Consider the following 72,089-nt stretch of genomic DNA (forward strand, 5'->3'; position numbering starts at 1 on the left):
TTCATAGCGCACCTTACTCCCCCTGGACTCCCTCCCGTGACCTTGCCCGCTGTTCACATATACATTGTTTCAAGACACTCCAAATGATCTCTATTCCCCATCTAGGATTACCTGTTCTTTAAGTACAATTTGTCAAGTTCCCCAGTAGCGTCTAGGGGGGGCCACCCATAGACCCAAGGGTATTTTCTGTTCCAATGACTATTTCTTCCAGCCCAACGTCAGTAGTGACGGCCTGTGCTAATAAATAAGTAGACAGTGGGCCCCAAAGATCCTTTGGGCGAGACTTCACAGGTAGCATTTCTGCATAAAAACCCAGGTTTTCCTGCCATGTAGTCATGGTGTGGATCCAACTTTTAAATTTGGGAGCCCTCCCTCTCCCCCAGCGGCAAGCTACATGTCGTTTCGCCAGGAGGAAACTCATAGCCAGGAATTTTCTGTGTGGAGTTTTAACCTGTTGGGAAAGGCCTAGAAGGCCCAACAGTGGGCAGGGGTCTAATCTAATCCCCAGCATGGTTGATAAACTCTCAAATGTTTGTGTCCTAGCATGTAGCTTTTTCAACAAATCCAATCCTAATATATTTTCCACAAAGTTCGCTGTCAACAAAAATGGGTAGTCCACAGTAAAAGGACCAACAATCAAAGCAAGAGGTTTGGAAATGGGGCTCACAACCGTTAGGCCTGAAAAACCTACAGAAACATTATTACGGCCAGACTGGGCTGCCCCGGGGACCAGCGAACGAGAAACAGAGCTATTCATTGCACCTGTGTCCACCAACGATTTCTGTGCCGAACCATGCAAATCTGCTGTGACATAAGGACCACACTGATCTACAGGAATTTTGACGGGTCCCTTTGCCTGTCCTTAGCTGTCCTAACCATAGGACAATGCTGCTGCTTCATTCATATCATAATCATCACGATAGTACTGCCTTCCCCAGGGGTCATAAAAATGGTTCTGATCAGAACGACCCCCCGAGGATGCACCTGCTTGAACCTCATACCGATTAAACTCGCCACAGCCCCTTCCACTCGAACCCCGCCCTCTAGGTACCGCCATTTTCTGTAACAAATCTGGACACTAGCTTTGCCAATGTCCCTCCTTTTTGCAATACACACACAGATTCGGCCCTAAGGGTGCACTACTTCTACCAGCACCCCATGACCTCGGAGCTGGACCAGTGCCCCTTCTCCTTCTGGATCTTCTTGCAACTTGCTGAAGCAACACCCTTGTTTTCAAATCCTTACTCTTCTTTTCCACCTTGTCCTTTTCCGTGATGCTCGTAGTACTGGGCCATACTCAATATTACCGAAGGGGAGGAGGTAGTCAAAGTGCTCTCCGAAGCTTGCAACTGAGCCGCAATCTCCGGAAGCAAATTTGTGACAAACCTGTTAACAAACAAACAAACACCACCTTCAACTGACAAATCCTGCCCCCTGAAATCCAGGAATACCCCTTCAAACCGAATAAAAAAATCAGATGCACTCTCCTCTTTCACTTGACAACATGCCTTCAGCTTGTCCCAATCTACTTGTCTGGGTGGGATAAGAAAATACATGTAAGTGATGATATGACTTGGCAAAGCCAGAATCTCGGCCCTAGGATTTTCTCCGGGCTTCCGCTCTTTATCCCATGCCTTCATTTCATCCCATGTGCCACCCAATTCCACCTTGTGATTCTGTGTATGCACCTGCCTCCACTGAGACCATGATCGTTGGTCTCAATATATGAGCTCTTGGTTCTCACGATACATCACCATTTGTTCCCCTTGCCAGGGTTTCGGCAACTTGTTAACTGTACTCTATCACCTGACATGCATTTTCCGTCAGAAATATCATGTTTATTGATTCTTCCCCCTAGTTATTATTCGGCTGTTTGTAACTTCTTCTCCAGTCGAGTTTCCCCTTGTCTAATTATCCTAATGGACTCGGTAGCTTAAATGGTATCACCATCTGTATGTAATGTTCTGCAATTTGCTGCTTACATCTGTGAATTAATATCCATGAACTGTGTCCGAATCTGTATTTAACTGTGTCCGAATATGTAAATAACCTCACCTATCTCGGTGCTTACTCCCAGACGGCCATCTTTCCTCTGCCGTTTCCTTTCTCTCCTGTCCCCCCGGGACCCCTGATCCCAGCCTTCACGCTCTAGTTCCCATCCCCAGTGTTAGCGCGTGACCCAATCCAAGCACTCTCACGTGACTCTGACGGCTTCTACATATCTTGTAAGCTGAGCAGCATGCTTGAGATGCTTCACTCGTCCCCCCCCCGCCCCCGGACTAATCCCAGCACCCCGATCCAATCCCAGCACCCCGATCCACAACTCATCTGGTCGCGAGTAACCGCCGGATTCAACGCTCCGTCCCCTTCAGCCATTAGAATAACTTCTCAGGTAAGACCACAGAACTTCTTAGTCTTTACGCACTCGTGATAGACTACCTGTCTATCCCCGGATTTAACCGCGCCCGTTTCATCTCCCTTCCTTTCAGAGCGCAGCCCAGCCTTCCGCACGCTCTCTTCCCTTTACATTGGACCTTCCGCAATTGGTAAGACCATGGCGCCCTTGAACACTGGTCTTCTTATCACACTGCCTTCGTTCCCTGTTAGTTATTGCCCTTCTTGTGCCCTTCCTTCCCTTGCCTAGACCGCATCCCAGCCATTGATGGCTGCCTCAAGTGACGCTTCACCGCGGCTCCAGACGAGCAGGAATTAACCTCTGGATTCTCCATCTCTTCTCCCCTCCAGGTGCCTCCAGGTATTTTTCTCACCACCCTTCCCCTTCCCGTGTTTTATTCTCATTTTATTCTCTTTTTATTATCTTTTTCTAGGCTTCACGCCAACTGATTATCCCTCCATTCCCGCCCGATCCTATAGAGCACTTTTTGAATCATGTAACCATTGTCCTGAGGAGACCTCAAGTTAAAGAGGTCGCAACGCCGCCGACTCTACAACGCCATTCGCGGCAACCGAAGGGTCATTCACAAATAACGCAATTATGTTTGTGATTGTAAATACATTTGTTTGACCCCCACTGATTATTGTTTTTTCTGCGCCTCGCGTTGTCTTGTAATCACGTGTCACTGCGCCGTTTACTCACTACAACACTCCCAGTGTACGTCAGGTTGTTATCGTTACTGCAATTTAGTTATATTTTGTGCTTCTATATGAAAATAACAACCCTTCCACTCTTGCTTGATATCCCTTGTCCCTTTCCTGTGCTATGTGATTGATACACGTTTTGAACAGTCCCCTGCTTGATTTTTTTTTTATTTGAATGTTTTTATTGAGATTTTGTTTTACATTACATCAAGTATCCTGGTGAGCCAGTCCCCCTGCTTGATATACCAGTTGAGACACTGTCTTATTGTTAGAATACTTACCCGGTCTAAGCTGGGTTAACGGGTTTACTCCAGTTTCTGTTCGCTTAAGATTAAGCAATCGCTGGATTGCGAGAGTATATTTTTAAATATACAATACACAACCTTGTGTCATATAATGTGCAAGTAATCTGCATATTATGTCCTCCAGGGAGACCCCTCCTACTCGGATGACTGCATCCGGAATATCCTCAGTGGACCCTCTTTACTGTCTCAGACCTCTAACCCCCCTCCCTTCAGCACCCAACACCTCTAGGGTACTGCTTGAGAGACTAGATAATCTCAAGAAAAAACAAATTCGTACTGACCTGCATGCTTACTGAGTACCTCAAATCCAACACCATACCTCTAGGACTACAAATATATAACGTCCCTGCTATTTTTACCCAGGACCCCAAGTTTCGCACAGGCTTTGGTCATCTGGCCACTACCTGCTCCTGGCACTGGATGGTGCTTGGCATCGACATAGCGATAGAACACAGTAAAAAAGAATTGAAGGAGATAGCAGAGTTAGAAAAGTTTATCTTAGCTGACACTACCATTACTGACGCTAAGGGCCTCCTAGACAGAGTAAACGCCACTATCGCAACCTTCCATACCTTCGAACAGAACAAGAAAATAAACAAAATTGAGAAGGACATTAAGAACTAAAATAGAGACCAGACGTAGCCATATTTACTCGACACATTCTATAATACACCCTACCAGGCACCAAGAAACAAGAAATGGGGTAGATACCTCAATAATCAGCTTATAACCTTTTCTGACTCCTCCAACACATCCATCGAGGACTCAGACGGTGGTGAGGGTACAAAGTCAGGCCGTTTAAGTTATCCACATCCACCACCACTCCTAACTACCGTATTTTTAGGAGTGGACCGCGGACGCAAGAAACAGAACTACCAATACCAATACGCAGGCGAGAGGCAGACCTCCCACAAATGTTATCAATTGGGGCCCCAGCAATGATAAGTGGAACACATCCCAACATTACAACACTCTTACCGATGGACACTTCCATCCCCTCCAACTTTAGTACTAAGAATACCATTCCACCCACCATCCCCAGGCCATCCATGGCTACCCACATAGGGCTACTCGGACCATTCCCGAACAATGAGGCTACACTAAATGTACCTCCTTCACCACCTCAGACTTCATCTCCCCCTAACATGACAATACCCATCTTTAATCTATCTACCCATCTTCTATCCTCAGATGAAATCTCCCTACTCAGTAAAGGCCTTTCCTTCGTCCCCACTGTACGCAGTAATTTTTTCAAACTCCAGAAAGACTTACTCCTGTTCTTCAGACGCATCTGTCTGAAACAATTCTTCTCGGATAAACCTGAACCAATAGGCTCTTTGAAAAACAATTCAGACCTGCCTCCACTTTTTGCCACACACCTCGATGATGCCGCCAGAGATCTTAACCTTTGAGAAACTAGTTTTACATGAAGTCAAAAAACACCAATCCGAATTTGTACCCTACAATTTGCCACTCACCAAAAAACTTGCCATAAATAGTCTGAGTGATAACAAGAGTATAGTCATCAAACCCGCCGATAAAGGCGGGGATATAGTTGTAATGGATCATGACAAATATGACAGCGAGATCCTTCTCCAGCTCAACAATGCTACAGACTACCGCAAGTTGACTTCAAACCTACTAACCACCATTCAAAGCAAAATATCCGCAATCACCTCCCAGGCACTCCACAGTGGCATCATCAGTAAAAAAGAACATGCTTTCCTCAATAATCCACACCCCAGAACACCAGTGATCTATACATTGCCCAAAATACATAAAAACTCATCCACATCACCAGTCCGACCCATAGTCTCTGGTTGCGGAGCCATCCTGGAACCAGTGGGTAAATACATTGATGCCATCCTCAAGGAGTTTATCCCACTCACAGACACCTTTGTCAAAGACAGCACCTACTTGATCAGTATCATTGAGGATCTCCCATTCAACACCGAGACTTACCTCATGGCTGGCCTCGGTATTGAATAGTTGTATACCAACATTCCCCAGACAGAGGGTCTGGCAGTGATGGAACATTTGTTGAATACATGATCAAGACCCATGCGTATCCCGACTGACTTCATAATCCAGCTTCTTCACATTGCATTGACCAATAATTACTTTCTGGGAATTTGTTGACGCTCCCATTTACCCAAGGTGGACTAGGAGCTCCGGACTTTGAGCTATATGCCTACAGCGCTCAGGCACAATTCCTGCATTTTTGGCAGCACCCAACACCATTTCAGCCTCATGTGGCGATAGAAATTGATAGAGTGGCTCCCATTCCGCTTGTCTCAGCAGTATACCAGCCTTATAAAAGCCCACATTTAGAAATAGACACGGTGGAAGCAACGCAATGGGCTTGGCGAGGGATTGCTAAGAGAGCTAGTCAGGAGGAACTCTATGCTCCTTCCATGCCGCTGGGAGGGAACCCACTCCTATTTCCGCTCACAGATAAGGCGGCCACACAGCGAGCTAAGGCGCAAGCGTTGGAGAAGGGAGGCGATATCTTCCCAAATGGGAGCTTCATGACATTACAGCAGGTGTGTTCCCTACAGATGCCAACGGCATCGGATATGTTATTGTACTACCAGATACGCGCAGCTTGTAGAGCTAGGTATGAGACACTTCCCAAGGAGCCTCCTGCATTACCAGCACTACCAGCACTGGAAAATGTACTGTCCAACCCCTCTCCTCGCAAATTGATCACAAGCATTTATAGTATTACGCAAGGAGAGTCGCCTATAGTGCAGCCCACGTCTAAAACTAATTGGGAAAGGGACATTAATATTGAAATTACGGACAAGCAATGGCAATATTGCTGCTCGCAACTAGAAAACCTCTCACCAAATTATAGACTTCGACTTATAAACTTTAACTTCCTACATAGGCTCTATCGAACGCCTTTCAACTGCACCGCATGTGTATGCAACCGGACTGTAGTTGCTGGAGGTGTGGAGAACAGAATGCCACATTTTCACACTTGGCATGGGAGTGTGGACCGATAGAAGGGTTCTGGACGGAGGTGTCATCATTAGACACATCACTTGTACTCAGACGCAGGCCACCCCATTGATAACTCTTTTGGGTTTTGTACTGTGGGTCCCGAAGACCACTCGTAAGCTTACAGCCATGCTGTTATTGTTGGCTAAATGTCAAGTGGCAATACATTGGAAGAAGGCACAGCCCCCTGCGGTGGCCGCATGGCTTAACACTGTGGTTTATTGTAAGGATCAATTATCCCATTATTGGGAACTAATGCCCAGCAGATCTAGACCTGTTGACATCTGGGGACCCTTTGTGCCCTGGCTGGATTCGGGGGGGTCGGTCCTCAGATCGAATCAGGCCTTTGGAGATGACTCGTGGTGGTAGGGAACAGCTACTCATACTAACACATATAGACACAAGGACACATGAGCGATCTCGGGCAGGGAGGGGTAGAGTTAAGCGTGCATGGAAACTATTGCGGGGTGGCAGGAACGGCGGGTAGTTTGTAGAAGTGGGACATGCAGATCAGTGCAATGGAAATTCGGTGTAGGCAGGGGGAGGGAAGGGGAGAGTTGTTTTTATGTTGATATAACTACAGTATATGCATTTCAGTTGTCAGAACACTTTGGTTTATTTGCCAATCTGATGGAATATAAGACATAAGAATTATCCATCGCTACCGGCCCGTTGGGTTGTAGACGTAAGAGCTGTGTACTTATGGATGCAAATGGGGGTGGGGTCGCACACTACTCACACACCGGCGGTGTCGCCCCTAAGGACTCTGGTCAATGTAGTAAAGTGTTCGCGATGCATCATCTTTCGATCTTCTGCTATCTTCGCTGTCTTCGCCATCCCTGGACACGTGTTTCGGGGTATTACCCCTCATCAGCAGGGATAGGCCGTGTACTGGGGTTGCCGATGGCTGCCAATATCTGCCAGGTATAGTACCACTCAGGCGCGTAGGTGCGGGATCCCAGGCTCGTCAGCCCACTGCTCACGGGAGCTTTAAAGTTACAAATGGGGGTGGGGTCGCACACTACGCACACACCGGCGGTGTCGCCCCTAAGGACTCTGGTCAATGTAGTAAAGTGTTCGTGATGCATCATCTTTCGATCTTCTGCTATCTTCGCTGTCTTCGCCATCCCTGGACACGTGTTTCGGGGTATTACCCCTCATCAGCAGGAATAGGCCGTGTACTGGGGTTGCCGATGGCTGCCAATATCTGCCAGGTATAGTACCACTCAGGCGCGTAGGTGCGGGATCCCAGGCTCGTCAGCCCACTGCTCACGGGAGCTTTAAAGTTACAAATGGGGGTGGGGTCGCACACTACTCACACACCGGCGGTGTCGCCCCTAAGGACTCTGGTCAATGTAGTAAAGTGTTCGCGATGCATCATCTTTCGATCTTCTGCTATCTTCGCTGTCTTCGCCATCCCTGGACACGTGTTTCGGGGTATTACGCCTCATCAGCAGGGATAGGCCGTGTACTGGGGTTGCCGATGGCTGCCAATATCTGCCAGGTATAGTACCACTCAGGCGCGTAGGTGCGGGATCCCAGGCTCGTCAGCCCACTGCTCACGGGAGCTTTAAAGTTACAAATGGGGGTGGGGTCGCACACTACTCACACACCGGCGGTGTCGCCCCTAAGGACTCTGGTCAATGTAGTAAAGTGTTCGCGATGCATCATCTGTCGACCTTCTGCTATCTTCGCTGTCTTCGCCATCCCTGGACACGTGTTTCGGGGTATTACCCCTCATCAGCAGGGATAGGCCGTGTACTGGGGTTGCCGATGGCTGCCAATATCTGCCAGGTATAGAACCACTCAGGCGCGTAGGTGCGGGATCCCAGGCTCGTCAGCCCACTGCTCACGGGAGCTTTAAAGTTACAAATGGGGGTGGGGTCGCACACTACTCACACACCGGCGGTGTCGCCCCTAAGGACTCTGGTCAATGTAGTAAAGTGTTCGCGATGCATCATCTTTCGATCTTCTGCTATCTTCGCTGTCTTCGCCATCCCTGGACACGTGTTTCGGGGTATTACCCCTCATCAGCAGGGATAGGCCGTGTACTGGGGTTGCCGATGGCTGCCAATATCTGCCAGGTATAGTACCACTCAGGCGCGTAGGTGCGGGATCCCAGGCTCGTCAGCCCACTGCTCACGGGAGCTTTAAAGTTACAAATGGGGGTGGGGTCGCACACTACGCACACACCGGCGGTGTCGCCCCTAAGGACTCTGGTCAATGTAGTAAAGTGTTCGTGATGCATCATCTTTCGATCTTCTGCTATCTTCGCTGTCTTCGCCATCCCTGGACACGTGTTTCGGGGTATTACCCCTCATCAGCAGGAATAGGCCGTGTACTGGGGTTGCCGATGGCTGCCAATATCTGCCAGGTATAGTACCACTCAGGCGCGTAGGTGCGGGATCCCAGGCTCGTCAGCCCACTGCTCACGGGAGCTTTAAAGTTACAAATGGGGGTGGGGTCGCACACTACTCACACACCGGCGGTGTCGCCCCTAAGGACTCTGGTCAATGTAGTAAAGTGTTCGCGATGCATCATCTTTCGATCTTCTGCTATCTTCGCTGTCTTCGCCATCCCTGGACACGTGTTTCGGGGTATTACGCCTCATCAGCAGGGATAGGCCGTGTACTGGGGTTGCCGATGGCTGCCAATATCTGCCAGGTATAGTACCACTCAGGCGCGTAGGTGCGGGATCCCAGGCTCGTCAGCCCACTGCTCACGGGAGCTTTAAAGTTACAAATGGGGGTGGGGTCGCACACTACTCACACACCGGCGGTGTCGCCCCTAAGGACTCTGGTCAATGTAGTAAAGTGTTCGCGATGCATCATCTGTCGACCTTCTGCTATCTTCGCTGTCTTCGCCATCCCTGGACACGTGTTTCGGGGTATTACCCCTCATCAGCAGGGATAGGCCGTGTACTGGGGTTGCCGATGGCTGCCAATATCTGCCAGGTATAGAACCACTCAGGCGCGTAGGTGCGGGATCCCAGGCTCGTCAGCCCACTGCTCACGGGAGCTTTAAAGTTACAAATGGGGGTGGGGTCGCACACTACTCACACACCGGCGGTGTCGCCCCTAAGGACTCTGGTCAATGTAGTAAAGTGTTCGCGATGCATCATCTTTCGATCTTCTGCTATCTTCGCTGTCTTCGCCATCCCTGGACACGTGTTTCGGGGTATTACCCCTCATCAGCAGGGATAGGCCGTGTACTGGGGTTGCCGATGGCTTCCAATATCTGCCAGGTATAGTACCACTCAGGCGCGTAGGTGCGGGATCCCAGGCTCGTCAGCCCATTGCTCACGGGAGCTTTAAAGTTACAAATGGGGGTGGGGTCGCACACTACTCACACACCGGCGGTGTCGCCCCTAAGGACTCTGGTCAATGTAGTAAAGTGTTCGCGATGCATCATCTTTCGATCTTCTGCTATCTTCGCTGTCTTCGCCATCCCATGACACGTGTTTCGGGGTATTACCCCTCATCAGCAGGGATAGGCCGTGTACTGGGGTTGCCGATGGCTGCCAATATCTGCCAGGTATAGTACCACTCAGGCGCGTAGGTGCGGGATCCCAGGCTCGTCAGCCCACTGCTCACGGGAGCTTTAAAGTTACAAATGGGGGTGGGGTCGCACACTACGCACACACCGGCGGTGTCGCCCCTAAGGACTCTGGTCAATGTAGTAAAGTGTTCGTGATGCATCATCTTTCGATCTTCTGCTATCTTCGCTGTCTTCGCCATCCCTGGACACGTGTTTCGGGGTATTACCCCTCATCAGCAGGGATAGGCCGTGTACTGGGGTTGCCGATGGCTTCCAATATCTGCCAGGTATAGTACCACTCAGGCGCGTAGGTGCGGGATCCCAGGCTCGTCAGCCCATTGCTCACGGGAGCTTTAAAGTTACAAATGGGGGTGGGGTCGCACACTACTCACACACCGGCGGTGTCGCCCCTAAGGACTCTGGTCAATGTAGTAAAGTGTTCGCGATGCATCATCTTTCGATCTTCTGCTATCTTCGCTGTCTTCGCCATCCCTGGACACGTGTTTCGGGGTATTACCCCTCATCAGCAGGGATAGGCCGTGTACTGGGGTTGCCGATGGCTGCCAATATCTGCCAGGTATAGTACCACTCAGGCGCGTAGGTGCGGGATCCCAGGCTCGTCAGCCCACTGCTCACGGGAGCTTTAAAGTTACAAATGGGGGTGGGGTCGCACACTACGCACACACCGGCGGTGTCGCCCCTAAGGACTCTGGTCAATGTAGTAAAGTGTTCGTGATGCATCATCTTTCGATCTTCTGCTATCTTCGCTGTCTTCGCCATCCCTGGACACGTGTTTCGGGGTATTACCCCTCATCAGCAGGGATAGGCCGTGTACTGGGGTTGCCGATGGCTGCCAATATCTGCCAGGTATAGTACCACTCAGGCGCGTAGGTGCGGGATCCCAGGCTCGTCAGCCCACTGCTCACGGGAGCTTTAAAGTTACAAATGGGGGTGGGGTCGCACACTACTCACACACCGGCGGTGTCGCCCCTAAGGACTCTGGTCAATGTAGTAAAGTGTTCGCGATGCATCATCTTTCGATCTTCTGCTATCTTCGCTGTCTTCGCCATCCCTGGACACGTGTTTCGGGGTATTACGCCTCATCAGCAGGGATAGGCCGTGTACTGGGGTTGCCGATGGCTGCCAATATCTGCCAGGTATAGTACCACTCAGGCGCGTAGGTGCGGGATCCCAGGCTCGTCAGCCCACTGCTCACGGGAGCTTTAAAGTTACAAATGGGGGTGGGGTCGCACACTACTCACACACCGGCGGTGTCGCCCCTAAGGACTCTGGTCAATGTAGTAAAGTGTTCGCGATGCATCATCTGTCGACCTTCTGCTATCTTCGCTGTCTTCGCCATCCCTGGACACGTGTTTCGGGGTATTACCCCTCATCAGCAGGGATAGGCCGTGTACTGGGGTTGCCGATGGCTGCCAATATCTGCCAGGTATAGAACCACTCAGGCGCGTAGGTGCGGGATCCCAGGCTCGTCAGCCCACTGCTCACGGGAGCTTTAAAGTTACAAATGGGGGTGGGGTCGCACACTACTCACACACCGGCGGTGTCGCCCCTAAGGACTCTGGTCAATGTAGTAAAGTGTTCGCGATGCATCATCTTTCGATCTTCTGCTATCTTCGCTGTCTTCGCCATCCCTGGACACGTGTTTCGGGGTATTACCCCTCATCAGCAGGGATAGGCCGTGTACTGGGGTTGCCGATGAGTAGTGTGCGACCCCACCCCCATTTGTTACTTATGGATGCAACTGCATATATTTCACGCTGCCGGCCTCAGGGATGTGGACAAACAGCTGTGTAAAATGCGATATACGAAATAAAACTTTATTATTTTTTTTTTTATAAGTAATTACTTTCTGTATAAAGACACCTCCAGATAAAAGGAGTTTCCAAGGGCGCTTGTTTCGCTCCTAATTTTGCTGTCCTTATGTCCATCACTTGGAATCAACATTTATTCTGTCGATCCAAAACCCAATTCTGAATAAACATTACAGTATGGCGTCGCTACATAGACGACATCCTCCTCCTGTGGCAAGGACAACAGGAAGACCTTTCCTCCTTCGTTACCTGGCTTAATAACAACCAACCCCACCTTACTTTTACCTCAGACATCAGAAAAAATGCTCTCCCCTTTCTAGACCTCACACTACACATAGAGGATGGGATCATTGTCACGACCTTGTACCAAAAAGCCACTGAACGGAATACCCTGCTACTGTATTATAGTTATCACCCACGCGGCCTACGTGATGGCCTACCATATGGGCATTTCCTCTGCATCCGGCGGAATTGTAAATGGCGCAAGGATTATTTCTGGGAGGCAGCCATCCTCTTCGAAATATTGACAAACAGAGGCTACCCAAAACACCTGGTTAAAAGGGCTCTCAAGCGTGCACGTTACAGTCATAGAGAGAGAATCCTGGCACCCTCGATCAAACGCCAAAACACGCATATTCCTTTTGTCTCAACCAACAGTCCCTCTAGTAACAAGGTCAGCAAGATAATCAAAAGAAACTGGACATTGCTCCGCACCTTTTCACACTTTTCAGAACCTCCTTTACTCTCCTGCAAAAGAGGGGAAAATCTCTCGGATAAATTGATCCATGCCATTACTTGACCTCTAAAGAAAAGAATGACCATTCAGTGACAGCCTTGTGGGCTCTCCCACCTATCATATGCCATTACAAATGCCAGAACTGTAATGTCTGTGACCTTACCAGTAACGCCAAGGTATTTATCACCACGGAACGCACCTACCAACTCAAACAATTCTCCAACTGTCGCACTAATAATCTCATCTATGCGATCCGTTGCCCTTGCACGCTTGAGACGCTTCACTCGTCCACCCCCCTCCTGCCCCCGGACTAATCCCGTCACCCCGATCCACAACTCATCTGGTCACGAGTAACCACCGGATTCAACGCTCCGTTCCCTTAAGCCATTAGAATAACTTCTCAGGTAAGACCCTGGCACTTCTTAGACTTTATGCACTCGCGATTGACTACTTGTCTATCCCCGGGTTTAACCGCGCCCGTTTCATCTTCCTTCCTTTCAGAGCGCAGCCCAGCAATCCGCACGCTCTCTTCCCTTGACGTTGGACCTTCCGCAATTGGTAAGACCACAGCGCCCCTGAACACTGGTCTTATCACACAGCCTTCATTCCCTGTTAGTTATTGCCCTTCTTGTGCCCTTCCTTCCTTTGCCTAGACCACATCCCAGCCATTGATGGCTGCCTCAAGTGACGCTTCACTGCGGCTCCAGACGAGCAGGAATTAACCTCTGGATTCTCCATCCCTCCTCCCCTCTAAGTGCCTCCAGGTATTTTACTCACCACCCTTCCACTCTTTCCCTTCCTGTGTTTTATTCTCTTTTTATTCTCTTTTTCTGGGCTTCACTTCAGTTGATTATCTCTCCAGATCCTACAGAGCACTTTTTGAATCATGTAACCATCGTCCTGATGATGACCTCAAGATAGAGGTCGAAACGCTGTTGACTCTACAACGCCATTCGTGGCAACCAGAGTCATTCACAAATAATGAAATTATGTTTGTGATTGTAAATACTTTTGTTTGACCCCCACTGATTATTGTTTTTTCGCCGCCTCACATTGTCTTGTAATCACATGTGTCACTGCACCGTTTACTCACTACAACACTCCCAGTGCACATCTGGTTGTTATGGTTACTGCAATGTAGTTGTATTTTTTGCTTCTATATGCAAATAACAACCCTTCCACTCTTACTTGGTCTCCCTTGTCCCTTTCCTGTGCTATGTGATTGATACACATTTTGAAAAGTCCCCCTGCTTGATATATCAGTTGAGACACTGTCTTATTGTTATAATCCATATATCCACCGGCATGACCAGCCCGAACAACATCTCAATATCTGCTAGGGTCATAACTGATGAGGAGGTAGCCTCTGTTAACTCTTTATAATACGCTGTTGGTTTTTTGCTAGGAACCGGTAATTTACTCTTAAGAGCTAGCACCTCACTTCTCTTCCACGGGGTATAAACCGACTGGTTCCTGAAAATGGGCCGCTACCCGTTGTTGCACTACATCTCCTCTCTGGTTACGCTGCTCTGGAATCTCCGGATGAAAAATAGGATGCACCCCCCTCATCGGAAATTGAGACACACTAGTTGGAGTACGGTGATGTAATCTTTCTCGATAACTGAGTAGCGTCCCAACATTACCAAGAACTTCTGCAGGGGCCATATCAGCTGAATATACACAATCTTGAATGTCATAAATAATTTGAGGAGCTATGCCTCGAATACACTGTTTCTGCAAACCAATCAATGTAGCCGACATATACTGAATGGTATGCTGTTGTACAAACCGATCAAAATCCTTCATCACACTCCATATATCCTCCACTCAATAAATCAGACTCTGAGCCCTTGTGCTACCTGATTTGCAACCATCCTTTTCTCCTCTTCACCCACATCAGATCGAATCAAAACCCGCTCCATTTGTTCCCATGCTGCCGCCAATTCCCTCCATCCAACCCTCACACCTGTGTCCCGACACTACACAACACTGCGGATGAAATGTCTGGGGAAGACACAAGAGCTACAGACACAGGTGACAGTGTCAGCAATGGCTGAGTGGTAGGTGTAAGAAAAGGAGGAGATACATGAGTGGAAACAGCAGACACTTCGGGGTTGCCTGCAGTCACTATACTCGCTGGTTGTGAAAACGGAGGGGAAACAGATAGGGCTGGAGCAGAAGCTGTCGAGTCTGCAGAAAGACCAGAGGAAGGCGGAGGAACAATGGAGGACTGAGATGATGGAACAGCAGGATATATTCTCTGCGGGGCATTAGGAGGTGGGGAATGAGTTTCCAGCAGATCCTCCACAAAAGGATCCTCATCCTCTCGAACGACATAGAACTTAATAATTCTTATTAATTCTTCGTTGAGATTTCTTGTCATTTCATCATTGGACTTTCTGTATGTCAACACTATCCCCCCTTATGTTGTCCTTTTATGTAGCTCACCCCCAGTCCTTATTATTGTAATCTGCCCCAGGCTATACATATTTTTACTCCCCTTTTTTTTGTCATGCACTACAAACCTTATTAATGTACTCCACACATTCTATTATCTTATTATTTTGATATACCCCGTTAGTTTAATTTTGCATTCCTCCTCTTTTTCCTGTATATTATATTTGAATACGCTGCTCCTCTACACGTTGTCCTTCTGTCTGGCTTCACCCACTCCTCTCGCTGTATGTGTCGGCTTTGCTAAACGCTACCCGACACCTTTTGGTTGCCCACCTCTTTAGAACTGTCCTGTGTATTTTAACTAAATACGCTGCCCCCCATACGATGTCACGCCGTCTGGCCTCACCCACTCCTCTCTCTGAGTCTGCTTTTCCTAAAACACTACAAGACCCCCCCCCCCCCCTCCGTCCTTTCACAGTCTTGCTTTGTGGTTTATATGGTCTAACCTGTTTGCTCCTACTTTCTCTCCGTATACTCCTAATCATGCCTCCCCTCACACTTCCCCCCACTATCTCAGCTTCACCCATCTCTAAACTCGGCCCTAACTCTTGGTCTATCCTCTACCCCTCCCATCTCTCCAAACATGGTAACTTCAACTTCAAGCACAAACTACTCTGTCTCCACCCAGAAACCCTATTTGCTGATCCCCATAATAACCTTAACTCCTCCATTATCACCAACTGCATCTGCTTTACCAAACGCACTTCCAAATGGAAAAGCCTTTTTCTCCGACACCTCCCTATCACTAATTCCCGCAATATCCCATACGGTCTGAAACTCTCCACCACTCCCTCCCCTTCCTTTCCGGGAGAAATTGATATCTCCATCTTCAAATCCGGAAACATTCTCATCCAAGCTTCTGGAAACCACCTCCACATCTTTGAATACCACTTCAGCTCTCTATCCCAATCCCTCACACAATCCTTGAACCCTTCCCTCTCACCCCTCCAACCCCTAGTCCCAAATACCCCTATCTTGTCCCCGGCCCCCCTGTCTCCTCCCCTGGACTTTCCTCAACTCTCTGTTCCTCCATCTCCCATCGTCTCTCCTATTCCCCTATCTCTTCCCCCTGACTCACCTTCCTCCTCTTTTACACCCAACATCGTTACCCTTTCCCAACAGCATTTGACCTCCCCTGCCTCATCACGTTTACTAATAATGATTTCCTTCCCCTCCTTACACCTTTACCCCCTCTCACCATTGCACACTCCTCTTCCCACAATCAAGCAGATTATTCTCAATCTCTACTTACCAGCCTCGCCCTCAACATTATAACTTGTTATGACACCCTTGTCTCCCTGTCCCCTAATATCTCACAGTCCCCTATTGTCTCCCAGCCTTCCAATGTACTTGTCCCCCTTTCATCTCCCTCAACATGTGACTCTCCCACCCCCCTCATGATTCCCCTAAACTGCCTAATTCCCCTGATACCCTCACACCTACTCAGGCTCTCCCTCTAACCCCGACTTCCCGAGACTCCACTACTCACTCCCCTCCTATTGACCACTTCTTGAATAATCCCCCATCATCCTCCACCCTATTCAACACCTCAGTGACTCCTCCAGCCTTACCTACTTACCCCCTGATATCCCCCCATTCTTATAATTCTCTCTCTCCTATCCTCCTCCCTCCCTCTAACTGCCACTCCTACACCACCTCACCCTCTGATGCTCTTCATCCTCTACCCCCTCGCTCTACCATCTCACACACCTCCCCATCAGCTCCTCCACCGATACCCCCCTTTCACTCTCCCTTGTTCCCTCTAACAATCCACAATACACTAGGTCCGCAACCCACAATCCACAATACATCAGCTCCCCCTTATCCTCCACCGATACCCCCCTTTCACTCTCCCTTGTTCCCTCCAACAATCCACAATACTCCAGGTACACCAACTATTACTGGCTTTCCACCTCATTCACCTATCTGGCCTCCTAAATTGAATGCCTCTCCTACGTTTACCTCCTGTATACCCCCTACTAAAAATGTTCCTCCCCCTCATTATAACCCTCCCCTCCTCCAGGCTTCCCCCCCCTTCCACTCCCGGTTATCCCCCCCCTTATTAACTCTAACCCTACCAATCTCCTTAAAATAACCGATGCACTTCACTCCTCTTTTCCTACTCACACTCCTTAAAGTTGAACTTCTCCTTTCAGCCCTCGTTTTAGAACTCTCCTCACTCAGAAGCGATATCTCACTCCTTCTAAAAGCCCACCCCTCAGATCCTGACCACACATCAATCGCCTCACAATGCACCTTACCGTCGCACATCAACACTCATCTCAATACACTCACAAACAGACCTACTAGTGTTGTTACCAACAATGAAACTCCTCCCCACCCCTGTAACTACGCTACGCGATCCAAACACACAGATCCCTCCTGAAGCGTCCCACCCTGCAATACCAACACGACCTGCCCCCCTCAACAAGATACTTGCCCTACAATCTCAGGAGCTAACTTTTCTAGGAACTCCCCTGTCTCTCCCTCTTCAACCTTGCACACTACCCCCCTATCTGTCAATCTTCTATCCCAGTTCTCTTAGGAACGAACCGACTCCCCCCTCACCCGACATCTCCTAGACCTCACCAACTACTTAGACCTATCCCCTCCTGCCCCCCATACCATTACCTGTACCCTCCCCCCTCTGATGCATGTTGATAAACTGCAGATCCGCCTCCTGCCACACAACTGAGATTGCGGAAACCATTCTAAGTGAAAACATAGACATTGCATTCCTAACTGAAACTTGGCTCACCACCCACTCCACTCCTATCCTCGCCTTGCTCATCCCACCAGGCTACTCTATCATTAAGAAAGATAGAATCGATCAAATAGGAGGAGGCCTTGCCCTTATCTTTAAGGATGAACTCGACATCTCACTTGTCCAGCTCCAAGACCCCTCGTCCTTTGAATACCTTTTCGCCGACCTCTCCTTTCCTGGCTTTCCCACCACTCGACTGCACACCATTTACCACCCCCCTGGAAATGGTCTCTCCTTCACTGAAGAGATGACCGATCTTATTATTCAAGCATCGCTCTCCCACTCCAAGAATCTCTTCCTTGGTGATTACAACATCCACTGGAACAAAATTGATGACCCTACTGTCATCCTATTTAAAGAAACCTTAGACATCACTGACCTGACCAAACTCTGCCATGCCCCCACTCACACCAAAGGTGCCACCCTTGATGCTATTGTGGCGAGCAAGGATCTGGCCTCTCTCTCTAATATTCTTCCTGTAGACTGGTCTGATCACCACCTCATCCTTTTCACCCTGAATAACCCCATTACTCGCCCCGCCCCTGTTAGAACTCTACCTATGAAACCCACTCGCAATCTTCACCTTATCCCACCTGGCGAATTGGAATCCGCAATTAAAACTCGCGTACTTCTCCCCCCTCCCTCTCATAGCACTAATGACCTTACTGACCATTACAATAATTCTATTCTTGGTGCCCTTGACCTAATTGCCCCAATTAAACTAAAAAAAACTAAAAAACATCCCTCCCAAGTCCTGGTTCAATGCCGAACTCAATAATGAAAGACGGGCCCTCAGACAATCAGAACGTGCTTGGAGGAGTCATCCCTCCGCTGACAACCTGGCTCTCCTGAGAACCACCAGAGCCCATTACAAAAAACATATCTTCAACGAAAAGGCATCCTTTATTCGGTCACAACTTGACCAGGCGAGAAACCGCCCCAGAGAACTGTTTAGCATCGTTAAAAAACAAACTTCCTCTGGCCCTCCTAAATTAGCAGCCTCTGTGGAAAGATGCGAAGAAATTTCCAGCTTCTTTTCGAATAAAGTCAACAACATCGAACTATCTTTCTCTTCCCCCCTCTCTTTCTCCAACCTCCCCTCAACCAACACCCCCTCCCGAACATTCCTAAATCACTTTTGTTCTCCTCTCCCCCACATCTCGACTCATCTCAACCCCTCCCTGCTCTACCCCATCTTGACTCATCTCGGACTGATCTCCTTTCTAAAAACAAGGCCTTATGGAGCGAATTTAGTCCAATATCAGAAACCACCATCATCAACATCATTTCTAAACTCAAACCATCCTCTCACTCCAAAGATCCCCTCCCCGCCCATTTAGTTCAAGAACTCAAATACATCATTGCCCCATTATGGACCGATATCATCAACTCCTCACTTTCCACTGGCTGTGTTCCTGCCTCCCTTCAGCTAGGTCAAATTTCCCCCATTCTTAAAAACCCCACCGCTGACCCTAATGACCTGAACAATCTACGCCCTATCTCAAACCTTCCCCTCCTCTCTAAAGCCCTTGAAAAATGTGTCCTATCTCAATTAGATGAACATATCCTCTTCTTCAATCTTCTTGACGTTTTTCAATCTGGTTTTAGAAAAGGGTGCAGCACCGAAACTGCTATGCTCAATATTACAGATGACATTCATCGCTCTTTAGACAAAGGCGAATCCTCACTACTAATCCTCCTCGATTTCTCAGCTGCTTTCGATACTGTCCACCATCCCACCCTTCTTAACACCCTCAAAGATCGCTTTGGCTTTGAAGGCACTGTACTCAAATGGTTCTCCTCGTTCCTTCAAAATAGATCACAACAAATTAAGCTCAGTCATTGCCTCTCCAAACCTCAACCTGTCTCACTCGGTGTCTCTCAAGGGTCTATCCTTTCACCAACCCTATTCAATCTTTTTATTGAACCCCTCAATCTCAAAGAAGCCAAAATCAGTTACCACCTATATGCCGACGATACTCAACTATACTACAGGATCAAATCCCACAATGACATCCTCCACATCAATGACACGCTGATTAAAGTCCAAACATGGTTCCATCATAATCATCTCAAACTTAATACTAAAAGAACCCGAAATCATCCTTTTCTTTCCCAAAAACAATTCCCTTCCCATTCAACTCTGGATCAATGATATCAAAGCACTTAATTGCTCCCTCTCCACCTCTACCTCTGTCAAATCCCTAGGTATCAGCATCGATCATAATCTTAATCTCATCCCCCACATTAAAAATGCAGCCAAAAGTGCTCTTTTCTCCCTTCACCACCTCAAAAAAATTAAACCCTTCATTCCAGCAGATGATTTCAAAATCGTTGTCCAATCTCTTGTCCTTTCCAGGATTGACTATGCTAAAGTCCACCTAGCACTGATTAAATCTGTTCTCAACCTAGCTGCCAGACTTATTTCTGACTGTAAAAAATTTGACCATATCTCTCCTGTCCTCAAAAACCTAAACTGGCTCCCAATTGAAGGTCGAGCCACCTACAAGATTGCCTGCATCACGCACAAAGCTCTTCACCAAAACACCCCTTCTTACCTTTCAAGCAAACTACAAAAGGCAGGGTGCTCCAGGTCCCTGAGGAGCACAAACTCCCTTGTCCTTATCCCTCCCAGACTAAAATGTTTTTACGATTACCATATCGACTTGTTGCTTCCTACAAACGAATATATATATAAAGAACTAGGTCCGACTGTTCCAACGCTACCACACGGTGGGGACCTGTTTATCACACTATTGAGTATACACATTTTTTCTTGAATGGTGGGCAATTATTATATTGACCCATATATCTCTGGATTACGAAACTTGGACATTTGAAAGCCCTGACGAAGTTCAATGTGAACGAAACGCGTTGGCTGAAGAGGTTTTAAAAGAATGAAATAAAGGAATTTTTGGAATACAAGTTGGAGCTTCCAAGAACTACTTTCTTACTGTGCACCGTCTATGTATACATAAAATGTAATAAGACCCAATCTCGTGCATTCTCTGGTAACGCTCCTACGATTTTGAATTCACTCCCCAAAGATCTTCGCTGCAACCCCTCTTACCCTCTCTTCAAAACAAGACTCAAAGTTCTCCTCCTCAATAAATATTGGGGTTCTTAATGTTACTGACTTTGTCCCTGCTCATTACCTCTCTGCTCTGATTTGCTATTATTACCGAACACCTCTCCCCCTTTTCCACTCACTCTCCCTCACTTCACCCCCGCTCTCTCTCTAATTTTTAACTCCCCCTGTCCCTTCTACTATCCATCTGTTCCTTTGCCCCCTTCACTCATTTAACGCAATGTTTTTATCTTGTTTGAATTTTCTGCTCATTGACAATTGTATATTGTATTTTAAGCATGTTTATTTACCATGTAAAGCGCTCTGATACTCTTGGGTCCAGCAGCGCTATATAAAACCTTTTAAATAAATAAATAAATTGCAATCGAAACTTCCTATCAGCACACTCAATACCCTTTTCGGTTTGTTCTCTATCATAAGCTACGGCTTCCTGAACCACTGTTTGCATTGCCTTCTTCCTAGACTCCTTCTTGGCTCGTATACGCCTCTGCTTAGATTCCCTCTGCCATACCTGCAAAGTCTCACACATCGACTGCCTACTTCTTGTAGCGAATAATTTGTCCTGTAAATAATTCAACTTTGTTTGTCAAAGGTACCATCCAGTGGCCACTGAAGCTCAGTATTGTCCCTCGTATACTTGTGCCACAATGTACGAAATATAATAGGGCCAATACTGTGCTTCACATACATCTCAAAAGTCGGAGTGCCTTCTGGAGGCGCAGGCTGCTTTTCCTCCAGCCGATGCTTAGCAGAGCAACAGCGGCACCCCTAGCACCACACTTTACTTAAAGGCATCCTAGCATCAGACACATTCCTTACCTACACACACACACACGCAATAAAAACACATTCAAACAAAAGAGCTCTCAAAAGCAGTCCTCAGACTGCGCCAAGACAAGTCAGTCCTTAGAATGCATGAAGACAAGATAGGCTCTAACCCCAGGCCTTTTCAAGAATAAGCCAAATTCAACAAGGGGCCTGGCAGAACGTTCAAAAACTCTCCGTATCACAAGGGTCCACAGACCCAACAAGTTAATCAAGACGGCGCCGCTATTACCAAAAATCAAGATGAACTCACCAGGTGCACATAGGTCAAACAAGATTATTCTCCACTGCCGACTCTTCGGACCAAACGGTCAGATCCAAGGGTTGCTCCTTTTCAGGACTCCAGCCAAGACGACCACTAGATGAGGAGCCGCCCGATCAGACAGGCCGGGCAGCCACGAGAACCAGGCTCTATCTTATGGGGAATCCCCGATCCGCCCATCCAACCGGAAGGAACCCGACCCCACAGCCCGATTACGTACGAGATGGGCCACCTGGTGGAGTCCTTGTTTGGGCGCCAACTGAAGGAAGGGACCCAACTAGGCCCACCCGGGTCACTCTCGACCTCCTCTAACCTTCCAAGAATGAAGAGTCAATGATGTAGTAGAGAGTCCAAGCAAACTAGTTTATTCACAAAGTACAGTGCAGTAGAGTCTAATCTGAACAGCCTCCTATGATGGCTGACGAGGGACTGACCCTAACAAGCATAAAGTTACATTATGCATGTTGTGGAGCCCACCAAGACCCGCCTACTATGGAAAAACACTGGTAGCTGTCGTAATACAATGGGGGTACAGAACATACGTTTCGATTCTGCAGCCTGGCACAAGCTATCTACTACCCAAGGTCATCTGGCTTATCCTTCCCACTAGACAGGTGGGAGAAGGACTCTATGTAACAGAAAAGGCATGCATTAATGAGCAAGATTCAGCATTTGAGAAACAAAACTTACCAAGGACCATTCCTCGTAAATGACCATGTAACAGTTTCGATTATAGTACAAAATGGCGTCTTCAAGAGCTAAAATGGTGGCATAGATGTCAACCTAACGTAACATCTGCACTTATTAGTTACGTATGCATGCAGCAAGAATATATTCTGAAATAGCTACATAAATGCTAACATAATATCAGGTAAATTACGAGTAATATGGCAGTAATACATTTCAATTCTAACAAAGTGAGCACCATATATTAAGCCAACCTCCTACAGTATCTACCCATGTTACAACTCTCTCACCAAGCCACCATCTGTCAAGCACCAATAAACATCACTCAGTATGTCTGTCACAAGGTACCTTAATTTTCATAAGCTGAGTATCTACTACAGTGAATCCATTCCACTGTAGATACTATTACAACTCAATTCATCAGCTTTGAGCTGAGGAAAGATAATGACAAGCTGATAATCTTCTGTTTGTTTATACTCTATTCATTTGTTTCCTTCTATATAGTAAGCTGTAAAGCCTTTGTACCACAATTTGCCATTATATTTAAAGTCAGATCATATCTTAATTTGAAAAAGGTACCATAGCCAATAAACTTAAAAGCCTTTCTAAGGAGATTACAATAAATAGAGTAATAGTTACAAGCTATGCCCATATCTTTTTCCTTGTAGTTGTTGATTTGAATACACAAAATAATTTGATAGGTCAACCTCATTTAGGTGAGGAATGCTTGTAGACCCAATAGAATTTGTTGTCAGACCAGGCTATCATGCTGAAGCAGCACTAGTAGACACATGGCATAACCGTCTGTCTTTTGAAGGTTATTAACTCTAAGTTCCAGCCAGTGCTTGAATTGTGAGCAGTGTCTGACACTGCACCTGCGGTCACCCTACACAGCCAACATTTGCAACCTATAGGGACTGTGTCAAGTCTCACATGAAAATTGTTCATATTATTGCTGTAAGACATTGGAGTAATTTTTGAGGGGGGTGATAACCCACCTCAAATAATAATCACAGTCCTTGACAGGGTGATCTACAAAAGTTACTAAATAAACCTGTGCTTAACCCTCTGGTAGCTTGGCCAAAGGAGTCAGGCTTATCTTAGAGGCACAAATGGGTTCACACGGGGGCAACCTACAGTCTAGTTTCTCTCCCAGACGAAGGGCAAGCATTGCCCGAAATGCATTGGCTGAGTTTGGAATTCAATTAAATATAATAGTTATACTTAATCAAAAGTACAATGGATGTATTGTGAAGAATCTCGCAATTCCCTTATACTGGAGCCTTTATTAATGCCTTTGGACGCCCAGTTGGGGGTCCTGGTCCAAATGTTTCTAACCAGGACCCCAGATTTTTTTATCAAGGGGAGTGGCAGTATGGACCATCAACTAAGATCTTTACAACAAAAGCAGCTAGCTTTGACTAAAGTTCCTTCCCTTGCCAGTGCCATGGCCTCCTGCCCATTTTTATGGTTACCCACACCCTCTATTCCTACTGAACCGCCAACCTTTAAATAGTTTCACACTGGGCCACTCGGACCATAGAAGGCATATTCAGCGACAGAACCGGGGACCTGGGGGCTTTCATCACTGACTGATCAACTCTTGCCAGGCACTTTTGCGGACATTGACTTGTTGATAAACAAAGTCATCTATTGGCTTAGGTCCAAAACGCAGTAGTTTTTCAATATTTGAGTCCGATATTGTTTATGAAAGGCATTGTTCATTTGATTCTGCTACCTGTGATCTATCCTTTTAACTTTGCGTAATGGTTGGCTGGTCAAAAATGGGATTAACTTTGAACTATGTACCTGCCACTTGGATAATATGCCAAAGACCAATATTACGTTGAAATTATCCCCTCCTGTTGTTAAACCTTTTTTGGCCCTTTCTGAGAAATCCTGTAATCAACGTCAACAGAACCTACCTCATACTGCCTTACCAGAAGAGTCTAATATGGGTTCTAATGATTGACTGTTGCATCAAGTCTAGCTTGCCACGCAGGGAGATTGCCTTGTGTCAAAAACTCCTCCATCTGTTGCCACGCACGATCATTGTAGTAACATTAATACTGTTTCCAATATTAAGGTTGCAACTCCAAAGGGGATCTATAGTGATGTTCCATCTTCAGGCAATTGGAGTGATAACTCACTTTTAACTATTGCAGAGTGCTCCAGTAATGGTTGTGTCTCCCGAACTGATATTACTATCATTTCCTGGAATCTGGCCGGTATTATGTCTTAACTGAATGACCCTGATTGGTTGTCATATATTAATAATTCTGATGTTTGCCTATTGCAAGAGACTTGAGCTACTATTAAAGGGTGTGTAGATAGTTTTGTATCCTATTGTGTAGAAGCCAAGCAACCTAGGAAATTTGGCAGGGCTGTTGGTGGGCTATTAAATTTGTTTAAAAAAATGATCTCTCATGCTCATAATGTCTTGACGGTTGACTCACCTGACATTATGAGGGTTATACTCAAATCTTCTCTTGGATTCAATTTGGCAATGAACAATGTCTATGAAAGATAAGTCCCTGGTGGTAATGAAGAGCCTGTCTTTTTTCTCATTGCCAATTTAATTTAATCCTGCCAGCGTGATGCTAAAATAATACTCTCAGGCGATTTTAATACCTCATTTGAGTCTTCGCCATACATAAATGAGTTGAATGAAGTTGTAGATAAACAATGGGAAATCCCTAATTTAATTTGGAAATAGCATAATTTCTCGGACCCTGCTTTAAAACTAACTTCTATCTCTATAAGCCATGGGTTAAGAGCTTGCAATGGACACACTTTTTCAGATGTGAACAGGGAAGCCACCTTTAAAAATAAATCCTCCTCAAGTACCATAGATTACATTTTCTTAGACATAAGACTGACCACTTTTAGTGGATATGAGGGTTGAACCCCAGCATCCAGTGGTCATAATTCTTTGTCAGCAACCTTATCCGGTAAATCCCTAAATGGAGTTCCAACAGGCCGCCAGACTATAGTACCTGAACCATACATTGCTAACAACCGCAGACGAGTCACCTGGCATCATGTCTTGGAGAGTTAGAAACTTCATACTGAAATCTATTGCTTGTTTGTGAGCGTCCTGCAACAATATGACAATCACCCGTGCTGTGAGACCTTTATCCTAAATTTACACAGCCAGTTTTTTTTTAAACTGCAAGATATTTTTTATAGGGAAGTTACTTTTGGGGCCAGTGAATGGGAAAGCGGCTAAATTTGATAACTCTGATTGCAAGCAAACCAAACTGGCACTAAGAAGAGCAATGATGAGATGCAAACCGGACGAGAATATAGAGACCAGAAGGAATTATAAGGCTGCTTGAAGCAAACTAAAGCTACCTGGGAAGACAAATTATGGCAGGCAATGCTCCATGCGGATAAAACAAATGACAATAGGTCTTTCTGGCGCCTAGTGTCCGCAATATTGAGATTTCAACTAGCACATACAGCCCGATAGTTGGGTCACACATTTGTCTCCTTTGTATGCTAAAGCGTGTCCTGTTGCCCCCCCCCCCCCTTTTGTGCTCGGATTTGCAGATACTGACTTCCACTTCTGGAGGGAAACAAATTGAGGTTGACTCTCCTGTAATGTTTACTCTTGATATTGGCTACTTAAAACCAGCAAAAGCCCCCTGCCTAGATAAAAGTCGTGGTGATTTGTATAAAACTGAGCCCCATGTATGGGCATGGTATATCACCCTTCTAACCAACGCAATCTCTGCTGGGGAGGAAATTCCTGACTCCTGGCGGGGGTGGAAATAATCCCCATTCACAAAAAGGATGATACCTGCATTCCATCCAACTACAGGTCAATAAGTCTCATTGATAACTTACAGAAAATATTTGCCAAACAAGTTCTAGATTCTCTTATGATGGGTGGATCAAAGGCAAATGTTGTCCCCCTTCCAAGCAGGGTTTCCTCCCACGATCAGCACTTCTGACCAGCTCCTCAGATTTGCCATTTTATACTGAAAGTACATCTCATTGTTAAACCAGAAACTATATGTGGCCTTTGTCGATCTTAGAGCTGCAATTGATCTTATCCTTCGAGAGAGAATGTAAAGGGTCCAGGCTGATATGGGCGCCCCTGGGAATCTAATTCAACTTATCGAGAGATTGCACAATAAGAAATTATGCCCAAGTACGGATTGGGCAGAAATTGAGAGCTGGCGGAGCGAATCCCAGTATTGAGAGGAGTACGCCAGGTGTGACCCATACCCCAACTTTATTTTCCCTGTACATTAATGATGTGTTTTAAGACCTTTGGAATGTAGGAACTACTCCCCCACAATAAGTGGTAGCAAGGTGCCCATCCTACTCTTTGCAGATGACTCACTCATTTCCAAAACCCCTATGGGGCTCCAGATTTTGATCATAAGATCTGTGGGGTTTTGTAGTTCTAGAGGGCTTGAACTAAATGCTAATAAAACTAAGTATATGGTCCTTAGAATTAGCCCTATGAAGAATTGCATAGCCAAAGTTGGGAATGAACTGCTGAAAAGAGTTGACGGTTTTGACTACCTGGGGGTTAGGATCTCCGACAAATTCAAATGGGGACCCCAACTCACTAAAAGCATGCTGCTAGTCAAGCATAGGTCAAATGCTATCCTGCGCCTGCATAGGAGAATGCAATCTCGTCCAGTTACTCCTGCCTTACTGCTAATTGTCCTTACTGCTAATTGGCTGACATCTACTCTTTATCCCCACATGATAGTGGAATGACCGGTCTTTCAGTGCACAGAATTTAATGTTATTTTTTTCGTTGAAATGTAGTGTTACTCACAGCTAATGTCAATTTTAATGGTTCTATGCTTTATAATCAAAAGAAATGATAGCGTATTATGCATCACGCGTTGATTTACACTCTTAAGCCACCATCAGGACGACATTAGACCACAGCATAAAAGGCGCGGCTCTTTATTATCATTTTACAAATTAACATTCCTAGAATTTAAACATGGTATCTCTTGACCATCACACTAGTCTCTTTTTTCCTCGGCTTAAACATCCAGGTCTGTTTTCCTTTTCCATTACGATTGCTCGTATTATTTTGGTAGCCTACGATTGGTTAAGCGCTGCATGTGACTTCTTTGTGAAGCCGCTATACCCCTATCACGTGACAAGTACCACTTAGATTAAATCGCACGAGATTGGTTAATCCTGGTTCCCAGCTGTACCAGGAAATACGGAAGTTTCGAACGTTTGTTTGCTCGAACGCGAAAATCGTCTTCTACTAAAGTAGTTCACCCGCATGATGCTTGTGTTTAGAGACACCGCCCGATATTCAATGGTGGAAGTTTATTGGCTTCTTGATGCTAGCCTCTTGAGTAATGTTTTGTAACTTTCGAATATTGTCAGTTTAACTTATCGTTATTCAACAAGCTGCTTTGGTATCACACTTTATGCCGTTGTTAATCACGTTCGTACATTTTCGCACACCATGAGAATTGAAGTTTATGGTTCCTAGATCTGTTTAAGAAAACTGCGCTTATCGAGACAAGACACATATGTATTAAATTTACATTAGCTATATTGATACTGCATGACCTTTACCCGATTGAAAGGAGTTTTGCATTCAATCCCTCACCACAATCCACTTTATAAGGGGATATCACAATGTATATCGATTTGTGTAATTGAAATAAATGTTGTTGTTTTCACCTTTAAGAGACTGACTGGGTTTCATAAAAATATGTTTATGTTAGATGTATTTGCTAAAAATGGTTTAGTGTCCTTTAAAAAAGACTGACCTGTTCCTGTATTTTTCCTTTATAGACCCCTGACGAAGGGTCGATTTCAGGAGACCCGAAATGCATTGGGTGTTGTAGAAAAGTCACAAATAAGATGATCCACGTTATGAAATAACAATTGATTTGATGAAAAAGTTAAAAGACAATGATGAAATAAAGAAAAATGTATGAATCTACAATATGAATTTTGGAATGTATTTATTATACTTGAAAATCTCATTGTGAAGAAACAATTTGTTTCAAATAAAACGTGCGCAAGTCTCAGTGATTGGAGACTCCTATCACACTCAAGATTTATTACGTACAGTCACTGCCAGACACGGTACGACAGACTTAGCAGCACAGTCAGAACCTCGTTCAAGTTACGATTATCAATTATTTGAAAAACAAGAGTGCACAGAGATACCAAACAGCTGTACTGATACCCGCCAGCTTGCAGATTCAGAGAACGATTTTACTAGAGCATTAGTCTCCGTCCCAGTTAGCACCCTCTAATTCCCCTCTCTTTGATGTGGGCATGCTTAGTATCTCTGACTCCGCCTCCTTGAAACCTTTAGTTTATTGGGTCAGTGCCTTGGTTAACATTTGTTTTTGATTGGTTTAAAAGATTGGGACTATTAAGACTCTGGGGCGAGTGTGCATCCCTTCCCAATGCTGAAATCGGTAATCCAAAATCTTGATACTGGCCATTAGTTTACGAGCTGTATGTTGTTAGTACCCCAATGAGTCTTTAACTAACTTGTTCTTTCAGATGAAGTCCAGTCCCTGTTTTCAGCCCTTTCTCGGCTGTAGAGCTCCCTCTATCTCGAAGAGTCTTTAGGTACACTTATGGTTTGGTTGTCTTCCATTGAGATCTTTTACAAACAATTGGAGCAAATACTTGTCTACCGTTCTGGTTATATGCCCTGAATATTTCGGGTACCGAAGGAAGTGGTTGCTTCCGATATGTTTAAACATGGGGGTAACTCACTTTTCAGACGCTTTTAGGATTATGAAGAGCAATACCTCCCTCTCATTTGTGCTTGCCATTTCCCTGTTTCTGACAAATGTTTGGTTTAAATGCCAAAGTTTTTTGTCCCTGGATGCCCCCGAATATTCGGACTGATTGGAATATCCGATACCCACACATTGCATTGGTCTGATTGAAGACGTTTTTTTCATGGTGTTGGTGGGATTATAGCAAGGACATTTCTAATTTTTCCTTGCATTCTTGCACATTTTTAAGTTGTATACTTTCCTGATTTTATGTTGTTTTAATTCACTGTGTGTCGCTCAAGAATCTCATACTCAGTTCCACTGTCTCCTGAGACTAATGATGTGACCCCATCACACAATTTCTTGTTATGATATTTTATACATAGATCTAAGGATATGATTTGTGCATCTGTGTTCGTAATTTTGCACTACTTTGTAGTATGGTCTAAGGCCTGCTTAGCGCGCATGTTATGTTAGCATGGCTTATTAGAAGTTTAAACTACATTTTACCTTTTGCCGCTTTTGCACACAACACTGCATAGCTGTTTTTGTAAGTTAGCCTTCGGGAAGGTTTACACATGAGAAAGGGTTTTGTTTTTGACATCTCTAGACTTACATCGTGCCCCTAGTCTGCACAGTGAATGCTGATACCGTCAAGGTTATCAAAACATGATAGCTGTTTTTCGACATGATCGAGTAACGCTTTCTAGACACAACAATTTGGCAGCTGTGAGCCAACTAAGATTCTGTCTCACTTATTATTGCACACTTGCCATGATTTCACACACTTGGAAGATTTTCCGTTTCCAGGGATGCAGAGAGCTTATGCTGATTCAGATGTGATTTACTCTTACTGAGCGGAAAGGTAATGGGGTCCCCCAAACAAGCCTAAGAGACTTCTATAGTTTATAACACATAGTTCCTATATAGGGAGGGTGTTAAAACTAGGCGCTATAAGACCTGTTTTCACCATCATTGTAATATGATTTCTCCTTTTGTATTTTATGGAATTGTAACAATGCTGACCATATTATTTTTAATCATATGTCTGCTTATGTTGGCTAAGATACTGCACCTGAGATCACGTCATTAAAATAAATATTTTAACCTTACCGTATCTCTTATTTACTCCTGCTGTGGACTGGTATGAGAGGATAACGAAAGACTGTTCTCACTGCCCACCATTCCTGAGATGGTCCTAAGTCGCATGTTCTAGGTTGTCTAATCATTGGTTACTTTGCTATAGGACGAAGAGCTAATGTGACACTGATGCTAGCTGGTTGGGGTTTTTCTAGGTACCGAGGTGAGTTTCTGGTACACCACAATTCACTGATGTCCTAGGTCTCTGTGCATAGTTCTGTGTATGAGCAGGATCCTTGCAACAACTTTGACACTAATCATTTGATTTTATTACATAAACTTGTGTAAAAAGTTTTGTAAACTGTTTTAATGATGTGATTTTATTACACAAATTTTGTGGAAAAAGTTGTATACACTTTTTTAATGATGTGATTTCTGCATTTGTGTTTTACCTTTGTACTATGATGGTTTTTGACAGCCAAATAAAGTATCGATGATGATGATTATGAAGCATGATTCATCTCAGATACGCTTTGAAATTTGTTATGAATATTCAAGGATCAACTTTTAAGATCTTGCTTTGCTTGATGCACATTTTAAAGCCAGAAATAAACCCCTGTGGGTTTCCTTCCTTTTCTTGTGCGTAGTGGACCTACATATCAGTTGGCATGCAGTAGTGATGACTGCCGCAGCATTCCAGTGAGGGATGTCTCAAAGACCTACAATTAAAAGCTTAAAATGGGTCTCTCTATGTCTCACGCAGGTATCTGTGCATGGGACTAGACAAAGTCACAGGTTCAGGACGACCGTGATGGAGTGCGTGCTGGACACTGGGCCAGGTTACTCCTGCTGAAAGTTTTACCTTCTGACTTCTGTACGACGACTGCGTAGCGCCAGTCCATGGAGTTCTGCATCACTCAGTGTCTGGTGCAGTGAAGCTTTCAGACTAGAGCTGTGCAGCAGGGCTCGACGTCCGATCAGGTGACGTTTTAAGTCAGGAGCTGTGAAACACAGTTCTGTGGCGCTCTGGGTCACTCAGTGACGAATCCAGCAAGCTTTAAGTTAGGAGCCGTGCGGCTCTGTTGGGCTCTGCATCAAATCCAGTGAAACCTTCAGTTGGACAAGCAGAAGTGCACTCTGGCTCCCATCAAGGATCCAGGACCTGGAGGAAAGCATTTGGAGGTCAGGGCTCACTCCAAAGAGCCTAGTAGAGGGGACCAGGTCGGGTCCAGTTGGGGCTGGCCAGCTGGGAAGCAGGAACAGACTCTGGAAGCTTGTTATATCCCTGTAGTTCACACAGAAGATCACACAACTGGCAGTTGGAGTCACTACTGTGGTCCTGGGTTCAAGGCCAGCAGGTCCTGTCTTCTTTCAGACTTCAGACAGCATGGCAGTCCTGATTCGTCACACGTCTAAAAGAGTTCTAATGTCAGGTTCTGCGGATGCTACTTTTATGCCCAGTGCCAGCCTATGGGTGAGGGACAATCCTTTGTCTACCTTACAAACTGGTTTTGGTCAGTTCCTCCCTCTTCTTGGTTTGGCCCTAGCCTAGCTAGTGAAACAAAGGATGGTGCAGAACTGTTGTTGGGTACTTCTATGTGTGCCAGGGCATGTCCCTTTGAAGTGTAATCGGGCAGGGGCATAGGTCCTCCTCAGCCATCCTATTAAGGAGACCCACACCTCCCAAAACCCAGGCCCTATGTCCAGCATCTGAGAGCAATACACATCCAAAGAGCCAACAGGGTCAGGAAACACCTGAACACTGGCAGAACGCCACTACTTTAGTGGGTCGCACAGAGTGCTGCAGTCCACCAGTAGCATTTAATTTACAGGCCCTGGACACTTGTACCATATACTATTTATTTATTTATTTATTTTTATTTTGAAAGTTTTATATAGCGCGAACAAGATCTTTGCAGATATCAGAGCGCTTTACAATGCAGGGAATACCAACAAGAGAGTGAATAACAGGTCATTAGGAATATCGAGATTATAGGTAGTAAGTGACATGGGTAGGTACGTGAGGGAGCATAATAGCACAAGTAAATCAGTAATGCAAGTAGAAAGTCAGTTAAGTGAATCAATAATACAGGTAAAACACAAAGTCGTAGGGATCGAGCAGAAAAATACAGGAAAAACACATATTCGTAGGGATCGAGCAGAATAATACAGATCGGTGCAGAGACTTTACAGATCCACGTTAATAGGTCAAGTGTATTTGGCCATGAGAATAGCTTTTACTTCTTTCTTAAAAAGTGTGACGGAGGAGATGCGCCTGGTTTCAGGAGGGAGCGAGTTCCAGATCCTGGGTGCCATTCCTGAGAAAGAGCGTTTATAAGTTTTTTCCTTCCGGAATCTTCGAGGTTTTAGCAGAAGATTGTTTGTGCCTCTAGTGTATCTAGAGCCGCCAGAGATTGACAGCTTCTGCGTGAGGTATCCGGGAGAGCTCAGGTGTACAGCCTTGTGTGTCATGCAGGCGATTTTCAGATGTATTCTGGCTTCAAAAGGCAGCCAGTTCAAGGATCTCAAGTCAGGGGAGATATGCGAGTGTTTTTTTGACCCAGTGATGAGTCTCGCTGCAGCATTTAGAGAGGCTCTTAGGGGTGCAGTAGTGGTTAGCGGGAGACCGCAGAGGGCGATGCTGCCGTATTCAATTTGTGGGATTACTAGTGCTTGTACTGCAGTTTGGAAGTCTTTGGCTGGTAGGAAGGGTTTAAGTTTCCTCAGGGTATTGATTTGGAAGTTCGCTCCCTTAGTGGCCTTGCTGATATGATACTGCATGTTGAGATTGGAGTCGAGAGTTATGCCTAGAGATTTTGCTGAGTCCACGATGGTGGGTAGGACATTGAGTGCAGTTAGCTGTTTAAGCCAGGTTTGAGTGGTAGAGATTTTCGCGGGAGGTGAGATCAGAAGGAACTCTGTTTTCAGAGCATTGAGTTTGAGATGATTATTGGCAAGCCAGGATTGGGTGCTTCTGATCGTTGAGTTCAGGAGTAAAATGTCATTGGGGGATTGTAGTTTGAGATATAATTGGGTGTCATCTGCGTATATGTGAAAAAGTACATTGGATGCTTGTAGCAGGGTGGTGAGAGGTTCCATAACTAGGTTGAACAAACTTGGTGATAGGGAGCATCCTTGGGGGACACCTAACGAAACAGGTATTGGCGAGGACATCAGGTTGTTACTCTTGAATTTCTGCGACCTGTTGTGTAAGAAGGAGGTGAACCACTTGAGAACCGTCCCAGATAGACCCATTCTTGTGTTCAAAAGTTCGAGTAAATTCTCATGTTTAACCGTGTCGAATGCTGAGGAGAGATCAAGAAGGATGAGGAGGCAGGTATCATTTTGATCTAGCATTTGTAGGGCGTCGTCTATTATGTGAGTCATAGCAGTTTCAGTACCGTGTCCTGCTCGGAAGCCTGATTGATGAGCGTTGAGGAGATCAAACTGATCAATGTGTTTAGTCAGCTGAAGTTGTGCGCATTTTTCCAATAGTTTGGCGAGAGTGGGAATATTGGTAATGGGACGGTAGTTGTTTAGGTCGGATGGGTCGGCAGTAGGTTTCTTTAGTAAAGGTGTGACTTGTCCAACTTTGAGGGAGTCAGGGATGGATCCTTGTTGGAGCGAGCTGTTGATAATTTTAGTCCACAGTGGAAGGAGCCATGGGGTGACATCCTTGACAGCGTTGGCAGGGAGGGGATCCGAGAGGTGATTGGAAGGTTTCAAGGTGCTGAGCAGTTTGCCTATTTCTTCTTCGGAGTAGGTGTCAAAAGATGACCATGTAGCATTGTTTTTTAGTTCGGTGGGTGTTATGCAGTTGGGCGTGGTGAAGCGGCTTGCGTCAATGCGGAGATCACTCTTTATGTTGTCAGTTTTTTGGGTAAAGAAAGCGGCGAAGTCTTCACATGAGGGTGCTTTGCCCAAAGTACTGAGAGGTTGGGGTTGTTCCTTGGCTTGTGTTCTGATTAGCTCAAACAGTTTTCTTGGACGGTTTTTTGCTTGGTCGAGCTGGAGGCTGAAGAAGTTTGCTTTTGAGCGCTTTATTTTCCTGAAGTAGGTATTTCTCTTTTTCTTCAGGCTTTTCAGGTGCAGTGCAGAGGGAGCTGTTCTCCAGGTGCGCTCTGCCATTCGCATGGCTCGTCTATCTTCATTGAGACTCCCGTCATACCATGGATTGGAGATTTTATCGGAGACTCTTTTTAGCTGCATGGGAGCAGCCTAATTAATTATTGATGTCATGGCGTTGAGATAGTGGTCAGTCAAGGATTGGACATCTGTAGCGCCCGTACGAGGGAGCACGAGGTCGCGGCTGTTCGGGGGAAGGGAGTGTGGGTTGAGTTTTTTCAGGTCTCTTTTCCATATTTTGGGTCTGGAGGATTGAGTCGTGTTGAGTTTGACTTTTTCATTGATGAAGAATGTGACGATATGATGGTCTGACCAGTCACAAGGTTGGATAGACTCAAGTTGAATAGCGTCCTCTTTGGCGATGATAAGGTCGAGGATAGAACCTTTCTCATGGGTCGGGCTGTTTCATAATTGTGTGAGGTCCAGAGCGTTGAGGAAATTTTTAAGACTATTTACCACCGCATCATTGTGATCGTTCCAGTGGAGGTTGAAGTCACCAAGGTATATTTGGGTGAGCTGTCGTCCGGCGTTAGTTGAAATCATGTCCATGATTTGTTGGGCGAAGGTGAGGTTGTCTCTGGGTGGGTGGTAAATGCCGTGAAGAGAGCATATTGGTTTGCCCTCACTGATAATATCGAGGCAGATGTATTCGCAGGAAGTTGAGGAGGGTAGGGAAGGTGCGGAGACTTTCAGAACAGAAAGGTTGTTCCTGTATATGCATGCAATTCCACCACCTATCTTGCCAGACCTGTCAAGCCTAATGATGTGGTAGTTGGGGGGAACCAGAATGTCCATTATAGGTGTAGAAGATTCGGTTAGCCAGGTTTCAGTCAAGATGATTAGGTCAAGGTCCAATGATAGGATGAGATCGGCAATGGCGGAGGAGTGTCTAGAGGCCGATCTGCAGTTGAGGAGAGTGCATTTGAGACGGGGTGTGTCAGGGGAGGTAGAGGGTACTAGAGAGAGGGGGACTTTTCTAAGGTTATTCGGGACGGAGATTCTGTTGTTTAGTGTGGAGGGTCTACGGCGATTTGAGTGTATCGTGGGAATGGGGAAGTGCGTGGCGGTTGTGATGTTTAGGGGAGCTGGGTCGTAGGAACGGAGGAGGGTGAGAGTGTCGAGGTCCGAAAGAGGGTTGCATGTGCGACGGGGGCGGTTGTTGCGATTGTGGGCAGGGATCGCGGTCCAATGAGGGCGGCGGGTGCGGTTGTTGCGATTGTGGGCATGGATCACGGTCCTGTGTGAGGGGTGTAGCCTGGGAGCGTCATCAGGACGGGTGGGGAGCCAGTTGAGAGGGGGGGTGGTGGTGAGTGGGGTGTGTCTGGGGGGTGTGATGAGTACCTCTTTGATGGTGTGAATGCCTTTTTGATGGTGTGAATGTCTTCTTTGAGCTGGAGGAGGGAGGACATAATCTTGTCCAGCGTGGGATAGGTGTTAGTGCTGGAGGAGGAAGTCATGGGTGAGTGGCTGACCTAGGAATTAGGGTGGGGGGTGGGTTGGTGTTCATGCAGGGCTCCGTGGTGCCGGCGTACGAGTTGGTGTTAGGGAGGAGAGAGGGTATGGGGGCGATGGGAGTGGATGAGGTACGGAGGAGGTTGGAGGCGTGGAGGAGGGCATCGATGGCAGGCAGAGAGAGCGAGGTGGAGGTGGAGTGTATGTTGGTGGTGATGGGGGAGCCTGAGGGGTAGTGAGGGCTGAGAGTGGGAGGGTAAATGGTGTTGGAGATGGTCCTGTCTTGGGGAGGGGGAGTTATAATAATAGACTCAGTGGGCTGAGGCGCTTCCATCCGCAGCGCGTTAGTGCGCATGAGCCTGCGTGTGAACGCCTATTTAGGGCGAGTCCCTGCGGACATTCTCCCCCTGACTAGGTAAGCTGATCACTGATCGCTGCGACAGCGCTTTTGCGCGCATGCTGGAAACCTGCAATTTTTAAAACTAACCTTTTTAATATTTTGTTGCACTGCCCTCTTACTTGCACGATAAATTGGTCCCCGCACCGCCGTTTTGGCGGGTTTGATCCTGGGGTAGGAGCCTTTGTCTGGCCGCCATTTTGGAGTGGGGTGAGTGGGCTGAGGCGCTTCCATCCGCCAGCGCGTTAGTGCGCATGAGCCTGCGTGTGAACGCCTATTTAGGGCGAGTCCCTGTGGACATTCTCCCCCCTGACTAGGTAAGCTGATCACTGATCGCTGCGACAGCGCTTTTGCGCGCATGCTGGAAACCTGCAATTTTTAAAACTCACCTTTTTAATATTTTGTTGCACTGCCCTCTTACTTGCACGATAAATTGGTCCCCGCACCGCCGTTTTGGCGGGTTTGATCCTGGGGTAGGAGCCTTTGTCTGGCCGTCATTTTGGAGTGGGGTGAGTGGGCTGAGGCGCTTCCATCCGCCAGCGCGTTAGTGCGCATGAGCCTGCGTGTGAACGCCTATTTAGGGCGAGTCCCTGTGGACATTCTCCCCCTGACTAGGTAAGCTGATCACTGATCGCTGCGACAGCGCTTTTGCGCGCATGCTGGAAACCTGCAATTTTAAAAACTCACCTTTTTAATATTTTGTTGCACTGCCCTCTTACTTGCACGATAAATTGGTCTCCGCACCGCCGTTTTGGCGGGTTTGATCCTGGGGTAGGAGCCTTTGTCTGGCCGCCATTTTGGAGTGGGGTGAGTGGGCTGAGGCGCTTCCATCCGCCAGCGCGTTAGTGCGCATGAGCCTGCGTGTGAACGCCTATTTAGGGCGAGTCCCTGTGGACATTCTCCCCCTGACTAGGTAAGCTGATCACTGATCGCTGCGACAGCGCTTTTGCGCGCATGCTGGAAACCTGCAATTTTTAAAACTCACCTTTTTAATATTTTGTAGCACTGCCCTCTTACTTGCACGATAAATTGGTCCCCGCACCGCCGTTTTGGCGGGTTTGATCCTGGGGTAGGAGCCTTTGTCTGGCCGCCATTTTGGAGTGGGGTGAGTGGGCTGAGGCGCTTCCATCCGCCAGCGCGTTAGTGCGCATGAGCCTGCGTGTGAACGCCTATTTAGGGCGAGTCCCTGTGGACATTCTCCCCCTGACTAGGTAAGCTGATCACTGATCGCTGCGACAGCGCTTTTGCGCGCATGCTGGAAACCTGCAATTTTTAAAACTCACCTTTTTAATATTTTGTTGCACTGCCCTCTTACTTGCACGATAAATTGGTCCCCGCACCGCCGTTTTGGCGGGTTTGATCCTGGGGTAGGAGCCTTTGTCTGGCCGCCATTTTGGAGTGGGGTGAGTGGGCTGAGGCGCTTCCATCCGCCAGCGCGTTAGTGCGCATGAGCCTGCGTGTGAACGCCTATTTAAAGCTCCTCCCTTAGCGCAGCGGGATCGCGCAGCGGGCGTGGCCAGAGTCGTGCCAGAGTCGTGCCAGAGTCGTGCCAGAGTCGTGCCAGAGTCGTGCCCGTCTGCGCCCGTCCGTGCTAAGGACGCGTGAGACGTGGTTGGACTCTATCGGGCAGTAGTATGGTTCTCCAATACTCCAGCCAGGCTCTACGCCTGATAAGACGCAGCCTGCCCCCTTGCTCGTGCGCGGTTCAACATCCTCTCTGCGGCCCTTATAACTGTTCTTGTGGCTGGTGGGAACTACCTGCACCGAGGATGCCACCTAGCCAGGTAAGGGTACACCGGAGGAAAGAACCTCTCCCTTGAAGCGCCATAAAATTGTGGCACCATAATGTCAGATCACTGTCAAAGCATCATCAAGATATCTACGATCTTATCTCTTTAGAAGGCCCTGATGTCTTCTTTATGACGGAGACCTGGCTAAGGGATGAGGACACGGCCAGTGTTAACCTGGCTCTTCCTCCGGGCTATGCCATCCATACTCTAAACCGTAAGGGGAGAGGAGGAGGTATTGCGGTGGCTTTTAAAACCTGCTTCACCTGTACCTGGAAACCTATGGACTTGCCGGCTGCGGAATGTGCCCATTTTTCGATTGGCATTAGTCAAAACCAAACCCTGTCAGGTCTTTTGATATATCGCCCCCCTGGGAGTGATTGTGCCTTTAGGAAGGCCCTTCCTGAGCTGGTAAGTTCTCTCTCTCTGTCCTCCTCTAATTTTACCATCGTCGGCGACCTTAACATACACCTGGATGCCTCGGAGATTCCAGCGGTTAGAGGTCTGTTGGATGATCTCGAAGCAGTGCAGCTATCCCAATTGATTTGTCATCCGACTCATGAGGGTGGCCATATCTTAGACCCGGTTTTTACCAACCTGCAATTGGCCGAGGTCTTGCCCCCCAGGCCTATGGGTTGGAGTGATCACCACCTCATTGAGCTCGTTATCTCATCGGAGATACGTCCTGCTGGGAAGCTAGAGAAAACATCTTTTAGGCGTCCCTGGAAAAAGCTCAAGTTGGAAGAGTTCCATCGCTTTTTGATCTCTTCACCCCTGGTCCAAACGGATGACATAGCTATGGGGTATAAAACATTCTGCGCCTGGATTATCAAGGCGCTCGATGCACTGATACCGGCCAGCTGGTCTAAAATCCGATCCTCCCAACCTAGCCCCTGGTACTCTGAGACGCTCAAGTGTGTTAAAACCACCTGCCGACAAGCTGAAAGAGCCTGGAGGAAGTATTACGACAAAAGCCTTAAAATATGCTACCAGGCTAAGCTAAAGGCATACCACAGAGCTGTCTGTCGGGCTCGAGCGGATTACTATGCTCGGGAATTCCAGGCGAGCTCCAATCCATCTAAATTGGTCTTCAAAGTTGTGAAGGAGCTTGCAGCGAATAGATCTCCAGTCACTGAAATATGTTCTCAGGCCCACTGTGAGTCGTTAGCTAGCTTCTTTGTGGAAAAAGTAAATGCCATCTATCGCTCTTTCCCCAAAGTGGATCCTGAGGGTACGACTTTGACATCACGTACCTCTCAGTGTTTGGCTATTCTTCCCACACCTTCGGAACAAGAGTTCACCCTCTTAGCGGCCAAGGTTAAATCAGGCTCTCCTGACGACCCTCTGATGCCAGTTCAGTTTTTGGACTCGGCGTCCATCTGCCTTCCTCCTATTTTTCATCTGGTGGAGCAGTCCCTCACTACCGGGTTAGTCCCACCTAGTTGGAAGGCTGCCTGTGTCAGACCCATCATTAAGAAACCTGGATTGGACCCGTTGAAGGCGGAGAGCTATCGACCAATCTCCCTTCTCCCGTGGGTAGCAAAGATCACAGAGGCCCATGTTAATAACATTCTAACTAAACATCTGGCCTCTGCACACCTACTCGATCCAACTCAGAATGGTTTCAGGCCGGAACATAGTACAGAGACGGCGCTCCTTTATATGGTAGAACATCTCCGCTCTGTACTAGATGCAGGTCAAACGGCGGCACTGGTCCTTTTGGACCTTAGTGCCGCGTTTGACACTGTATCCCATACCATCCTTATCCGCAGGCTGGGTGAAGCCGGCATCTCAGGCAGGGCGCTGGACTGGTTCCGGTCGTTCCTTTCGGAGCGATCCTTTCAGGTGGTAGCGCCACCTTTCAGATCCAAGTCCCATGCCATCACCCAAGGAGTCCCGCAGGGGTCGGCGTTGAGCCCCACGCTCTTCAATCTTTATGTCCAACCGTTGGCGGAAGTTGCGAAGAGCTGGGGTCTCACTATGGTATCTTACGCCGACGATACCCAGTTGGCGGTAACCCTCAATGGGGATTCTAACCAGCCGGCATCGAACTTTGCGGCGGGTTTGAGGGCTGTTGCTAGTTGGCTAATGCTCAACTGTTTACAGCTCAACGCCCTCAAAACTGAGGTGATGGTTTTGGGAAAACATCCTGATCTGTGGGGTGACAACTGGTGGCCTGAGGAGCTGGGATCGCCCCCTAAACCTATTTCTGAATTAAAAAATCTTGGCGTCTGGCTGGACTCCAAACTGACCTTCGCGTGTCACACTAAGAAGGTGGCATCTACGTGCTTCGGCATCTTGCGAGGTTTAAGGCCGATCCTCAGATTTTTCGATGCCCCAACGCGACAGATGGTGATCCAAGCGAGCGTACTATCTAGACTAGATTACGCTAGCTCATTGCTTTTGGGTGCTAACCAGGCGGAAGTCCAGCGATTCCAACGAGTACAGAATGCGGCAGCACGTGCCTTGGTTGGCTTGCCTTGCTTCTGTTCTGCTCGCACTACAATTTGCAAACTGCACTGGTTACCTGTAATCAGACGTATAGAGTTTAAGAGTCTCTGTTTCGCGTACAAAATTTTGAAAACTGATACTCCTGCCATTCTTCAGCATCTTCTGATTTTGTACACTCCATCGCGAAACCTTCGCTCTGCTGGTCAAAATTTGGCACTTGTTCCACGGTTCCAAAAATGTAGATTAGGGGGACGCTCGTTTATGGTGATGGCCGCCAAATTGTGGAATACCCTCCCTGTCCACATTCGCTCTCTGGAAACTCTCCTTGCTTTTAGGAAAGCTGTTAAGACGTATCTTTTCCCCTTGCCGTATTAGCTGTGTCTCTGTTGGTTTGTTGGTTATGTTACTTTCTCAGGTATAGCGCCGGGACGCCCCTTAGCTGGGGCAGCTGTGCGCTTAAGAAATTTCAGTTAACATAACAAAACATAACAGATGTGGTGTGCTCTGTGTGGTTAATTAGCGGGTGGTAGTGGGGACTGAGAGTGGGGGGAGCGGGATTGTGGGTGTGAGCTGTGGTGTCAGGGGAGAGAGGAGTGGGAGTGGTATGTGTGGGGGTCCACGTGTTGGTGTTAGGGGGCGGCTAGTGTGTGAGGGGGAGAGATTTGTGACTGTGATTGAGGAATGTGGGGTGGTAACAGCAGGTGGGTGATTGGCTACGGCGCTGGGGGTAGAGGTGAGGTGAGTGTCGTTCTGATGCTGAGTTAGGTTAGAAGGGTTGTGGGTGGGGGCTGTGATGTCAGGTATGGTAGTGCTGAAGGAGATATGGGTGGAGGTCCGGGGATTGGAAAAGTGCTCTTTGAACTTGGGGAACAGGTTGTCTAGTAGTTCCAGGTTCTTGTCTGTGGATTGAATTAGGACAATCCCGTTATTGTAGATAGTAATGGTGGTTCTGTCAGGGAAGAGTTGGGATGGTGTGATGGAGAGAGTTAGGCCATGAGCCGTTTTCCTGGTGGTGGAGACGGTGAGTAGGGTGAGGAATGCTTTTCTCCATTGAGCTCTACGTGAGGTGTGGAAGATGATATCAATGTTCAGGGATCCATTGACCGGTGAGAAGTAGGTGTCGGCAAAGGGGGTTTCAGGGTGGGACCTCAGGAAGTTGTGTTTAAAGCGTTTAACTAGTTATAAGCGTTATACTAGGGACTTTCAAGGAAATCAAATGTGCCAACTTGGTATATGCCAATTGTATCATGTTTAAAAAGGAGAGCACAAGCACTTTACAACTGGTTAGCAGGAGTAAAGTTCACAGAGCCCTATAGCCAACAAAAAAAGGTTCAGCTACAGAAGGCACATATAAATAATTTTCCAATTGCCTACATATGAGAAATGTTAAACCTCTACACCAATGAATGAGCTATACCTTTAAATAGCAGACAGAGAGTAACTGCCTAGTATTAGATGAAATCCCCCTTAGCAACCATTGTTAGATGGGAGAATGTTTATCATAAAGAGTACTATTCCCTATGCAGGTTGCATATTTCAAATAGCCCAACTCGTAGGTCGGAACTTTGTAAGACTTTTTTTCTGATGGATACTTCTAACTGCACATTCCTCACCTTTTGAGTATGTGTCAGATTGGATTCAGAAAACCTCATAGCAGAGCTCCATGTAGGGCCTAACAGCCCTGGAAATGACCAGGCCACGCAAGTGTGATTCTGGCGCTTTTGAACCTGGGCATCTGCACTCAGGCTTCCATCTCGGGAGGACCTCCTGTCTCAGCAATAACGCAGGGTTCCTGCATATGAGTTTTCACAATCTATATCACTATTATGAATCTCCACAATTTTCACCACCACGCTTGGAGATTGAGCAGAAGCAGTTATACGTGTTTGACCTGCCCACTTATGTGATTGATGTCTTCCTTGCTGCCAGGTGTGTTTCAACAAAGTCCATCTATGCTAGACGCTGAGAAATGTTTGTTGCCTTGCTTGCAGATTATTGATCTCTTGCAGGGTAAACTTTCCATAGTCTTTATATTTTTTGCATACTCATTGGCCCATTTGGGCTGACTCCCCCTTTTAATGTATTTCCTGGCCTCCACCTGTTCAGGTACAGGCGTCCACCCTAGGTCCGAGATCCATCCCTTTGCACCATTGCCAGTCCCACCAATGGATTACCAGATGCTCACTCTGTTGGATCCTGAACTAAGCTCACCCGGGCCTGACTGATGTCATGCTATTACATTATTATTATGCATTACAAAAGCACAAGTAGTTGTCATTCATCCTGATTCTAACCCAATGTAGTTACCACTAGAGGTTCCATTCTCTTTTTGACTCGAACCATGTGCAGGATCTAGGTAGGGACACGCTCCACTCCGCTCTCTCATTATACTGTTGATGCGTTATACCTAGCCTACCAAAGGCCAGTGAGTTAGACACAACATCTTAAAACGAGCTTGATTCACCACATAGACCACCAATGGAGGAAAGTGCTTTGTTTGCACACAAGGTCAAGATGGCAGCTGAGGTACACGAATTGCAGTTGCCCTCCATTGCAACAAAGTCAAATGTCCTCATGAGGTTCTTCAGCAAGGGTCTCTGACTTCTGAGCCGTTGTTGCCTTTTAATGTGGCCCTAACAACACTTTAATGGCGATCCAGCGCCCTATAGAAAAACTGTCTCAACAACGCTACCCAACACCATGATACTCACCATTAATCATAAATCACTCACAAGGCCCATTAATAACCGAGACAATTTTGGGCAACTGAATCATGTGACCTAATTAATCAGAACCTATTCACAAACTATTTACACATTTATATACATCTGCAGTTTATCATCTCTTACCATGGTTTTTATGCAAATAACATTTTAATTAAGTCACAAAGGTAAATGGATCAACTGATGGTAACTAGACCATGAATAAACAAGACCAGCTTGTCGTTTCAAAATCTAATTTTATTAATCTTTTTATTCAAGGAAAAGCATTCTTTTAAATCTTTATTTTATTAGCAATTATAGCAGCATTTATTAAAGCAAATGATTTATTGAACTGACATCTTCAAAGCAAATCAGCATGTATGAGTTAAGGCAAATTAACAGTTTCCCATTCCCTAAGTCTATTTCCCTGTCTAAAACTCTAAAGAAAAAGTCATTTAAGCCTATTATCCTTACGTGCGCCAAAGTCCATCAGCACGACACGCCCTTCTGGAATCGGAAAGCGAGAAGCCGCCCTCCTGTCAAAGGGACCAAGTTTTATACCTTTTCTGCCAAACTAATCTCACTAAAAGTACATTTTTCACTGCCATCCAGTGTTCTCATTGGCTAACCGATGTCAGCACATATGGTGTCACCACTTTTCTCCAAGCCTAGAACAGGCTTTCTTAGAGTCCATTGTCTCTCATTCTCTAGTCACGCAGCTTCCTCCAAAAAGAAACATTTTATAAGTTACAGGCCGTGACTTCCTTAGCTTGTCAAATTTTGCCTCTTCCTGTCCTTGGGTCAATCTCACCAAGAGCACGTAAAACAATGTTCATTCGAACTTGCGAATATTTTTCAACGTGGAAAGGTTTCCATGCAGGACTCTTGCTCTCTCTGGGCAGGACTGGGCAACACCAACTTTTTCAGTTTACTCTTTAGGGCTCACTCGAAAACTATTATTTAAACAAACACAAGACATCAATTAATTAGAGAATTGAGACCCATTCTGTTACCCACCCCCTTTGCTAATTATTAACCCATTAATTTATGTTACCTAGCTTAAGCACAAGCCACAGAATTTTCCACAAACTTATGTCACATTAAAGACGTAAAAACATAACATAAGCACACAAATAAGCACATGCCATTAATTAAACAGCCGCATTTAATACTGACAAAGACAATAGACAAGGTTAGTTTATTATTTTCGACGCGCTTACAAGTGCAACATAGAGCACATAAGTTAGTCCCTCGTGTCATGTAAATCCATTTTAATCTAGGTTGGTTAATTATTCACCACAAATCAATTAATACGGTATTTATTATGGAAGTTTAACTTTGCGAGCCAGAACAAAATATTATTCTGAAACTTGCTCCATCAACTCCCTCATCTGGTGATTTCAAAATCACCAAACTACACCCAAAATTTAACAAAATTTTAACCCTTGAACATGGTTTGACTTCCACTATATTAGTGTTTCTAAAGTTCTGTTTCCGCTGTCTGCTTGTAACACTCATATTGTGATCTACGTAATTCTTCTAGTTCTATTTCCTTATCTTGTTCTTTTCTGAGCTTATAAATCCTCTTCTTTTCCCTTAGATACTTCTTTCTCTTGTGTAACATGCAACTAATTTTCAACAAAAGTATCACAAAAACTATAACTAATAAAGGAGTCAGTATTTTGCCTAAAATTGAACTACCAATCTCTTGAAACCAGGTTTTGATTGCTGCAAATCTTTTGCTCAAGCGTTCTGAAAAAATCTTCATTTTCTAAAGGTACAATTTCTGAATGAAGCTCTGTAATGTTTTAATATACATTTCAATATTCTGACTTTTATCTGGGATATAAGTACAGCAATGCTGGACATGTAAAATTCCACAAACTCCTCTCTCTTTTGCTAGCAGAATGTCTAAAGCAAGACGGTTCTGCATAACCATAGATCTCATAGCAATGATTTCAGTATCCACTAGCTGAAAACCACCAGCAGTATCAGTAGACAATCTGTCAACAATTGTAGACAATGTTCTGATTTTAACTGCATTCAGGGTTATACCCACGAAAGGTATTACTGCACCAAAAATATCTCCCAAAATTTCTGAAAACTTTCCCTTTTGAATCTATTTAGATGATTGCTAATTTCAAATGAACCTTTTGTATTTCTATCTACATGAAAAATCTTTGGAAAAACTAAGCCGATATAGCAAGTGCCATACCAGTGATCTGGGAGATTATAATAGGCTTTATCTCCACACACAAAGTACATTCCAGGAAAAATTGGATCTTTACCACCTTTAAATCCCCATCCACCCAAGATTTGATAAGTGTCTTCACATTGACTTGCACCCACAAAGTAATTGTCAAAAAGCGTATTGTCTCTCCTAATACAAAGCTTTTCACTAACAGGTTTATCTATGTGAATAGCAACATTTCCAGTTCTATCATTGAATTTCTCGTCCTCAATCTGCCAAAACTTTGATTTGGTTTGTTTCAGCATCTCATTCCTTTTATTAATTGCTCTTCTCTCTTCAACTAAGTTTAAGAAAGTCTTCTCTTCAGCTCTCAATTTACAAGTTAAGTTGTTTCTAAAAGCATACTCATAGGTAAGTTCATTAGTTACAATGAAAAATTCCCTCATCTGTTTAGCATGTTTATTCAAGCTTTTGTCAACCTTTAAATTTGCAAAAATTTTGTCGTAATTAGAATAATAGTACTCTAAACGACCTGTTTGATAAAACAGACTAGCTATTACGCTGCAAGTGATGCCCTAAGTAAGAGGAAGCATATTATATGTTACCCCCTCCGAAACAGAAGCAGGTAGTTTCACACAAATGTAGCAATCCTTAACATCCATTACTTTAACATATTCAGATAAAAGTCTTGAAAAAGTATTACTAGAAAAATCACCAACAGATCTATCTTGGTGGATCTCTGGTTTATGATCAATAACTCTGTTAGACTTATCTACAACTCCATTGTTATCTTGTTTAGCCACAGCTTTACTTGTCATGTTAGTCTTGTACTCCTCTTTGTCAATACCAAAGGGAAAAATGACAGCTAAAATTAACCAGACCAAAACTATTAAAATCACACAAATAGAAGACATTTTGCAACATCTCCTTAAAATGGAACACCTTGAATTATTGTTAACATAAGGCACCTTTTACTCAAAAACAAGAGCCTTGCCAAAAAAATTAAAAATTAAAAATTTCTAAATATACACACACACACCCCTATTTTAAAAAAATAATTCTTAAAAGTAAAACCCTACTTTCTAACAGCTTTTCTTCGACCTTACGTCTTACAGCAATGTGTTTTTTCCAGCTAACACAATTTCTTCGACCTTGTGTCACCTAACACATTTTCTTCAGCCTTATGCCAAGAACAAAACCAAAATTAATCAATGTCACTGTGTCACGAAGTCGAGTTCCCTGACTCGGATGAACTCACCAACTCAGACGGATGGGGTGTATCTGCTAACGTTTCTTCCTTTCCGCCCCGTCCGCAGGATCCTTTGGACGTGTCCTGGGTTTCACCGGCTCTGCCTTCATTGACCCCGCCATATTGTCAATCTGCAGTGACGTTGGGGGTGTGTTCCCCGGCGTTCCCGACGAGCAACCAATCAGGTGAGCGGACGTCATCAGCAACGCCCCAATCAGATGAGCCGGGGGCGTTTAAGGAAGCCACGTCCCTGCTTGACGGCGCGGAACCTCCAGGAAACCGGCTGGACCACGAGGAGAACGCCAAGGACGAAGAAGAAGGAAGTACCGAAGAACCGCTACTAGGAACCCCGGAGCAGAGACCCGACAAGCCAGGAGGCCAACGTTACCACGCGCCGCCCTGCCACACTTCCAGGGGAGAAGTGTGGCTCCACAAGGTACGAGGGCGTTTTCAGGGGTTGTTTAAACCACGGGGTGGGACGGGGTAGTTTGAGGGTGGTCACTGTGTCGTACACCGTTTTCCCTTCACTAGATAGACTGGTTAGATGGTGTACTTATCCTGGTGAGCCCTCACGCTCCTGCCCTCTTCCCACTCGTTATATCCCGGTCCCAGCCACTAACGCGGCTGTCTCTTTTCCTTCTCTCGAGCCTGAAGCCCCGACCATCCCTGGGACAACAAGACCGGATTTGGAGTACGTCGGAAGGCCAGAAGAGGAGTCAGTGCCTGGAAACCTAGCGTTGTGCAAGACTTATTGGACCGTGGGCTGTTGGTGCTATGTAGAGTACAAACAGAATAAAACAGTTGATCACGGGCTATAATTCGTGGCGTCCCTCATTATCCAACCCCCAACCCTCACACACTGGTATCATCCAAATCTTCCTGACGACTACTATTCACCTCCACCACAGCTGGGATGATTATATAAGTCCACTCAGGGGACTTGTATTTATGGTTAGGTTTCAGTACTCTCTTTGCTCTACTGGTAATCACTTCTATTTTTTTTCCTGTTTGAGTTTTCTTATCAGAATCTCCTTTCTGACTCGAGATTTCATTAATCTGCTCTTTTGATCTGTTTACCAATTTGAATTTCAGACCTTCTTTTTCAATTGGAGTTGGCCAATTATCTCCTTTTCTCAATATTTTCTTCTTTGGTTCAGATTGATTACACTCTGCTCTCCAAGATATTTTTCTAAAATTTCTTATTTCAGAATCTTCATCACTTTCATCTGATTCAGTATCTGAGATTTCAAATCGAAATCTAGGTTCTTCTTTACTCGGCAGTTTCACTCTGTTAGGAACATCATCCTTATAGCTGGTGCTCGGAATTGCATCTTCTTCTTCTTCTTCAATCACTTCCAACTTCCCAGTTTCAGAATTTTCGTTCCTGCTTTCAGAGCTTCCAATCTGCTTTTCAATACTCTCTTGATCTTGAATTGCCACTTGATCAGACTCTTTTTCTAGAAGATCTTCATCATCTTCAGAGTCTTGTATCACAACTTCTTCAATTTCTTCATTCAATGCCTCATTCGCATTTGACTCTTCCAGATATCGACTTTCCTGTCGATCTTCAGTATCTGGATCTTTTTCAGGTTCTTCTTCAGAATCTGAATCAGCTGTAGTATCACCTTCGTCAGGATTTTCAGGTGGAGGTACACGAATGGTGTGACTTGCATGAATCCACCTCTTCAATCCTTTGCACTTTACTGCATTAGTTGTAACAAGTATCACCTGTCTTGCTTTTTGCCACCTGGGTACTAGGCAGTTTCTTCTTCGATGTACTTTTGTCCTCACCCAGTCACCTGGTAACAGATCATGAGCTTGTTCCTTTTCTCTTGTTAACTCTTCAGTTCCCACCTGATGGAACACAGAAGTCACAGCGTCAGAAAGGTTCTTGCAATAATCCAAAATGACGCTATCATTAATACTCATGATTTTACACACTGGTACAAAAGCTTGTCTCATGACTCTGCCCATGAGAATTTCATGAGGGCTTAAACCTGTCTTTTTATCTGAAGTACTTCTCAGTGACATCAAAACAAGTGGTAGTGCATCTGTCCACTTCATTCTTGTAGCTAGACACATTTTAGCTAATCTATTTTTGATTGTGCCATTCACTTGCTCAACAACACCTGATGCTTCTGGCCTGTAAGCACAATGAAGCTTTTGCTTAATATTCAGTGCTTCACAAACCATTTGTAACAATCTGTTTTCAAAATGTGTTCCACGATCAGTCTTGACCGTCACTGGAAAACCGTACCTTGGTATGATTTCCCTTAAAAGCAATTTAGCCACAGTAACTGAATCATTGTGACGTGTTGGGAACGCTTCTACCCATCTCGAAAACAGACAGATAATCACTAGGAAATACCTCAATCCATTGTGGCGTGGCATGTGAATGAAATCCATTTGCAATCTGGTAAAAGGACCACCCTCCCGTCCTATGGTTCCCATGCTCACAACTGTTTTTCTGTTTGGGTTGATCTGCTGGCAGATCAAGCATCTCTGACAAAAAGATTCTGCAATTAGTCTGAACTTTGGATTGTACCATGTCTGCCTAAACAACCTAATCATTGAGTCTCTTCCAATGTGTCCTTGACCATGATACATTCTAGCCATGTCAGCAATCATGCTATCTGGCATAACTGGTCTGTCATCTTTGTAAAGCCAAATTTCATCTTCCTCCCGCTGTCTGCAACCTGCTTTTATTTTTTTTTTAAATTCTTTTTATTTTAACAATGAAACAAAACATGGCAAGCAAGTTACAAATTCTCGAGTCTGCTACGGTACCAGCAATACATTGACATTACAGCATATGCACATATGTATAACCAAGGAGAAGTCGATTTAATCATTGTTGTAGGAAGGTAGATCCCTGACTATGGTTGCCCCCAACTTTTTTTTCCTGGTGTTTTGCTGGTTTTCTGACTTAGTTGACCTGGGGCCCTGCTATTCAGGACCCCAGGCCCACTGCTCTCTCTGTAAAATGGATTCCATGTACCTTAGGTACATATCTAATTGGATACTGAGTCACCTTATCAGTCCCTGTACAGAGTACCTTAGGTGCTCAGGGCATAGGTGTACCCAGGGCCTACCAGGGGCTGAAGCATGTATTATGCCACCCCTGGCTGGCCATCCAAATCTGACACAACTGGCTGCTTGACAGCTGGGGCAAGGTGGTGTAATCACCCTTTGCTTTAGATATAGTATACCTATATCTAACCCTAAAATGGACACACAGATCTCCTATCAGTCACTCCTATGGCAGGCCTTAACAATCCTGAAGGCAGAGTGCTTGGAATCGTGTGAGATGGTGCTCTGGCATGAGCTGAGCCTGTCTGCGGCTTTCGGGATCTATCCCTTAGCCGTTTCCATGATATCGCATACCATATACTCTTAAGTGCATTATAATCCTCGCGGTTATATGCCAACTCTGGTATCGCTTTATCAAAACATGTTGAGTAAGGTGTCATACGAATTGGAATACTAACCCCTCGCCAATTCTGGCGACGGGGTTAGCATTCCACCCTTCTAGAGGGACACGACATGTATGTAACCTGTAACCCCGGTTAAAGTCAGACAGAGCCTTAGCATCCACAAAATGGATGCTGCCACCGAGACACAAGTCTGCCCCCCTGCTGCTGGGAGTCCTCCCAGAGCAGGAGGCAAGGGCAAAGGGTTTCCTGCCAGGGGCGGTGCCAGCACCGTCCCAGACAGGGTTTTGTGTATTCCAGGTAGGCAGGGCTACAGAGGAAGGTGACTGCAAGTGGCACCTCGGTGCTCACTGTGCATAGGCCGGCTGAAACCAGTTCCAGGGGCACTCCAGCCCCTGGCCTGGGGAAAGCCCGCCAAAGGAGAGGGGTGTAACCACCCCCCTCCTAGTCCCACCCATAGGGCAGGACTTAGTCGCGTGCCAGCCCCCTTTTCCCAGATAAAGGTAGGAGCAGGCCGCCTTCCAAATTAGATCATCTTTGGAATCAAGACACGACTTTCTGCGAAAGGACTTCAAGATTTCCTTCTTCAAGATTCTCCCTTGTGACTAAGGAGTAGTCACCCTGCATCCGCAGGCACCATCGCAAGAACACTGCGGTCTGCTGTAAGTCCTTCCTCCGGAACCCGACTGCCCAGCTCGACAAGACCCGGCTTCCCTGGCACCTCCGACCTCTACTCACCTCTACAGCCAAGCTGAGAACCGTGAGTGCGACGAGACCTCAAGGGACCGACTATTGCCAAGACTGCACGACTTCTGCACAGCAAGCCCGCCGAGTAATCTCCTGGCGAGTGCTTTGGGGTCCGAGAAGCCCCAACCCTGAGCAGCTCCAGCACCGAAGAGCAGCCCCCCAGCATCTCCACGATCGGCGTGGGGCCCTTCTGCTTTTTGCTGCTCACCGCGTTGTTTGGCTACTAGCCCGCTGGCTTGTGGCCTTCTGAACGACGCCCGACGACATCACTGCTGCTAGTCTGGTTGCTCCAGACTGGCTCTTGCTCCCTTCCAGAAGAGGAGCACCCCGGACCCTCCTGGTCCACTCAAGACGCCATTTTGAGTCCACCGCGTGGGCTTGAATTAGCCAAGGCTTTGTTGCCCAATCCTGGGTTCTTCGACGCCGACAGCTTCATCCATCGTGGGACAGCTCGCCTCTCCATCCTGGTCGCCGACAACGCCTCCTGGGCCGTGAGATCTGCAGAGCACAGCGTCGCCCACTCACCTAGTCGAGGTGACTACCATCCGGTGCCCTCTTGGTGCCACCTGACTACTGGCTAGTAGTCACGAACTTGGTCCCCTCTGCTTTCAGGTGTCATCCATCTTTAAGATCCAGGCTTGGATCAACTCGAACTCTCTTCACTGGTCGCCTGCCAGCATCTTTCTTCCAGGCTCCTGGTTCGTCGACGAGGATTCCCGACGTCTTTTGAGACCTATGCAGCTGCAGCCCCTGGGCTAGGTAACTTCGGCATTTCGGTGCCCCAGCATAGCCTCACTATCCAAGGGTCAGGATCCACTGTCGTTTTCTTCCTACCAGGTCGGGTTCGCCCGTAAACACTAACTTTACTAGCTTTCATAGACTTTGTCCCGCATACCGCGTGAGAGTGCACACTCTGCACCCGAGTCCCCTGGGCCTCCTAGAAGTAATCTAACGATTCCCTAGTCAAGTCCTAGCGATTCCAAAGCCTATTAGTACTGTACTTACCTGCTAGTAATTTCGCATTCCACTTTCAGAGTATATGGTTTTTCGTGCCCCTCGGGCATTTGTGTATACTGTGCTAACTTAAGTATTTTCGTAAGAGTTTTGTTGTGTGCCTAGCACCCTGTCCTCATAAAGAGTACAGGGCTGTTGTGATTCTAATAAATACACTGTTTATTTTCATAACACTTGTGTGGTGTCCTTTCACTGGGTGTTCAAGGGGTAATGTGATGGTAAAACAGCTGGCTTAACACGCCCTCTAGAGTCTTAGCCTTAGACTGCTCGTATCCATGCTACTAGGATAGCTGGTCTATAAGGTTGACTTACAACCAATCATCAATAAGGGTTGTTTGGACTGATATATAGTGATCACTAGAATAGTGAGCACTGCACATCAGGCCAACTTCTCACAATTGTCCTCTGAGCCAGTCTGTGGGGCATGCGGCGGCTCGCAGATGGTACCCCTATACTCATTCCAGAATGTCCATATTTCTCTCCATTTTCGGGGGCACCCTCTTGCTACATATACAGTCTTTTCCTTCAGCATACACCAATCCATGTCGGATTGGCAATCAGTTCGTTTTGGTGGCTTGGGGGCACCCCATAGTCTAGCGATGTTCCTTTTTACCACCATCTGCCCAAGCGTCCCCCATATTCTCCCTTTTAGAGAGAGATCCGTGGGCTCCCAGATGTTCAGAAGGCATCTCTTAGCCTCTGGTCGAGTTTCCACCTCCCACACCTCCTGCATACATTGCACCACCCGCCTCCAGTACTTTTGCACCTAGACACTCCCATATTATATGGAAAAAGGTGCCCGTGCCCCCACATCCCCTCCTGCAGAGTCCGTCACCTCCTCTCCCCATCATTTGTAATCTAGTACATGAGATATATACCCTGTGCAGTATTTTCAGTTGGACTAGTCGTAGTCGAGCCGAGATCGCCACCTCCCTAGGGGAGGCGAGAGCATACGACCATTCTTCTTCGTCAATCTCCAACCCGTCAGCGACCCATTTCTCTTTTAGGGGAAGGAGCGAGTCAGGGGGGTTATTGAGTAGTTTTTTTTATGTGAGAGAGATGGCGTGTTCTGTCATGTGGCCGTCTAGTAATCTGTCTTCGAGTGGGGAAATCTGAGGCAGTGTAGTGTCTGGTGGAATATTCGCCTGCAGGGAATGCCGCACTTGCATGTATCTAAAGTATTCAGTTTGTGCAAGTTCATATGTCTCTTGTAAGTGGGCGAATGTATGGATCCCCTTGGGGCCCCAGATGTCTTTAATTTGTGAAATTCCGATTAGGTCCCAGTTACGGAACCCCTTAGTGCGCCCCAAGGTGCCCAGTTTTTCGGAGGCCCATAGAGGTGTGGCCATTGTAAGGACGTCCGACCACCCGATTTTCTTCTGTGCGATGTGCCAAATCTGTACTGAGTGTCGTGTCGGTCCAGTGAGTCGGTGTGTGCCCGGTTTGGAGTAGAGTGCAATCTCATAGTTCCCTCCCGGAAGCAACCATCTGTCCATCCCGTACCCGGGATCGTTGGCATCCCTATACATTCCCTGGTTAATCGCTGAGAGGTGTGCTGCCCAGTAATATTTACGGATATCAGAGAGGGCTATCCCACCGTCATACCACCCCAGTGTGAGTTTTCGCAATGCGATTCTAGGCGCTCCGGCCCAAGGGAGGTCGCGCTGTGCCGTCTCGATGGCCACAAAGTACTTGTTAGGGACCAGGTCAGGGTAATTCTGCAGGGCGTAAAGAAATCGTGGCAGTGCCATCATCTTAAAGAGGGCTGCTCGGCCCAACAGTGACAATGGGAGTTTCTGCCAGGATTTAGCATCGCGTTGGAGCCGTCTCAGAGGCGGTAACAGGTTTTTCTCATATCGCAGAGTCTCGTCTGTGGGAACGAAGACTCCTAGGTATATGAAACCGTCCTCCGCCACTGTTATGGGACACGAGACGGGAAGCTTCGGAGGGTCGCCATGGAGGACATATAGGTGAGACTTGCTCCAGTTGATGCGGCATCCGGAATTACGTCCGAAGCTTGCGAAGATATCCAGTGCCGCCATTATAGATCTTCGCGGTTTGGAGAGGTAAAGAAGGATATCGTCGCGTAAAGGGAGATTTTGTCTTCCCATCCTTCCGCCCAGGATATCCCTTTAAGGTAAACATCTTGTCTTATCCAGGCCGCGAGTGGTTCAAGGGAGAGTGCGAATAGAAGGGGAGACAGAGGGCAGCCTTGTCTGGTTCCCCTTCCCAGGGTAAAAGCCTCCGAGACCTTGTTGTTTACAAGTACCTGCGCCAACGGTTCCGCGTAGAGGAGACGGACCCAGGCTATAAAATTAGGTCCGAAACCCAGTTTGCGAAGGACTGCAATCATGTAGGGCCACTCTAAGGTGTCAAAAGCCATGGTGGCGTCAAGCGAGACCACCACCGCGTCTTCCTTCAACATGTGCTTAAGGTGTTTACTGAGGACATCTGGTTTCAGCTTGTTCAGCTCTATAGGGAGGCCGTTGGGTCCTAAGGCCTTGCCCGGACGGAGTTCTACTATTGCACGATGAAGTTCGGCGTCGGTAAGTGGGCTCTCAAGGGCCTCCCGATCCTCATCTGCTAGGCACGGCATTCGGATGTCCTTCAGGAGGTCTACCGAATCCTCCTCTGGACGGTCTGACTCACGTCTATAGACCTGTTTGAAATGTCTGGCGAATTCAGCCACTGCAGTACCCGATGGCGTGTGTATTTCCGGCACTACCTTCCCGGCCTGCTGCTTTTTATCAAGCCACGCTATAAGTTTTCCGGCCTTATCGCCCTGGTCATATAGCCTACCCATCTTGTGTCTTGTTACCGAATGGGCCTCCTGGGCTACCAATTCTTTATATTCCGCTGTTTTTAGCTGCAATCTATGTCGCACCTCTGTGGTCCTGCTGTCACGTGCTTCCCTCTCCAATTCGCCCAGGTCCGCCTCAACCGAGGCGACCTGTTTTTTCTTTTCGTTCCGCACCCCAGAGATGGCCGATAGTGCCTCTCCTCTGATCATGTTCTTAAAGGCCTCCCACAGGGTGGCAGGGGAGTCAACCGAACCCTCATTACATTTGAAATACTGGGTAATGGACTCGGTTAGCTTCTTCCTAATGTCTCAGTTTTTTAAATGCCAGGCATTTATGGGTGCGATGCAGCCCTCATGTCGGGTCCCGAATGTTATGTGTGTAAAGACCGGCGAGTGGTCCGATATGCCCCGGGTGAGGTGTGTGGCTTCCTGTACTGTTGTGTCAGGTTGTAGTAGAGTAAGGATGTAATCAAGGCGGGAGAAGGAATGATGTGGCCCAGAAAAGAAAGTGAAGTGGCTATCTGTGGGGTGAAGCAGGCGCCATACGTTTGTAAGCCCAAAGGCATTAAGGAAGTCAGCCAGCCATTTCTGCCCTTGAGGTATGTCTCTGGGAGGTCGTCTGTCCTGGGTTCCTGACACCACTGCGTTATAGTCACCCCCCATAACTAGTTGACCGTCCGGGAGGGAAAGAAGCAGTTTGCCCAGGTCTGTGTAAGCTTGAGTTTGGAGGCCAGGCGGGACATATACTGAAAGTAGGTTCAACGTGTAACCCTCCCATCTCCTGGACACTGCTGCAAATCGACCCTGCGGGTCTGACTCAGTATGTTCTATGTGGAGGGGCAATGAGCGACGCAACAGGATCCCCACCCCCCTCGAGCCTGATGTGAAGCCTGAATGGGCTGCAAGAGTGTAACTCCAGCGGTTGAGGGCCTGACATGTGTTCCCCATAAGGTGCGTTTCTTGCAGCATGACTGCGTCTGGCTGGTATCGTTTGATGAACTGCAAGACTATGGTGCGTTTAAGTCTGTCGCCTAACCTGTTGACATTCCAGCTCAGCACTTTAAGACTTTTCTCCCATCTCCTAGCCATAACCATTGCTGTCTGAGATTGCTTGTCCCTGTACACTGACATCCCCACCGACTCTGCACTTGCCTGCTATGCTTAACCGTACAACTGTCCCAACTCCCCATCCCCCCCTACCCCCCGCTCGACAATCACATTTAGTACAAACGCTCATTTGTGATGCAAACATGAGGCCCCCCCTTCCCACCCCTTGACTACCCGTACCATCTCCACCTCCCCGCACAACAGATCCCCCCACCCTGCTCCCTGCTCTGTGGGTTTCAAACTACCCACCACCCCAATTAGCAGAGCGCCTGTCGCCCAACCTTGCTCGGAGAGTGAGACCCCCTCCGAGGAAACTCTGTGTGGGAAACGAAGGCCGGCCCCGTCCCTGGCTGCCATACCCTCCGTGTCCCAGAAAATGTAAACCCTCAGGTCACAGAGCCATTAATGGCTGTTAAAAAGTCTCGGAGCCCCCGGGCAAACACTTGTGCTATCCAGCCCCATCGTCCCAAGGATTCCACAAAGGTTTTGTGTATACGTTACTGTTCGATGGATTCTGATGCGAATGTGCATATCTTCATCGCGCTGTGTTGTCTCGGGCTGAGTCCCAACGGGGACTATTCGACCTGGAACGCCAGGAACGCTGGCTCTGCTCATCCCCTTCTGACCGTTCCACAGCGGACTCCGGAGAGGGAGCCCTGGATTCCCGCCAATTTCCGCCATCCTGCCTCGCCTGTGCCTCCAGCTCCGCTGTGTCCAACCATTCCTGCACGGCTGCTGGCGACGTGAAGAAGAGGGATTTGCCTCCCGCGATAATTTTCAGCTTTGCTGGGAAAAACATCATATACTTAAGGCCACGTTCACGAAGCGTCGCTTTCACCCCCTGGAAGGAGCGCCGTTCCTGCTGAACCTGAAGCGTGAAGTCCGGAAAGAATCGGACCGTAGCCCCTTCATATTGAAGGTCTCCTTGTTGTCTAGCGGCCTGGAGGATTGCATCCCGATCCCGATAGTTAAGTACTTTAGCAATAATTGTTCTCGGTGGGACCCCTGGTTTGAGTTTCGGGATCGGGGCTCGGTGAGCCCGTTCGATGGTAAAGATCTTCGATAGTCTCTTAGGCTTCAGGTGGCGGAGGACCAGGTCTTCAGGGAAAAGCTCCATACTCTCCCCCTCCAGTCCTTCCGGCACACCTACCACGCGTATGTTGCTCCTCCGGGCCCTCCCTTCCTGGTCCTCGAGCTTCAAAGCCATCTGCCGGTGTTTGTGAACGAGCTCGTTTACCCTGCTCTCCAGGCGTTTTTCAGAGGCCTGTAGCGTCTTAATGTCCGCCTCGTTGGTCTTGGATCTGCCTGTGGTTTTTCCCAGGTCTGCGCGCAGCAGGTTCACCTCGATCGAGATTTTGTCCATCTTTGTCTCGAGGTTGGTGCCGAGGGTCTGGATTGCAGTCATTATGGAGGTCAGGGAGGGTTCCGCCTGGGCCTTGCCATCCTTCGCCGCCCCACCGGTCTGTGGTTGTGGCGTTGGCACTGCGTATTTATCCAGTTTATTAGTCTGGGTCACCGTTCCCCCTTTGGGCCGCATGGCTGACCAGGGCGCTCACGAGGCCGGTGGTGGTGCCGTCTGTCCGTAGCCGCAGCAGTAGGTGGGTCTGCGCCGGTCTGGTTCATGCACTGTATTGTGGCCAGCAGTCGCCGCCGCGAAGAGCCCTTCTCAGGGTATCCCCAGTGGCCTGGGTCTGCCCACGGATGTCCTGTGGCACCTAGCAATGACTAGTCGTAGTCAACGGCGTAGCGGCCCCTCTCACGTCACCCGCTGTGATCGCTGTCGCCCCTTTTCCTTGAGGGTCCTCTGCGGCCCCTACCTTCGCCGAGGTGTAGTGCCGTGGTCCGGGTTTGGGCGTCGGAGGGCTGGCTATGAGGCCGTTATGTCCGACCCCCACCTCGGGGCCCGCCGCGGCCCGGCCCGTCCTATCTGCGCGCCATGGCGACTATCTTTGGGGCAGTCTTCACTCACGCGTTCGTCCCCCAGGGGCTGCGCCGGATCGTGGCTCCTTGTCCGAGTCACCGGGTCCGCCACTGCTGTACGTGCTCGGGCCGGCTACGCTCGGGGCTCCTCCAGGCCGCGGCCCCCGCACAGCGCGACGAGCGTGGCCCCGCCCTCCGCCGACTTCGCGCAACACAGGCCTCGCCCGCACCGTAGGTCGCAACCCGGACCTCGATTTGGGCGGCAGGCGGCACCGGGGCTCCAGGTCTCAACCCCCGGCTAGCCGCCAAGAACTCCGACCACGGCGCTGTGCGGCCCGTGGGTCCTGGGGCTCCGCTCCAAAAACACAGCTGTAGCACCTGGCCTGAGGGAGCTGGGGCGCCGATGACAGTGCGCTCCAGCGAGGATAGTGGTCTGGATTTTGAGGGGACAGCTGAGGTCCCGGCGGAGCTCGGGCTCTAGGCGGCCATTTTCGACGGCGCCTGGCCACGCCCCCTGCAACATGCTTTTAACCATCTGTCTTTTTCCTCATCATCTGCCTCATCTTGTAAATCTTTTACTCCTTGCCATGTCTCAACTACAGATGTTAGCATGAGTGAATTCAAAACATGTTCATTATTTTTCTCCCGATTGATTGACACATTATTTTTCGCACAGAACTTTGCTATCTTGTCAGCATAAGCATTTCCCTTCGTAATATAATCCTCACCTCTTTTATGTGCTGTACATTTCACGACAGCAATTTTCTTTGGTAACTGAATTCCGTCAATTACCCTTTTAATCAAATCAGCATTTCTTATTGGATTTCCCGCAGAGGTTAAATAACCTCTTTGAGACCAAAGCTGACCATAATCATGGACTACACCGTATCCATACTGACTATCAGTCACTATGGTAACTTTTAAGTTTTGACCTCTTTCACATGCACGAATCAAAGCAATCAATTCTGCAACTTGAGCTGAACGAATTCCTTCGAGACAAGAGGTTTCAACTACATCTGCAACTGTACAGACAGAATATGCTGCTCTCAAAACACCTTCATCTGTTCTCAAACATGAACCATCAACAAAATAAACAAAATCTGATTCTGCTAATGGGACATCTTTAATGTCCTGCCTGGGTTTGGTGCAATATTCTAAAACATCTAAGCACTCGTGATCAATGTCATTCTCATTTCTGATTTCTGTTACAGTACCATCAGGCAATAATGTGGAAGGATTTAAATTCACACATCTCGCAATCAAGACGTTATCTGATCCCAAAATAATTTTCTCATATTTTGTTAGCCTGTTACTGATCAAATGCTGAGTTTTACTCCTGGTAAGAAGAATTTCAACTGAATGGGGTACATAAACTTTTACTGGGTATCCCATTATTATTCCTTCGCTCTGTTCAAGGCTTACACTTGTTGCAGCTACTGCTTTTAAGCAGCCTGGTAATGCTTTTGCAACAGGATCAAGAACTGCTGAGATACTTCAAGATACTGGCCAGCCCCACCGCCGCCCTTCGAGGAACCCTCATCTACCGACCCCCTGGACCCCGCGGACCCTTCGCCAACTCCATCACGGACATTATCTCCCCGCAGGCCATCGCATCCACCAACTACACCCTGCTGGGAGACCTCAACTTCCACCTCGACAATCAACTGGACCCCAACACCACATCCCTCCTGGACAACCTCCACAACATTGGACTCCGCCACATCGTGACCGAGCCCACGCACTCAGCAGGACACACCCTCGACCCCCTCTTCACTACAGGAAACTCCATCACCTTCAGCCACACCACCGAACTCCCATGGACCGACCATCGTTGCGTCCACTTCACCTTCAGAACACCCACCATCCACAGACACCAGCACCTGCTTCCACAAAGAAACTGGACCAAAATCACCGATGACCAGCTCACCTCCTCACTCAACAACTCCACCCCAACCATCGCGGAAAACGACGACCCCAACACCGCAGCCCGAACCCTGCATAGATGGATCTCGGACAGCACCAACACCATAGCCCCCCTCAAGAAAAACAACAATACCCGTGCCAAGAAAGCCAGATGGTTTACCACCGAACTTCGAGAGTCCAGGCGCACATGCCGCCGCCTCGAAAAGGCCCGGAGAAACACCAAATCCACAGAAGCCCACAACAACTTCAGAGCCGCCACCAACGCCCACCATCAACTCATCAGAGAAACGAGGAAAAAAGCGATTGAAGACAGAATCTCCACCCACGCACACAACAGCAAGGAACTCTTCAGCATCATCAAGGAGTTCGCCCAACCCACCAGCGAGTCTACCGACATCCCTCCCTCACAAGACCTCTGCGACAAACTCAGCATCTTTTTCCACCACAAAATCAAGATCATCTACGACAACTTTGACGAAGACAACCAACACACTGAACCCTCACCAACCACCCCCGACACCCGGAAACCAGCGATTGATGACTGGACAGCCCTCACCACCGAAGACACACTGAAGACAATGAAGTCAATCCACTCAGGGGCCCCCACGGACCCCTGCCCCCACCACATCTTCAACAGAGCCGCCAACACCATCGCACCCATGCTCCGCCAAACCATCAACCGCTCCCTGGCGACCGCCTCATTCCCCGACGACTGGAAACACGCCGAGGTCAACCCCCTCCTAAAGAAACCCTCAGCGGACCCCACCGACCTCAAAAACTACAGACCCATCTCCCTGCTCCCGTTCCCAGCGAAAGTCATCGAGAAAGCCATCAACAGCCAACTCGCCACATTCATTGAAGAACACAACATCCTCGACTCCTCCCAATCCGGCTTCAGAAAAAACCACAGTACGGAAACCGCCCTCCTCGCCGCAACAGACGACATCCGCACCTTACTGGACAAAGGAGAAACAGTAGCCCTCATCCTCCTCGACCTATCAGCGGCGTTCGACACAGTCTCCCACCGCACCCTAATACGCAGACTCTACGATGCAGGAATCCAGGACAAGGCCCTCGACTGGATCTGCTCCTTCCTCTCCAGCAGGACGCAGCGGGTCAGACTCCCCCCTTTCCTCTCGGACCCCACACCTATCACCTGCGGAGTCCCCCAGGGCTCCTCCCTCAGCCCGACGCTCTTCAACGTCTACATGGCTCCACTTGCCCCCATCGTCAGAACCTACGGACTCAACATCGTGTCATATGCAGACGACACCCAGCTCATCCTCTCCCTATCCAACGAGCCCAACACTGCCAGACGCAACTTTCGAGAAGGCCTGGAAGCCGTCGCCAAATGGATGAAAAACAGCTGCCTACAACTAAACACCAACAAAACAGAAGTACTCATCATGGGCCCAAACCCCGACGCCTGGAGTGACACCTGGTGGCCCACCGCCCTCGGAAACCCGCCAACCCCCACAGACCACGCACGCAACCTGGGAATCATCCTGGACTCCGAGCTCAAAATGGACCGCCAGATCAACTCTGTCTCATCTTCCTGCTTCCACACCCTCCGCCTCCTTCGTAAGACCTTCAAATGGATCCCCCTCGAACACCGAAAGACAGTCACTCACGCCCTGGTCACCAGCAGACTCGACTACGGCAACGCACTCTACGCCGGAATAAACAAAAACCTCATCCGCAAGCTACAGAACATCCAGAACGCCGCCGCAAGACTGGTCCTCAACCTGCCAAAACACTGCCACATCTCCCAGCACCTGCGCACACTCCACTGGCTCCCCGTCGAGGCGAGAATCACCTTTAAGATGCTCACCCATGCACACAAGGCCCTCCACGGCACCGGACCAGCATACCTGAACAGCCGACTCAAATTCCACGCACCCCAAAGGACCCTACGATCAGCCCAGCTTTCCTACGCTGTGGTCCTCCGCACCAGAAAGACCAGATCGGGAGGCCGCTCCTTCTCCTTCCTCGCGGCCAAAGCATGGAACGCCCTTCCGCTCCACCTCAAACAGACAACATCGCTCCCCATCTTCGCAAGAAACCTCAAAACCTGGCTCTTCGACAGACCCCCTCCTTGATGGAATGGAACCTGCACCCCCCCAACCCCCCCCACCCCTAGCGCCTTGAGACCCTTACGGGTGAGTAGTCGCGCTTTAACAAACTTCTGATTGATTGATTGACTGAGATATAGGCTATTGCCTTTCTCAGTTTTCCATGTCTTTGAATTAGAACTGACAATGCACATCCTTCTCTTTCACTGCAATACAGCTCAAAATCTTTTTCATAGTCTGGCATACCTGAAGCAGGTGCTTCACAAAGACCTCTTTTTAACTGTTCAAAGGCTTCTAACTCAGTTTCTGTTAGGATAATCGGGTCTTTTATGTCTGCTTTTGTCATTCTCTGCAGTGGTTTTGCAATTACTGAAAATCCACTAATCCATTGACGACAATAACCAACCATTCCTAGAAACATTCTAACTTGTCTCTGTGTTCTTGGAGGTTGCATTCCCTGAATCATTTTAATTCTCTCAGTTGTCACTTGCCTGATTCCTTTTGCAATTCTGTGACCAAGGTATTTTACTTCTTGTTTGCAAAACTGTAATTTTGCAGGAGACACTCTATGTCCCTCGTCTGCCAAATGATTTAAAAGAGTAATGGTATCTGTTACACAGTTATCTCGTGTTTTTGCAGCCACAAGGAGGTCATCTATGTATTGCACTAATGTCAATTTTCCAGGTAAATCTAGATTCTCCAAAGATTTCTTTAGAAATTGATTAAAAATAGATGGACTCTCTGTATACCCCTGAGGGATACGACACCATGCTAGAATACGGTCCTGGAACCTGAACGTAAAAATTTGTTGGCTTTCTGGATGCAATGGAACAGTAAAGAATGCGTTGCAAAGATCTATGACTGTATACCATTCTGCATCATGCGGAATCTGATAAAGAATTACCGCTGGGTTTGGAACAACTGGGCAACATGGAACAACTATCTGATTAACCTTTCTCAGGTCTTGAACAATCCTGTAAGTTCCGTTTGGCTTTTTGATACCCATAATCGGTGAATTTCATGGACTACTCTCAATTTCTTTTAGCACACATTGTTTTATGAATTTTTCAATTACAGGTATAACACCTTCAATAGTTTCTGCCTTCATTTTATACTGAGGAATGTTTGGAAAATCTACTCCTTGTTTCACTGTAATTTTAACTGAATCTACATTTTTCATCAAACCCATTTCACTTCCTGTAAGATCCCAAATTTCAGCATTGACTGTTTCTTTTAATTCTTCAGGAAGGATGATGATTGCCAACCAACAATTCCGTTTCTAATCATTTCACCAATTTCAGGTCTTAAGTAACCCTGGGCGGGCGGCTACGTTCCGTGCACGGAGTGTGCGTAGTGCCGGCTTCTACGCATTTTGCGTAGCAGGTGTAGAATCCGGCACTACGCACGCTCCGCACACGGAGCGTAGCTGGCCGCCACCCGCCTCCCTCCCGCCCTCCCTAAATACTTTAAATTAAAAGTGTAAAAGAATTAAAAGGCACTTACCTTGCCCGCCGCTGCCTGCCGCGTCCCCGGGGCTCGCTATCTTCATTGCTTCCGTCTTGTGTATCTAATGCGCATTCGCGAGCGGCCGCGCATGCGCATTTCTCACGAGAAATGCGCATGCGCGGTCGCCCGCGCATGCGCATTAGTACACAAGACGGCAGCCATGAAGATAGCGAGCCCCGGGGACGCGGCGGGCAAGGTAAGTGCCTTTTAATTCTTTTCCACTTTTAATTTAAAGTATTTAGGGAGGCCTGCGGTGCGTAGTGGGGCTACGCGGAGTGCGGAGGTGGGCGTAGTTTCTCGCCCACTTCACGTAGCTCCGCGAAGCCCCACTACGCCCACTACGCCCAGGGTTAGTCTTAAGCCATAAACAAACCTGTATATAAAGTGGCTCATATCCTTTTCACTTAATTTTTCATAGCCACTGTATTGTTTAAAAACCAATAGTAACCTTTCATAGAATGAATGTACTGATTCTTTTGGCTCTTGATTTGTTCTATCTATTTTAACCCAATCAACTTCTTTTGGGGCAATCTTGTTTTTCAACCACACAATTACTTTGTCATAGAGATCCATAACATCTGCTGATGGAGCACCTGTTATTCTATCTCGAGCAGGTTCTTCTTTGGGCCAACTTACAGAAATCTTACATTCTGTCCAAAGATCCGATGGGACTACAATATCAAAGAATCCATCAAGATCAATCCACAGAACTTTTGAAACCTTAATAAATCTATCCACCTGTCGATATCATTCCACAGGCTTTTCTCTCAACCGAGGAAAATCATTGGTGAACAATAAAATGTCCTGCCTTGTCCAAGGAACATGCACATACCCACCACCAGCAATTTCTCTCATTGGAAACTGACCAGCTACTTCTCCTCTTTCTCTCCTTTCTTCCTCTCTTTTCTTTGTCCATTTAACTCTCCATTTACTTAATTCACCTAATCTTTTTAGGAACACAATTAATTCTTTTATGTGAATAATTCTTCCAGTGGTATTCATACTTTCAATGTCTTTTTCAGAGAAATTCACTCTGTAACTCTTTCCCAAATTTTTCTGTCTACTCAAATCAATTTCTAATTCAGCAGCTAATTCTTCTAATTGATCATATTTCGTTTTCGTTTTCCATTGAATGCTTTTACAAATAAACAATAATTCATCATCCTGATATTGCTTTAAATTGTCAGGTCCAATTGTGCCAATAATTAATTCTTCTAAATCCGCTTTTAGTTTTGTAACATCAAGTAATTTAAATTCTGAGCTTTGTAGGGTTTGCGTTAAATCTATTTTATTTGCGCTCTTTTCCGGAGTACTAGAATCAGATTCTGCACCTGATGGAGTTTTATTCGAAAAGCTTTGATTAAAAGTTAAGTCAGGCATCATTGTTTTCTCTCGGTGAATTTCTGATAAATCTGAATAAAATTTTTCAGCCACTTTCTGAATTTCTGCATTTAATGGAATAGTTAAAGATGAATGTCTAAATTCTCTATGATCAAATACTGGTTGAACAGGTCCAATTGTTACTGGTACCGTTACTGCTTCCATGCTTTTAGTTAACTGTTGTATTAATTCATCCTTTGATCGGAAACATTCTGAAGTATTTGGCATTTCCCCACAACCTTCTGTTCTCATTTTATTTCTTGGGGTTTCATTTCTACGAACAGGAGTTTCAGCATAATTTCTGTTTTCTCCAGATATACTGGAGCTAGATCTTGTCTCAACTCTTTCAGGAGTTTTTACATTATTCGGGTATAATCTAGGTAATGCCTCAATAATAATTTCTCTAGGAGGTGCACTTGGATTAGTTCCTGGAGGAACTCTCGGAGAAGAAAATGAACAAACTGGTTGATAAGGAGACTGTCTTTGTTTAGTAATATAAATTTCTTCTAAAACTGGATCTTCTAATTCACTTTCTTCAGCATTATTATTTTTCTTTAGGACACTGTTTTGAGTAGTTTCCTCACCAAATCTTGCCTGATCCAGACCATCACATGCACTACGTCTCCATCGACGCATTCTATCCTCATGAGTTTCCCTATTTATGTCTAATCTGGTACCCCTTGATATGCCTTTTTTCTCTCGTTCCAATTCAAACTTCTCATCCTCCCATTCAGCTAAAGCCTCAAATTGTGTAGGTCTAGGCTTTGGTTCAAGTGTCATCATCTTGTCTCTTACATTTTTCATAACCTTAATGTTAAAAGAACCATCTTCCGGCCATGCTAAAACACCATCATTCTTGGTATAATCCATCCAATTCTCAAACCGTAGGCAAGTATGATAACCATATTCACCTTCCATATAAGCTGCAGGTGTTTTGTACTTATGAAGTAACTTTCCACCTTGCGTTTCAATTTTCTTGTCATATTTCAATTTATTTTTCAATTTCTGAAACCATGAAAGTTTCTTTTTCTGCTTAATATAATAATAATCCATGTTTTTAAACGATTCTGCTTACTTTAGAATTGATCGTAAATGTTTCCTGGTTGTTCCGCAAAATCAACCAATACGTGCGTGAAACACACCAACAAGCCAATCAGGTTAAGCTACGTCACCACCTTGCTCAACCAATAGGATTACTGCTTTCAGGATGAACCAATCAGCTGTCAGCTCGTCTTAGTCACGTGAGCCAATCAGTGCGCTTGCTGTGACGTATGCTAGCCAATCACAGCGTGAACCCTGTGACGTATACTGCCGCTGCAGCTTCACTTTTCTCGCTCCTTGAGCTCACCCCTCCTTCACAAAATATTTTCACAGCGCCATTTTAACAAAACTTTTCAATGAAAATCAATCAGTAACTCCATAAAAACAAACCACTTGTCTGTTCCGCTAAAATAAAGTGATAGCTTTTTCGGTCACTCAGATATTCTTTTGCGTGAAATAGACGACGCTATTCTCACAGAATATTTAAATTCGTTGATAAAGTAAATAGCCTTACTCTACCCTTCTAGCAGATAATAACGAAAACGTTTCCCTCTAAATGCACATAAAGTAACAACTCAAAGTTTAACTCGGTCGAATATTACTAAATCATTTACGCACATTCAAACGGAAAATATCCCTAACCATGTATACATGAATCTTGGTAGGACTTTAACCCACACAAAGAAAACTCACTCGCCAGTAAGATAGACAATGCTTCCTTACCCTTCACTCAAGCTTGAATAAAATCTACTACTCTTTTCACAGTGAGTTTTAAAACAGGCCCCAAGTCCCTATACTCAAATGCTAGAATTTCATAAACTATCCTCACTAAACATTCTACCTTGCACACCTAGAATCCCTAAACTTGTGTTGTATGTCCACAACACTAGTGATATATGACAATACCACTATTTTGAAACAGAACAAATGCACTGTGCAACTTCACCTGTTACACTACTCTTGCCGGCACAGCTAGGAATTTTCACACTGCTGGAAAAAACCTTTCGACTACATATAACAACTGAACAGACTCAACATATGTTAAACATCGATCCTATGTATTTACCATGTAGCATGACAGTTACCATAGCAACCGTAACTCTGCTACCAAGGAATTGATCCAGCGCCCCTATAGAAAAACTGTCTCAACAACGCTACCCAACACCATGATACTCCCCATTAATCATAAATCACTCACAAGGCCCATTAATAACCAAGACAATTTTGGGCAACTGAATCATGTGACCTAATTAATCAGAACCTATTCACAAACTATTTACACATTTATATACATCTGCAGTTTATCATCTCTTACCATGGTTTTTATGCAAATAACATTTTAATTAAGTCACAAAGGTAAATGGATCAGCTGATGGTAACTAGACCATGAATAAACAAGACCAGCTTGTCGTTTCAAAATCTAATTTTATTAATCTTTTTATTCAAGGAAAAGCATTCTTTTAAATCTTTATTTTATTAGCAATTATAGCAGCATTTATTAAAGCAAATGATTTATTTATTTATTTTTACGATTTATACAGCGCGAACAAATGCCCGTAGGCGTCTCGCGCTAAAAGCAATGCGTAGAATTCCCACAGAGGCTAAGTCGGCAGCTATTCTTGACAAAACAGCCAGGTCTTTGTTTTTCTGCGGAATTGCATCAGGGACGGGCTTTCCCTGATGGCTACTGGCAGTGAATTCCATAATCTGGGAGCAGCCACCAGGAAACGCCTATCGCCCCAGGTGCCTTTTTTGGTTCGCGGTACCAACAGAAGATTGAGGTTATTAGATCTGAGCGATCTTGTGGGTAAGTGGAACCTAAAATGAAATTTCAGGAAGTGAGGACCTTGGTTGTGCAGGGCCTTGTAAACTATGCATAGGGTTTTAAACTTAATCCTGTTCTGGATCTTAAGCCAATGAAGATTTTTTATGGTCTCCGTGATTGGCAGAAACTTCGGGGTTCCAGTCAGGAGACGGGCTGCAGCGTTCTGGATTGTCTGCAGTTTATTAGTCACTCTAGCCTGGGCATTGATGAATAAGCCATTGCAGTAATCGAGGGAAGACAACACTAAGGACCTTACCAGTGTCTTTCCTGCTGCGACTGGCAGGAACTGTAGAATTTTCTTAATCAGCCTGAGTTTATGATGAGCGGTGGCTGCTGTTTTGTTTGCATGGGCCATGAAATTCAAGTTCCCGTCAAAAGTCACTCCAAGATTTCTGACAGTGGGTACCGGTTTAGGGGGGGGTCCCATACGTAGGTGGCCACCAAGTATTAGACCAACTGGGTGAGAGGTGTCAGAAAATGACCACCTCCGTTTTTTCGGAGTTTAATTTTAGGCAATTGGATGCCATCCACTCTCCAATCGCCCGCATGCCCCCTTGAAACTTTTCTGCTACCCTCTCTCCATCACCATTGATGGCCAGCACAAGTTGCGTGTCATCTGCGTAGGAGGTGAGGCTCATCCCATGGGCCTTGATGACAGACGCCAGGTCCGACACATAGATATTTAAAAGTGTCGGACTTAGGGATGAGCCTTGAGGTACACCACACGGCAGTGACAGCTTGTCTGATTGAAAATGCCCCAATGTGACCACCTGCGTTCTCCCAGCCAAAAAGGAAGAAAGCAGGTTCTTTGCCAGGTGGCGAATGCCCATCTTTCCGACACGGTCCACCAGACTCTTGTGGTCAACCGTGTCGAAAGCTGCGGATAAATCGAGCAATACCAGTATCGCTGTTCCTCCCTGGTCTCGGATCACTCGTATATCCTCCGTCGCTTTAATTAGGGCAGTCTCAGTACCATGGTACTTGCGAAAGCCAAATTGGGTGTTGTCCAGTAGTTGGTGCTTCTCTACAAACTCTGAGAGTTGTGTATTTATGGCTTTCTCAACTACCTTGGCTAAAAAAGGTAGGCTAGCTATGGGGCAATAGTTTTTTAATTGCTCCTTGTCCAGGTTAGCTTTCTTAAGTAGAGGCTTCACTAGGGTGTTCTTTAGTGAGTCCGGGTATGTCCCAGTTCTGAACATTGTGTTACAGATTGAAGCGATGTCAGGGGCCAAACAATCCATGACTGGACGAATGACCTTGAGAGGACAGGGATCTAATGCTGATCCGGATTTGATGGTGACAATCAGATCCTTAATTTGTGTCTCTGCTAGGTCTGTGAACTGGAGCAGTTCGGTGTCCTGGGTCTTGCTATCTAGCGTGGATGAGTGGGTTACCGTATTGACGGAGAATGCTTGGTATATATCATTTACCTTTGTAAAAAAGAAATTGGCCAAAGCATCACAGAAACCTTGGGAAAGTGGCGGGGCTAGGTCCGGACTGTTTCCCGCTAAGATCTTGGTGATGTCATATAGTTTTTTACTGGAGTTTTTGGCGTTATCTATCTGTTCTGTAAAAAACTTTTTCTTGGTTTCGACAATAAGGGTTTTATACAGGCCTAGTGCTTGCTTGTAGCTAGCCTTACTTTCTGAACTATAGGATCTGCGCCAATGCCTTTCCCTATTTCTGCATAGTTGTTTCTGTTTGCGCAGTTCCTCTGTGAACCACGGGGCCGATGGCGTTGTTCTATTTCTCGAGGGCTGTTTAATTGGGGCTAAGGTGTCTGTAGCCGAGCCCAGCCACTCCTGAAATTGGCGTGTGGCAATGTTGGGATCAGTGGAGAGACAAGGCCGAGTCCTATCCAGTAGAGCAGTTAGCTCTGTCTGATCAATATCTTTCCAGACCCTATAGGGGACATCTTCAAAGCAAATCAGCATGTATGAGTTAAGGCAAATTAACAGTTTCCCATTCCCTAAGTCTATTTCCCTGTCTAAAACTCTAAAGAAAAAGTCATTTAAGCCTATTATCCTTACGTACGCCAAAGTCCATCAGCACGACACGCCCTTCTGGAATCGGAAAGCGAGAAGCCGCCCTCCTGTCAAAGGGACCAAGTTTTATACCTTTTCTGCCAAACTAATCTCACTAAAAGTACATTTTTCACTGCCATCCAGTGTTCTCATTGGCTAACCGATGTCAGCACATATGGTGTCACCACTTTTCTCCAAGCCTAGAACTGGCTTTCTTAGAGTCTATTGTCTCTCATTCTCTAGTCACGCAGCTTCCTCCAAAAAGAAACATTTTATAAGTTACAGGCCGTGACTTCCTTAGCTTTTCAAATTTTGCCTCTTCCTGTCCTTGGGTCAATCTCACCAAGAACACGTAAAACAATGTTCATTCGAACTTGCGAATATTTTTCAACGTGGAAAAGTTTCCATGCAGAACTCTTGCTCTCTCTGGACAGGACTGGGCAACACCACCTTTTTCAGTTTACTCTTTAGGCCTCACTCGAAAACTATTATTTAAACAAACACAAGACATCAATTAATTAGAGAATTGAGACCCATTCTGTTACCCACCCCCTTTGCTAATTATTAACCCATTAATATATGTTACCTAGCTTAAGCACAAGCCACAGAATTTTCCACAAACTTATGTCACATAAAAGACGTAAAAACATAAGCACACAAATAAGCACATGCCATTAATTAAACAGCCGCATTTAATACTGACAAAGACAATAGACAAGGTTAGTTTATTATTTTCGACGCGCTTACAAGTGCAACATAGAGCACATAAGTTAGTCCCTCGTGTCATGTAAATGCATTTTAATCTAGGTTGGTTAATTATTCACCACAAATCAATTAATACGGTTATTTATTATGGAAGTTTAACTTTGCGAGCCAGAACAAAATATTATTCTGAAACTCGCTCCATCAATGGCTACATGGTCAAAACCGTACTCGTACCATCCAGTTAGCAGAGCAGTAGCCCAGCAATATAGACCTACGGTTGGTGACCCAAAGTTGTTAACCAAACGCACAAGTTACTTACCTTTGATAACGTTATATATGTAAGAAACATTTGTTAGTATTAGATTCCTTACCTTAGAATATCCCCAGGCGTCAGACTGGATCCGGAGCGTTTTTTCGTCAGCAGTACCCCTGTGCATCAATAGGCGTCGTCCTGCGGCTCCGCGTCCGTCGTCGGCGTCGTGATCGCTGGAATGACGTCGCCAGAGTACTTAGACGCCGCCCTCGAGCGCTGACGTCAGTTCTCTACATGGCTTTCCGCGCCAGGAACGCAGAGCCATGCAAGAAACCGACACTGATGCCATCAAACTAGAGCCCTGACAGGGAAATACCTTAACCCTAGATATCGGGTCGCAGAACGGGGAGGGTGGGTATAGTGGTAAGGAATCTAACACTAACTAATGTTTCTAACAGATATATCGTTACCGAAGGTAAGTAACGTGTGCATCTGAAAGAAACACGTTAGTGTTAGATTCCTTACCTTAGAATAGATACCCCAGCAATACCAACCCCGGTGGTGGGTCTGTGAACCAAGATTACACCAGGAACTTCTGGAGAACAGAACAACCAAAGAAGCCGTCTCTCCGGACTTGGCTGTCCAGGCATCAGTGCTTAGCAAACGTGTGCAGCGAGGCCCACGTAGCTTCCTGACAAATGTCCTGCAAAGGGACTCCCCATCCCAAGGCAGTAGTAGCCGCCGTGGCCCAAGTGGAATGGGCGCGCAGCCCCACAGGAGGTTCCTTTTTAGCCAAGGAATAACAGATCTTAATGCACAAAACAACCCACCGAGAGATGAGTCGCTTGTGCACCGCCTGTCCTTTCTTAGCGCCCACGTAGCCAACAAAAAGTTGGTCGTCCACCCGGAACTGTTGTGTGCGGTCTAGGTAAAAAGAGAGCTCACGTTTTGGGTCCAGAGGTTGGAGCCTCTCTTCCTCTTTTGAGGGATGCGAAGGCGGAAAGAAGGTGGGCAAGGTAATGGTCTGCCCGATGTGAAAGGCAGTAACCACCTTGGGTAGAAAAGAAGGACGAGTCCTCAGAACAACTTTGTCCGGATGGACAGAGAGGAAAGGAGGCTTAGAGGAAAGAGCCTGGAGCTCACTCACTCTTCTGGCAGAGGTGATGGCAACCAGGAAAGCAGTCTTTAGAGTTAGAAGACGTAAGGGACAGTTATGGAGCGGCTCAAAGGGAGCACACATCGGATAGGTTAACACCAGATTCAAGTCCCACTGAGGCATTACAAAGGGAACAGGAGGAAACATGTGAGTAATGCCTTTCAAGAATCTATTTACAACAGGGGACTTGAAAAGAGAAGGGTGATCAGGAAGCCATAAGAAGGCTGAAATGGCCGAAAGATAGCCCTTGATAGTGCCCAGAGCAGAGCCCTGCTGGGATAGGGAAAGAAGAAAGAGGAGTACCTCTGAAAGAGGGGCAGAGAGAGGATCCACAGCCTTTACTGTGCACCATGCCACAAATTTGTTTCACCTGCAGGCGTATACTGATCTTGTGGAGCGACGCCTGGCTGCCAGAA

At 46.7% G+C, this 72,089-nt stretch overlaps 1 long non-coding RNA gene across 1 annotated transcript; it reads left to right on the forward strand.

Annotated features, from left to right (window-relative positions):
• Nucleotides 1–2,215: 2,215 nt before the first annotated feature.
• Nucleotides 2,216–30,447, forward strand: LOC144791441 (uncharacterized). Its single transcript, XR_013602389.1, has 4 exons — nucleotides 2,216–2,392; nucleotides 2,490–2,546; nucleotides 2,645–2,755; nucleotides 28,386–30,447. It is a non-coding gene; the product is annotated as an uncharacterized LOC144791441 (long non-coding RNA).
• The last annotated feature ends 41,642 nt before the right edge of the window (nucleotides 30,448–72,089 follow it).

This window comes from Lissotriton helveticus, chromosome 11, assembly GCF_964261635.1.
Source record: "Lissotriton helveticus chromosome 11, aLisHel1.1, whole genome shotgun sequence".
Taxonomy (NCBI): domain Eukaryota; kingdom Metazoa; phylum Chordata; class Amphibia; order Caudata; family Salamandridae; genus Lissotriton; species Lissotriton helveticus.